General features: G+C 47.3%; 2 protein-coding genes across 2 annotated transcripts in view; one reads left to right on the top strand and one right to left on the bottom strand.

Annotated features, from left to right (window-relative positions):
- Nucleotides 1-4,701: 4,701 nt before the first annotated feature.
- Nucleotides 4,702-24,662, bottom strand: SLC5A9 (solute carrier family 5 member 9; the record flags this gene model as incomplete). The annotated part of the gene is made up of 14 exons (XM_079778393.1): nt 4,702-4,910; nt 8,918-9,083; nt 10,615-10,830; nt 14,320-14,488; nt 16,235-16,385; nt 17,887-17,994; nt 18,589-18,724; nt 18,887-19,092; nt 19,367-19,447; nt 20,245-20,350; nt 21,021-21,185; nt 21,471-21,575; nt 22,806-22,877; nt 24,507-24,662. The coding sequence occupies 14 exons, from the start codon at nt 24,660-24,662 to the stop codon at nt 4,702-4,704; spliced, it is 2,046 nt and encodes a 681-aa protein (XP_079634519.1).
- Nucleotides 24,663-49,110: 24,448 nt separating this feature from the next.
- LOC307103757 (selection and upkeep of intraepithelial T-cells protein 8-like) overlaps nt 49,111-54,927 on the top strand; it is a 25,561-nt gene continuing 19,744 nt past the window's right edge. The window contains exons 1-2 of the mRNA XM_079778266.1: nt 49,111-49,198; nt 51,809-51,889. Coding sequence (XP_079634392.1) covers nt 51,811-51,889 — 79 coding nt within the window. The 5' untranslated portion in view covers nt 49,111-49,198; nt 51,809-51,810. The remainder of the gene's footprint in view (nt 49,199-51,808; nt 51,890-54,927) is intronic.

The following is a 54,927-nucleotide window of genomic DNA, read 5'->3' as shown; positions in this document are numbered from 1 at the left end:
CAATTTTTTTGTCCCTGGTTTTGGTTCATTCAATCGGTGCCAATGCATAGAAGTCTCAAATATATTTATTTTTATTAGTAAAACCTGTCTTCTGTGGCCATCCAGTGTTTCCATGGGGAACTTTTTCTAGCACAGTTTTTGTGACCTTGAAGTTTACAGAGGTTTATTTTTCTTACCCCTTTAGATCCAGAAGCTGGGAAGTTGAGAATGGATTCACTGATTAGAACACCAGACCTCAACATGGGACAGCCATGAATTTGCCTGGAGAGTGAGAAACATGGCTAGGGGACAGTGATTATTACCAGACTCCCAATGTCAGCAAACACTTCAAGGGTGCGGCAGAGAGAGAATGAGACACACAGGGCTTAATGGTTTCTGCTATGAGGGTCTTTGGGCAGCTGGGATGGAATTATTTGCTGAACGCACAGTCGTTTGTTTGTTTTTTTTGTTACTTGTCCAACTGGATTGATTGGAGCCTGTTAACACTCTATTTTGTAAAACAGAAAATAGCCACCAGCCACTCACCAGTCCACAGGAGAAGGCAAAGGCTTGTGGTTTGGTTAGGAGTTGTCTGTGGAGATCGAGTCAGCAGACTGGGGGTGACAGTGAGTGCTATGACTAGCCAAGGTCAGAGGAGCGTGGCTGGCCACTTAGACCCCTCACAGGTGGGATGCGAACTCTGAGATGGAGTCGAGTGTGCATGCTGTTTATTAGGGAGGGCCCTGCATCGATCCCAGCGGGAGGAAGGACGCAGGGTTGGGCGGAGGGAGAAGGTGAGCTGTGACATAGGCCTGGTGGCAGCCTAGGCCAGGCCCTCGGGGCCTCGAGCTAAAATGGCCCACCAACGTCGTCTCACATTAGAGGAAAAAGCCTCATCTTTATACTTACTAGTCACCGGATATGGGCTGCCCTTGGAGGGGTGAGACCTTGGGAAGGTGACGGTGCAGCCGTGGGAATCCCTGACGGGCTGAAGGCTGAAGGCTGCCTCTCCACAGAACTGCCCGCAGCTGAGACAGGTCCTCTGTCCTCACTTCTCCCTGCAAGTTCTGTTATAACACGGGATCCAAGCCAGTTCCCAGAAGCCTGCCTGGACAAAGAGCCTCGCCCTCTCCCTTTCCCTTTCCCTGTTCCCCACAAAATAAAGTCCCAGGTAACTCACTATCCCAAAATTACTTACCCTCTGGGCAACACCATCACCTCTAACAAAAACATAGATCTAACGCTAGTTGCTAGTTCCGTGAGGCCGGCTGTTGCCTCAAGCAGGGATTATCAGGCTGTGTTACAGCCCTGACCTCTTCACCCAGCAGAGGACAGAAACCTTGCCTGTCAGGGAGGCTGTTCAGAGAAATCCTGACCTGGACCAGGAGGAAAAGGGGGCAAACTAGCTGACTCCTGAGACTCCTTCCCATAATGGATGCATAGAATTCTAAAACGTACGTGCAAACCATACTGAGAGGTGGGCCAGGGAGGGCGTTTGTATTCCAGTCAGGGGATGGAGTACACTGGTGGGTTTTTTTTCTTTTTCAAGTGAAGCTTGTAGATTTTATGTAAGATCACACACAGTAAAACTCTGACATTTCTGCTTTGTGAGTCTGGGCTAAAGCTGAGATTTGATTTTGAAATATGAAAGTAAACTGTAACTAGCTCCATTTAAGTATCTAGGATTTATATTTATATAGAACCTTTAAAGTGCTCCCAGCTTCTCACTCTGGAGAAAGAAGAAATTACAGTAATCTCACCTGGGGCTGGACGTCTAGAGAGGCAGCACTTCCAGGTTAATGGGAAACTGACACTCTCGCCCCGGCTTCTGAGCAGTGTCCACCCCCTTCCAACCAATGTGAACTCTCACACCCAGGGACACAGTCACCAGTCACGGGCCTCACAGATTAAATGGAGTGCTCTGTGCCCCAGCTCAATTGCAAATCACTTTCAAAAATATTTCTTCGTAGTATTTTTAAGAGCACCATTTGTTTTTAAACATTGCCCTTGCACAGTCCAAAGCTACTTCTTAATGTTATTATTGCTCCTGGCAAACCCATTTCAATTCTCTGAAAACATCTTTGCAGTGTTTTTCTATTTGTGCTGTTTCCACTCAAGTGGGCTGGCATGTGGCTGGCTTTCCCTGCACCCCTCCACTCCCACCCACCCCCAGCCCCAAGGGGACAAATGTAGAAATGAATCAGCACACGACGTCAGCATTGGAAGGCTTCTTGGATTTCATCTAATATAATTTAAACCTTGCACTCTCTTATTAAGGATGCCGAAACTGAGTTATGAATGGGAGGATGGGGGAAGGGTGTCACAGAGCAACTTATAGCAAAATTAAGCTAGGACATGAGCACCCTCAAGTCGTAAAGGACTCTCTTACTTGGTTTCCACAGAAGCAGTACATGAAACTAGATGCTAGTTTGTAGTTTATTTGGAAGGGGATCCACAAGACAACGCAGGAGAGAAGGGCATGAGACAGGGAAGGGAAGGCCGCTATTCAGATGTGGTCATGAGCAGGCTAACTGCGCGGCTGGGGCTCAGTCCCACGAGAACCTCTGGAGATGGTTTAGATCAAGCCTCTGAGTTGTCCCTCTTGATGGGCCAGGACTGGCTGTGCTCATCCACCTACTCCCTCCCGTTCGCCACTGTTTGAGGGCTGCTCCCAGGCTCTGAATTCCCAGCGTTTCCAGACTGTTCTCTGCAGGCAGCCAGGTTTGTCTCCAGCCAGAGAAAGCCCTCAGGGGAGAGTTGCAAGGGCTTCAGCAGGAAGTTGCCAACACAGGATTGGTGAGTGCCCGGAGACATAAGTGGGGCGGCCACAGCCGCTGCTACAGTGGTCAAATGCCCATTCTTTCCTGTCCCTGGGCGGTAAAGCTCCCTGCCTTAGAGATGAGAGGCATGATGTATAAGGGGACAGTGAATGGATAGGGTTGGTATTTGCAAATGAGTAAATATCCCTATTTTGTGGGAACCCTGCATGCACTTTTGCATGCCCTGTCCTTCTACCTTGTATGACTCCTCCTAGAAAACTCCTATTCATCCTCCAAAGTCCAGTTCCAATCTGACCTTTCCCGATTCCTCAGGAAAAATCAGTGCCCCTCCCTTTGCTCTGACAGCATGCTGTGCTCGCTCTTAACATAGCATGACTATGCGTGTCAGGCCTCCTGCGTGCCCCTCACCCGCTACTTACTAACAGTAGTAATAGTAGCTGCTATTCATTGAGCACTTTAATTATGTGCCAGGTGCTTTTTAAAGAACTTTATGTGACTTAAGTCATTTGATTCTCTCAACTCTATGAAGTAACTGCAATTGCAGAGAGAGAGAGGCTAAGCTACTTTGTCAATATGATATAGTTAGCAAGTGGCAGAGCTCAGATTTAGTTCCAGAAGTCTAGGTTTCCAAGTCCCTGCTCTGAACCATGGCAGAGAACAGGTTACCTTTGACTGGGGGAAAGCAGGGAGCCCAAGGACTGAACCCGGGGCATCTTGCTAGCAAGGCCCCATGCCCAGTGAGGAAACCTCACTCACGGGGAACCTGGAACAGGAACATGACACAAGCTATGTTTTCACAAAGATCACTCTCGCTGTAGGGCATCCGGTGAGTTGGAAGAGGAGAGACCGAGAACAGAGATAACAGTTAAGAGACTAGTTTGGCAATCCAGGGAAGAGGCGAGGAAATCCCAAGTTTAGCAGGGAACCTTGTCCCCGAGCGAGCCCCTGCTGACCTCCCAGCCACAGCCACTCCCAGCACGACAGGGCTGCCACTCACGGGTGTGCAGCTGGGGCCCTGCACAGATGCACCCGGGCAAGAGGGCATGGAGGAGTGGACATGCAGCCCAAGCTCTGGGTGCCGCCTGTGAACCCCTGGTGAGGCGTCACGTGCACCCAGAAGGCAGGGCACCGTTGCTCTCGCACACACAGAGGACAGATGGACCAGCCATGGCCCAGCCCCTGTGACCCTCCAATCCAGACATTTTCCACTACTTTTTGCTTCCTGTCTGTGGCATGATTTTCCCTCAGTTCCTCAAGGCCGTGGAGATGTGCACACGTTTGGAGGTGAGATGGGGAAGAGGCAGATTGGAGTAGTGCCAACGAGAGTCCCTTACCCCAGGCGCCCTGCCCCGAGCACCACCTGTCACCATGCTTACACCCCACCAGGCCCTCACTCCTGCGGGCCTGACGCCACCACGTGGAGCCCCCGGTGGAAGTGGAAGGTCCTTCTGGGTACATGCCTTCCAGAAATAGTTGACGGGGATTGGGAACCAGTGATGTAAGGGAAGGAGAAGGGGAGAAGGAAGGGATATGGGTGAGCAAAGATGCACGTGGATTTCTGCAACTTGCTCGCTATTCCTTTTCTCTTATCTTCCACTTTCTCACCTCAAGACACATGTTGAGTAAATGTCTCTGAAAAGACTCACCAAGAAGGCGACACAGCATTTTTGAGGTAGGACTTTAAGGCAATGCAATGGTAAGAGAGCTGGAGCCAGGAGACCAGGAGGATCCCGCTGTGTGGCCCGGGGCAGGCCCAGCGCTCTCTCTGGGCCTCCATTTCACCACAGGCCACGCATACAGGCTGGGTCAGGGGCTCTCCAGGTGTCCTGCGGTCTCAGCCTGGGTGGTCTGCAGTTTGGACAGCAAGGTGGGCGGCGGGCCTGTCTGTGACCGGCCAGGCTGGGCTGTGTTTCATGTCTCGGGTGAAGCCAGGTCCGCGAAGTCAGGCAAAGTAGCCCCAGAGGAAGACGTTGATGGCCAGCAGGAGGACAGCATTGATGTCGCAGACGCGTCTCCAGAGCGGCTCCTCCTCAATGCTGGTCAGCTTCAGCTCTAGCGCGGCCTTCTCTGCGGGGCTCAGGGCCGGCTCCCGGGCCCCGGAGAGCCCACAGAACCAGCCCCAGAGCAGCTTTCCCCAGGACCTGTGAGGGGCTGAGGGACAAAGGCCAGAGGGGGAGGGAAGCAGGAGGGAGAAGCAAGGCCAGGTCAAAAAGGAGAGTGATGAGAGAGCGGAGGAGGGAGAGAGAGGGGAGAAACCAAAGAAAAGGATGAGGTGCACAGAAAGACGGGGGCTGTGGAACAATCACCTTAGTCCTTCCTACTAGCCACAGCCTGGGTGCTGAGCTGGGACTCCACCGAGCTCTGACCCTGGCCATGCACCCAGCCATCGGCAGAAGCATCTCCATGGTGGTGGGCTAAGGGGTGAGGATAATGCTGTCCATCCCAATTCAGATCACACACCCACAGGATGACACAGTGGGGAGCATCACCCCGCCCAGGAAGGAGGCGGCAGGGGAGCCAGACAGACTGACGCAATGCTGTGGGTGGGGCACTGGCTGGAAGCCGCCTTGTGGGCCCCTGCCATCACCTCACTGAGGCCACATGCAGCCTGCTCAGCGTCTCTGAGCCCAGGGTCTTTCCCTCCCAAATAGGTCAGTGGCGTGTGCCCTGTTCTGCAGGTGGTTCTGTTCATGGAATGAGAATGCAGATTTGAGAGCACCTTTAAGAGTCACAGTGCTGAGCAGTGGGGCAGCCTCTGGGGAAAGCAATGCTCGGAATGTGCCTGAGACACGCACACAGCATCGCCAGCCTGGAGAAGGGGCTCGCTCTGTGGTTAAAAGGGAGCACATTTCATTGAAAGCTAAGTTTAGCCCTAACTGGTTTGGCTCAGCGGATAGAGCGTCAGCCTGCGGACTGAAGTCCCAGGTTCGATTCCGGTCAAGGGCATGTACCTTGGTTGCAGGTACATCCCCCATAGGGCGTGTGCAGGAGGCAGCTGATCGATGTTTCTCTCTCATCGATGTTTCTAACTCTCTATCCCTCTCCCTTCCTCTCTGTAAAAAATCAATAAAATATATTAAAAAATAAAAATTTTTTAAAAAGCTAACTTTAAAAGAATGAATAAAGAAAATAAATATTATCCAAGTTCTTTTGGATTAACAGTTAGTGTATTAAAATAAAATTCAAATAAGCCTTCCACGGAGGCTGAACCCAGCCCATTGGAAATGTTTTATTATCTTCACGGCTTTGGAATTGGCACTTGGTGAGTTCAATGTGACTATGGAGTCTCAGGGATACGAAGACCCTGGATACCATGCAGTCTTGTTCCTTCACTGTACAGAGGAGGAAAAAGGCTTGGAGACAGGAAGCCACCTGCTTAAGGTCACGTAGACGCAAAGTTGCACGAAGAGCAATAAGACGAATCCAGCTCCCAGAGCACTGAGCTCTATCATTGTACAAGCCGGTCCCAGCACTCTCTTTTGAGTCACTTCATAAAGCTAACCCTACCTGCAGCCTTGGGTGTGTATCCTTCTTTCGGATCTACTCTGCTGTTCTTAAATTTGTCTTTCAGTTCCTTTTCTTAGGACTCAGAAGTGTACTGCCGTTTCGCTTTTTAACCTGAGTACGGACGAGGCTTCCTCTGCCTGCAGCCTTCAACGGGCTGTGCTTCCTCCCCCCCCCCCCCCCCCCCGCCCTTGGCAGGGAAGGGGCTCTTGCCTCTCCCTGTCCTTTCCCTCCTCCTGGTGGGTGGGAGGGATTTCTCTCATTGAACTTGATTGACTCAGTGCCTCTTCTGTCCCTTTTGGGAGCAAGCCGCCCACAGGGAGCAGTCATTTCTCTGCTGCTCCAGAGAGAGGCTCTACCCTGGACCCGGGGCCACCAGGCAGGGCTGCCCGTGACCGTGCAAGTCTGTCTAGTCGTGGTGCTGAGCTGGGGAGAGTACAAGCCGTACCCTCCTTCCCTCTGGGAGCTACCTTCTCGGCTTCTTCCCTTCCTCTTTCCTCTCTCGGCAGCTGCCTGGCCTGCACAGAGCTGCGCTCTCAGACTCTTCTTCCACGCCAGACATTTTATGGGACCAGACCTGGTCCTGGTGGTGAAGGGATGAGAAGCAGTTCTGAGACCCTAACATCTGGCAGATGGACCACAGAGCTCAAAAAAGAGTTAAGGAGCCGAAACCGGTTTGGCTCAGTGGATAGAGCGTCGGCCTTTGGACTCAAGGGTCCCAGGTTTGATTCCGGTCAAGGGCATGTACCTTGGTTGTGGGCACATCCCCAGTAGGGGTGTGTGCAAGAGGCAGCTGATTGATGTTTCTAACTCTCTATCCCTCTCTCTTCCTCTCTGTAAAAAATCAATAAAATATATTTTTTAAAAAAAAGAGTTAAGGAGTTCCATTTTGCAAAGCAAACTTGGGGCACCAGATTAGACTAGGGCTGGTGACTTCAAGCTTTATTGGTGCTTATAAAAGTGAGCCGATAAAAGATTGCATTCCCCATAATGGAGAGTTTTTTAAATTGTGGATAGATTGGTCAAGAAGCTTGGATCTTGAAAATACAAAAAGCAGCTTGGATCTTAGGTGTCAGGAGAGCTCATATCCTGGAGGTTATGATGTTAATAACCTCTAGGCAAGTGGCTGTTTCTGTAGAGTCAGTGTCCTGAGCAAAGCTGAAGGGCTCAAGCTTGGTGGAGGCTTCTCAGGCCTCAGGGAAGCTCAGGACTCTGAGAATCTGGCAAAGACCTGGGAGCCAAGTGGCATAGCTGCCAGCCGTGTGGGGCCAACAACCGGGGCTTAGATAACGTTATCTATGTTTTAAACTTGCGGGAGTTATTAAAAGTTTGTCACACCAGTGGCTGGGGATGGAATGAAGATGCTTTTTGAAGCCCTGATGGAGCTCTTCCCTACCCCAATGGGCGAGGGCAGCCTCTGAAGGCACCCCAACCCCAGCCAGCACTGGGCTCCTCTATCTGAGGCTGGAAGTACATTTAGGACTTACATTTCATTAAAATTTTAACTCATCAGGGCAAGAGAAATTGACTTGGGGCTTTAAATTGCAAACTAATTTACCACTTCTAACATCAGTTTTTCCTTGGGAATTTTACACTTTGGGAAATCTCTATGGTGTCACTAAATCAGAATACCTTAATATTGGTATTCAAGCACACTGCAGGGAGGTCATAGACGCATTGCATCTAAACCAGCTACAGTATGTCTTATGTCAACTTCTGATTTAGACACTGTGTGGTCTTGGAGTACATTGAATTCATATATATTCTAACACATTTAGGAACAGACTGTCGAACCTCAGAGGGAAGGCAGGCAGGGGAGGGTGGGTGGGAAAAGATCAACCAATGAATTTGTATGCATATATGCATAACCCATGTACAAAGACAATGGGGTGATGAGGGCCTGTGGTGGGGGGTAAGGGTGGGCTGGAAGAGGTCAATGGGGGATAAAGGGGGATATATGTAATAGTTTCAACAATAAAAATTTTTAAAAAATAAAAATTAAAAAATAATAGAATCTCCAGGAGGCAGTATTTGTATGGCCCACCAGCAGCTCAGGAGGACACTGTGCAGACACATCTGCTCTCTTCCTGTGAAGATGACCATGCTTTTGTGTGATTCTAGGCAGATTATTAAGCACAATAGGAAATAAATAATAAAATGGGTGTGTTGGGGGATGAGGGGGGCTGTTTCTTTGCCATACCTGAGGCTTCCTTCCTGTGGATGGAACTCAATGTCACACCCTTTGATTTGATTTTCTGCCCTTAGATTCATTCAACCCGGGAGAGGAGAAGGGACCTCCCTGTTGGCAGGCTTGGGAAGGATAAGAAGGGCTCACTTGGTTCCCTCCCACCCTCCTCCTGGGCAGTGCCGTGCTCATGGGTAGGTGACAGATGGGTCCCTCTGTCTAATGCTGGGGTTCAGTGTCAGGAAGTGCATCTCCCCGTGGATATAAACCAGATCTTTCCACCTGCACTTTATCAGTAATGAGGGCAATACTTTGGCTCCCATCTGCCTTACTTGTCTTATTCCTCACATTGTTTTATAGCCATGTGGGAAAGGAGGAAAGATAGTGTATGGCGTCTTAGGGGACCTGTGGACCCAGTATCTGTCCCCATCACTCCTCTGTGATAGCACCCAGCACACCCTCAGCCTACCTCCGTGCTGCTCCGGGCCCTGGCTGGGGTTCTGGGTCCCTCCGCCTCCTGCAGGGTGCACGCCAGGTGGCATCTCCACCTCCGATGTCCCTGGTGTGTCCTCGTGGGCTTCCTTCTCCAGCTCAGAGCGGGGGCGGTTCCGTGTCCACCACGTCAGGCGAGCAAGCTGGAGGGAAGGGAGACACTGTCTTGACTCAGTTCCCTTTGAAGGGAAGTCACCCTGTAAAAATAGAGGGGCCCCTCCTGGGGGGAACCTCAGAGCAGTGAGCTGTGCCAGGAACAAGCGTGGGGCTGGGAGGCGAGGCTTGGCTATTAGCTTGGCCTCCACTTCCTTTGGAAACCTGCTCTGCCTGAGCCACGCCACGTGCTGAAAACACACCAAGTCAGGTGCAGGGAGGCAGGCACCCCATGACAAAAGGCTTCCAAGGTCAGGCTAGGAGTTGATTTCTCTTAAAAACACAATGCAATGGAGAGTCACTGCAGACGTTGGGAACAGGGAAGAGACTCTGAGTCCTGGGATTCAGAAAGAATTGAAGGGATCCAGCCTGGAGCCTGTTGCAAAAGTGAAGCAAGAAATAAAGTGAGCTGCCTCCCCTGGCTCACCTGTGAACGACACGCTTGTTTGTAGGAATTAGTGCCACCAGGGTAAAAGGTTGTAACCTCTAAGGCACCGCACAGGTAAGGGGTATTAATACTGATTTCCACTCAATGTTTCAGTGCCCAGCTTCTGGCATGGGCTCTGTTATGGGCTAGATTATGTGCCCCTGCCCAAATGCACATGTTTAAGTCCTAATTCCGAGTACGTCAGAATGAGACATACTTGGAGATAGGGTCTTTAAAGAGGTAATTAAGGTTAAATGAGGTGTTTAGAGTGGCCCTAATCCAATATGACTGGTGTCATTGTGAGAAGAGGTTAGGACACAGATAGGCACAGGGAAGGCCATTGAAGACAGAGCGGGAGGAGGCCAAGGAGAGAGGCCTCAGAGGAACGACCCTATAACACCTCCACCTCAGGCTTCTGGCCTCCGGAACTGTGACAAAAGAAATCCCTGTTGTGTAAGCACCCAGGCTTGCGTGGTACCTTGTTATGGCAGCTGGAGCAAATGAATGCTCTTTTGCTCTAAAGAAGAAGAAAAAAAAAGGTTTCAGAACTGAAGACCGGGCCTCATGCCCAAGGACAGGTAAATGGTCAGCATGGGAGAGGGGAGAACTCCCAGTTAAGCTCTTACTCTGGTGGACTCTGTTCCTTTTCTCATATATTGTTTCTTGACTCTTCAACCAATCCCTACCCATTCTTCTAGATCCAACACAAAGTGGCCTTGTCAGGAACTCTCCCAGGGGTGACTGCCTCTCCTCTGTGCTCAGCCTTGAGACCAGTCCTTCTGGTTTTCTTCTTAGTAGAACAACTGTTTATGTGGGTGTTTGTGCCCCCCATACACCCCCCTGTGGACAGATGCCATGGGAGATCATTAATCGTTGTAACTCCAACACAGGCCTGGCACACAGTAGATGCTCACTGAGTAATTTTTCAATTGAACAAATTAGTTTTCAGTTGGGAATTAATAACCCAATGATCTCCCTGTCCCTGGGACATCTGTATGGCAACAGGTAAGATCATCACCCAATGGAGTAAAACTCAGTGGTGGGCATGGGGAGGCATTTGGGGGGAAGGGGGTTAGCATGAGCGCTCCACTTGCCTCTTCCTCAGGGATGGGGGTTGTACAGAGGCTGACGGTGACCATGACGATGGCAGTGAGGCCACAGAGGACGAGGGCAAAGTAGAGGTAGTGGAAGTCCTTGAGCACAGCCGGCCTCTGGTCCACCTCCCCACAGGCTGGGGCTGGGTAGGAGAACTCCAGGATCATGCGCAGGAACCCCACCACCAGGCCAAACATGAGGCCCCAGAAGGCTCCCTGTGGAGAGAGGGCAGACCAGGGAAGGGTGAGATCCAGAGGGGAGGCCCTAGGAAGATTAAAACCACTCTGCCCCCAAATCTCTCCCCAACTGGTTGTTACTGTGTTTGCAAGTCCATAGGAGTGATTTAATGCTAAGGCTTTGTCATGACGTTAAGGCAGACAGAGTGGGGTATAGGAAATAACACGGGTTCCTGAGTCAGACGGACCAGGATTTGGACCCTGGCTCCATTCCAGAATAACGGATGCAGTGATTCAGCCTCGCTGACTCAGAGTTTTCTCATGTGCAATGATAGGAGAAATGAATAAGTACTAAGTGTAGATGCTTAATCTTCAAGCAGAATGGAATATGATTTTGTAATAAGCAAGGAATAACTTTCTGTTATGATAAATCAGAAATCAGTGTTGCTTCTATTTTTTTCATGTCTTTTGCCATATGAAGAAAAAGAAAGCTCTGGTACCTCCCATGTCTCCTTTATAACACTATTCAACCCTAACCTCTGTTTCCTTATGTATGAGTGGTATTTTTAAAATTGAGATGCCAATCTGGATTTCAAAAATTCTGCAATGAGCAGAAGCATCCATAGTTCAATTGAGTTTTGCTGTGCACCATGACTATCAGCAGGGAGATCGGACCTCTGCCAACAGAAGGCATCAGTGGACACCTTCCTTCATAGTCCACTGGGAGAGGCATTCCTATGATCTCCTTGGCCATGACCTTAGGCTCTCACATGGCTCCTGTGGAGTCCTGTCCATGACGTCCTTTTCTTCCTGACCCCAGATCTGGGCTGTATAGACAGCAGATCTGGGGTTTTTCTAAACTGTTCTGGGGAGTAATCAGGGTTATAGTCCTCCTACCTCGAGCTCCTCCCAGGCTTCTGTTAGATTTCAGTGCAGTTTCATGAATAACACGTGTGTAACACCCCTGCAAGTTCACACTTCATTTCATCATCATCATTGCTATCTTTTTGCCTACATATAAACCTTATAATGTTAGGGATGAAACAGAGCCTAGAGATCTTCTAGCCTGTCTTGAGCTTCCACACACTGTTCCTCATGTCTGAAATACTCTCCCTCCTCCCATTAATCCCTCATGTCTCAGCTCAGATGTTGCTTCCTCCAGGAAGGCTTCCCTGACCCACTCCAAGGCATCTTATAGGTTAGGTGTTCCTGTTCTTTACTATCCTAGCAGCCACTATTCTTTCTTTTTATTGTTAATTGAATTATATTTCCTCCTGTCTGGCCTAGTGATGGCATACCTATATGAACCTTGTAAATATAGCATCCCAGATTGATAAATGTGGGGTGTTTTTTTTCCTTCTACTAGGGTGCTGTTCTCAGAATGTCCACAAGAGAGCATTATTGCAACTAATCCTTCCTACGGTGCTGTTCTCAGAATATCCACAAGAGGGCACCATTGAAACTAATCCCTTACTAGGGTGCATTTCTCAGAATATCCACAAGAAGGCACCACGGCAACTAATCCCTTACTAGGGTGCTGTTCTCAAAATGTCCACAAGAGGGTACTGGGATTAAAAATGTTAGCAGAGTAAGTAGATGCTACACAGACATACTCCCAGGACCAAATTGGAATTGCAACTGAAATGCAAAAATAAATCCTGAATAATCAACTGAAGACTAGCTGGAGAGAACCAAGCATGGAAAGTGGAGACCAAATAGAGACTGGTAGGAAGGGCAGAGGCGTGAAAGGGCTGGACTGGCTCCCACAGACGGCAGCTGAAGTTCCGAGAGATATCTCAGTGGGGGATTGCCACTGAGAACTCTGGGGTCTAGTCCACAAACTGGGTCTCCCCCCATCAGAGAGCACCAGAACTGAGAAAGGTGCCCACAAAACACCTGGCTGTGAAAAGCAGCAGGGTTGCTGTCTGTTAGGGAGTGACAGCTGGATATGCAGGCATCCTCTTAAAGGGCCAATGCACAAAATTTCACATGAAGCCACTCTCTTTGTGCTCCAGCAGAGGAAGGGCAGAGTGGACTGAAGCTGTGTAAGCAGAAGCCAGGGTTGGGGGCTCTGGGGTTAGAGCTCAGAAGGTAGACACCCCGGTTTCCTGTGCTGAATCATTTCCTCATGCTGAGGAGGTCATCTTTCTCAGGTGGACCTTTGCTATCCAGGCATTTTTTGCCTGGGGGGAAGGCAGTTGCCTCATTCTATTGGGAAACCTCTCACCCCACAGTGTGGAGTTTCTGGGGCCCATTAAGAGATTGAGAACAACAATTAGCCTCCAGGCAGAAGCAATTGTCCCACACTGTTGGAAAACCTCTTTCCATGCCTGTGGATGATTGCCTGAGGGCTACTCAAGACCAAATGTAATCAGTCTGCAGACAGAGGTGGGTCTCTGGAGGCGCTGAGTCTTTGCCAGATCTAAGTAGTCAGAAACAGTGTTTGATATTATCCTGCACTAGAGATTGAGAGCAGATCTACCTAATACACATCCACAAGTCCAAACAGGCAGCCAAAATGGGGAGACAAAAAAACAACCCTCAAATGAAAGAAAATTAGAATTCTCCAGTAGAGGAGATAAATGAAATGGAGATAAGAAATTCATGTGATATAGAGTTCAGAATAATGATGGTAAAGATGCTCAATAGCATGAAAAAAGATATAGTAACTATGAAAAAAGAACAGTTGGAAATAAAGAATGATATAGCACTAATAAAGAATACATTGGAAGGACTACACAGAAGATTAGAGGGAGCTGAGGATCAGATCAGTGAATTAGAAGAAAGGGTAGAAAAAAATCACTCAATCAGAGAACCAAAAAGAAAAAATAATGAAAAACCAGAACAGCTTAAGGGAGCTGTGGGACAACATGAAACGTAACAATATTCACATAATAGGTGTACCAGAAGGGGAAAAGAGGGAGCAAGGGGTAGAAAACTTCCCTAACCTGGTGAAGGAAAAGTCACACAAGTTCAGGAGAAACACAGAGTCCCAAGCAAGAAGAACCCAAATAGGCCCACACCCAGATAATTAAAATGCCAAAAATGAAAGACAAAGAGAAAATCTTAAAGGCAGCAAGAGAAACACAATTTGTTACCTACAAAGGAGCTCCCATAAGGCTGTCAGCTGATTTCTCATCAGAAACTCTACAGGCCAGAAGGGAATGGCATGAAGTACTCAAGGTAATGGAAAGCAATGATCTGAAATCAAGATTACTCTATCCAGCAAGGCTATCATTCAAAATAGATGGTGAAATAAAGAGCTTCCCAGACAAAAAAAAAGGGGGGGTGGAGGGGGCTAAAGGAGTTCATCACCACCAAGCCAGCATTACAAGAAATGCTAAAGGGACTGCTGTAATGAGAAGAAATAGAGAAACCTCAAGATTGATCAATGTTTATTCAGTGAATGAATGAATCTAGACCAGATGCTATGGATGGGGAGGGGGCAGTTGGTTTGTGCAAGGTCACAGAGAGGCCAGGTTATGGCCAGACCAGCTCTCCTAACCTGTAGTGAACTGCTGTACTCACAGGCTCTGTGACCCTCTTGCAGAAGATGGCCAGCAGGAAGAGGGCAGTGACGGGTGGGGCCAGGTAGCTGGTGACAGACTGGATGTAGTCGAAGAGTTGGCCACTGTTGGAGCTTTGGATGATGGGGATCCAGAGGATGCTGATGACGACCAGGAACACCACAAACACTCTGCCAGGAGGGCACAGGGTGCTGTGAGGAGCCCTCGGGGTGGCAGAACGTGGGGTGGGGTGAAGGTGATGCTTGGGAACCAGGAGGAGAGATGGGGGTGGGGGTGGGATGCATGCTGTTGAATCAGATAATGTTAGGAGACTAAAATCCCAAAGGATGAGAGTCCAGAAATTTAGACTCTTAAAATCCCAGAATATCGGAATTCTAGAACCTAAGAGATCAAGGCTTTTTAAATAGACCTACTCTTCAGAGAGGAATCCGTACCTTTCACCCCACCACCCACCTCAGTAAATGACCTCTGGATCTTTGCTGGGGATGCCTTTCCTTCTCTTTTTCACCCAAATCCTGTGCATAGCATCCCCCTCCTCCAGAGTGGCTCCAGACTCCAGTGACTTCTTCCTTCTCTAAGCTTCTCCAACTCTAAGTGTCTCCTCCTTACATTGCCAGTTAGCTCAGAAAAGAGACTCCACTTTCATATCCTGACTCCCCCACAACTGATCCAGGCTCAGGCCCAGGTCCTCAACATGCACTCCATGTATGATTTCGCAGGTGTGTGACCAGGGTGATGAAACACTTTTCTTGGATGTGCTGAGTGCAATAATGTATATGGCCAGCAGATGGTACCAGAACCCCACTGGTTGATGAAATAAGTGTCTAAAACCTGGCAGTTTAGTGTGCAAATATCAAAGGACACTCTTTTAGAAGTCTCTCAGCACACCAGTCCTTCCCTCTTCTTTCTTCTCATTTTCTCTTTCTCAGGCCCCCACTAAAGCAGCAGTTACTCAATGACCTCCCTCGCTCATCCTCGCCTCTGCACTATCTGTCCTGCATCCAGAGTCTATGAGCAAGCAGGCAGTGGGACTCTATTGGGCAGCTGTGGGCAGAAGGCACTGTGGTGGAAGAAATAGTGCATATAAAGGCAGGGAGGAGGAAAAAAGCAAGTGATCTAATCTCAAAGACCATCTACCCAAAGCGGAGAATGAACACGTTAGTCCAGAAACTTGAGTTATTTATGGAGCTTTAAGTTATGAAGCAAAGATTTCAGAAAGGGCCCCTTAACTCTATGTAAACTACAAATTCTCAGCCTGGGGTGAAAAAGAAAAATTAGCCACCATTGTACTCTGAAAAGCATGAAACTGATTCCAACAAGGTAAATGCAAACTCTTTAGCCTGGTGTTTGAGGCTCTGCCTTCTTTGGAGACAAACTTTGTACAAATGTCTTCACTGATGCAGGTCCCTCATTGCATTACCAGTGTTTTGGCCTTTCTCGTTAAACTCTTCCACCCTGAGGGCAGGGCCATACAAGTCCTCCCTGTGTCCCCAGCACAAAGATATGACCCAAGGAGGACGTTCTGGGTGAGACTGATGGAGTAAGTTAAAGCCTTTCTGATATCCTGGATAGCAGCTGGTCCGAAAGACCTGGAGGGTGAGCCGCTTGCTAGCTTCCTCCCATTTATACAGTTATATGTTTAACTGTCAGCTTCTCTCCTTGACCCTGCTGATCAATTGCAAGAGAAAGCTGAACAGGCAGGAAAGAGTTTTTTCTCCTTGTTCTGGACGGGGAAGAGGGGCCCAGAGCAGGGAAGGAAGTACCTGAGGTTACGGAGGAAGATGGTGCTAGAACTAGGCGCTCTGACTGCCAGTCCAGGGCCCAACCCAGCCACACCTCCCAGGGCAACCCCGGCAGGGAGCAGAGGGGAGAGGGTCTGCCTGCGGGAAGGCCCCCCTGAGGACGGGCCAGCGCACCTGCCCACCACCATCAGCTCCTGCTCCGTTGCCTTCTTGCGGAAGCGCTGCCACACGTCAATGGCGAACAGTGTGCTGCTGCTGTTGAAGATGGAGGTGAGCGAGCTCATGAGGGCGGCCATGATCACAGCGATCATCAGGCCCCGCAGACCTAGGAAGAGACGAGGTCTCTGTGGACAACCGGCCAGGAAAGCCCTGCCGGGCACCATGGAGGCTGCAGCGCCCGCAGAGCCAGGAGTCTGGAGTGGAAATGGGATGGGGAAGGTGCTGGCTGAGGTTCCCACCCAGCAGATAAGGAATCCAGGGCTGGGCACTGGGCTGTGGCCACGCCCTGCCGCTGCCTGCTCTGTGGCCTTGGGGGAGCCATGGCCCTCCCTGAACCTCCCCAGGAAGGGGTGTGACAGCCCTGACGTCTCCTGTGGGTGTCAGAGCTGGCCGACACTTGCTAGTGGTCGCTGGTGGGAGGAGGTGACTGTTACGGAACGTTTTCAGCGTGTTCCTTTTTCACTGAATTGACGCCAGGCAGAGCCCTGGCCTGGGAAGCAGAAGCCCAGGCTTGTTTCCTGGTTCTGCAGGCAACCAGCTGAGTGACCTTTGAACTAAGTGAGTCCTTCATGTTAGGGCCAGTTTTTCCTCCTGCAGCAAGAGGTCGGCTCCACTGATCCCCGAAGTCTCTGCCTCTCATGACCAAGCCTCCAGGAAAATGACTGCTCACCCCGGGGAGGGACCCCCCCACCCGGCCCCACCTCCGGCCCCTCCTGCCCTTGGTTCCCACGGCCTGCACGTCTCCCTGGAAGACTCAAGGTGTCCCACACCGAGGCCAGTGTCTGCCTTTGGGGCCTCTGATTCTTCCTTTTATTAATAACTAGAAGCCCGGTGCACGAAATTCGTGCACTGCGGGGGGTTGTCCCTCAGCCCAGCCTGTACCCTCTCCACTCTGGGACTCCTGGAGGGATTTCCGACTGCCCGTTTAGGCCCGATCCCACGGGCCTAAACAAATGTAATCGTGGATGCTGGCCTAACCCCCCTCTCCTGACCTCCATTGCTCTAGGTGCGGCCACCACCTCTTCTTCACGATGCTTGTCTCCAGTCCTCCTGCATCTGAGCCCATAGGGGCCACCTTCAGCCCAGACTTCATGCTCTCTCCCAGCCTCGGGCCTTTGCTCATGCAGCCCCTCCATCTGGATGACGTCTCCCTCGCCCTCCAGCTTTGTCTGCCTGAGGGGTTCCTCAGGCCTCAGTTCCATGTCTTCTCCTCTGAGAAACCTGCCCCTACACTCCCCCAAAGTGAGCCAGGTGCTCCTGAGGGCTCCCCCAGCCCCACCGTGTCCCCACACTGCTCACACTGTATTGTGGCCTCTGACACCCTGAGTACCCTGGCGACTGTGTGGAGCCGGAGAGTAGGGGCCCGCCCTTTATCCTGCATCTCAGGGACCAGGGCTCAGAGCAGTGCCTCATGGACGCCTGTGTGTGTGTGTGTGTGTGTGTGTGTGTGTGTGTGTGCATGTGTGTACTGGGAGGGGATGGGCATGTGAACATTTTTATTCCCTCTCCCTGCCCATGTCCATCCTCAATGCAACCCCTCCTGGGCAGTGGGGATTGAGGGCGGCTGGAGGAGGGAGTGGCTGGTGGCCGGAGGAAACAGGACTCACCAATGGGCATGAGAGCTATGACCAGCTTGGGGTAGGCGATGTTGGAGCATCCCACTCGGGCCCCGCAGACTCTTTGGCAGACGTCAGGGTCCACGCAGCCCACCTCATCTGCAGAAGAGGTGATGGCAGGGCAGTTAGAGAAATGATCTAGGGCCTTCTCGGAAGGGCCTGTATTTGCCTTCTGACCCCACCAGGAAGTGTCCACTGGGGACTGTGCTGGGCCTGAGGGTCAAGGGCAGGTGGCTGACTGGGTACCAGGATTTACTATGGTAAATTTCTCTGCCATATACTACCCACAAAGCCGGTAGACTCGTTAGCTTTAGGCCTTATATCCTGATAAGAGGCAAATATCCTTGGAAGGCACCAAGAACGCTTTACTGGTCTTTCCCTTATAAAAGCAAGGCAGGATTTAAAATGACATTTGGAGGCACATTTTTCTACTGAAGTAGTTTGGACAACAAACGTTAATATACTAGTATATGTTCTTTTTTGTTTGTTTGTTTTAATTCATCCATCAGTTGCCTTCTGTATGTGGCCCAATAGGGGTTCGAACCCACAAACCAGGTATGTGTCCTGCCCGGGAATCCAATCGGCAACCTTTTGGTGCACAGGACAATGCTCAACCAACTGAGCCACACTGGCCGGGCACGACTCCATGTTCTTATCAAGGACTGTGCAGCCCCTGCCTGCCCCAGCTCTCACCTGGGTAGAGGGCCCGGCTGATCATGCCGGGCATGACGATGAAGAACATGGGCAGGATCTTCAGGTAGCCGCCCAGCACGGAGCCTCCCTTGGCGTGGGACAGACTCTTGGCGGAGAGAGACCGCTGCACAATGACCTGAAAGGCACCAGCGGAGGCCACAGGTGGGCTCTGACGTGGTCACTGCCTGTGCCCCTGCGGTGGTCCCAGAATAAGTCCCAACCCTCTGCATCCAGATGCCCAGTTTCCCGCAGGGAGCCACCCCACCGGTGGGCGGGGCCTGCCTGGCTGGGGCATCACCTGGTCGGTGCACCAGCACCAGGTGGCCAGCACCGTGAGCCCGAAAATGAGGCCCGGCCAGGGGATGTCCCCGCTCACAGGGTCCCGAAGCATGTGGAAGGCGTCAGGCCGGGGGAGGTGGCAGGTGGTGTTGGGGACTGTGGCATTGGGGATGGCTTGCCTGTACCGCTGCTCCAGGCCCGGGTACCAGCCCACCTCCTTAAAGCCTGTGGGGGGAGACCTCAGTGAGTGAAGCAGCCCTGAGCCCCAAGAGCCTGTCACAGGCCCCCCAGTTCCCAGTCCCGCGAGGAGTCCCTGGGCTTGGAACTGGCACGAGACGTGGAAAAGCGGGAGGGCTGTGGGGCTCCGCTGGTTTGGCCCTGAGGGGCATGTGGCTCTGTGCCCCAGGAAGTCCTGATCAAACCACGAGGTGACAGGAGCCACACTGGCTGAGAGAGGGATTTAGGGGCAAGGTGGGGTGTATTCAGTTCTCCTCCTTACCCAGAAACATGAGGACCAGGGCTCCCCCCACCATGATGACCGTCTGCAGGGCGTCCGTGTAGATCACGGCCGTGAGGCCCCCTGGGGACCCAAGGAGAGGGCTCATCAGTCAGCACCAAGGTGTCCTCTCTGTGCCCGCCCTGCGCGTGCCATCCTGGGGAGGCCGGAGAGGACACGGCGCCCTCCCAGCTGGTGGGCTCCGCCTGCCTCTCCCCGCACTGCGTGCTCCCCTCCGACCCACCTGCCCGATGGAGGCCGGTCAGTCACGGGTGCTCGGGCCCAGCTCTTCCCACCAACAGCCTCTGCCCCGGCTGCCTGGCCAGAGCCTGATTAATACCCCGAGTCTATCCCTCTGTGAGCTGGTAGCTCCACCAGGACGCCTCTCCCCCACCTGGACGCCCACTTAAATTCCCATCCGCCCAGGCCCACTTGGCCCCCGCGTCCCAGGAGCCAGGCCGGCGCTCTGCAGGAGGGGCTTTGTGGCTTCAGTCTGAAGCAGCCTGCAGTCTGGTCCAGGTGACAGTCCCCTCATCACTGCCCTGCTCCTGGGTACGGCGGGTCTCTCAGGATCCCTCAGGCCTCTCCTTCCCTGCCTCTCCGTCTGGCTCTTGCCTCCTGTCCCTGCCCTTGTGTGTCCCCTTTCTCTGGTCACTGTGCCTCCCGTCATTTCCTCTGCGTTTTCCTTCGAGCCTATACCTCTCTGTCTGTCTCTGTCATTGGCTCTTCCTGTTTCTCGTCCTCTGCCCCTCCCTCTAACATCTCTCTCCTCCAGCCCTTCCCACTGTGTCCCGGTGGCCTGGGCTTCCCTCTCCGCCTCTCCCCACCTCTATGTCTCCGCTCCGGCCCTGCACCCCGAAGTGACCTTCCCCCGGTCCTACCTGCGATGGTGTAGACGGCCGTCACCACCAGCAAGACCACCGTGGAGAGGTACAGGTTCCAGCCCAAGGCCATCTGGATGAAGAGGGCTCCGGAGAAGATGTCAGTCTGCAGAGACACGACCGGGAGGTCACCAGGCCCCAGGGTGTCACCTTCCCACTCAGCAATACCAGCTGCTGTCAGCCCCCCTCACACCCTGGGACAAGCCTTCAGCGCCCTGCTGAGCGGGTGGCGTGGGCCGTGCAGGCGCTGAGCGGCCATGGAGGTGTCAGAGCAGAGGCGGTCCCAGTCCATGACTTTCATGAACCTGTTACAGGGCTACAACATGGTGGAGGGCAGGACACATGGGTGGGTCACAGGACCCCAGCCTCAGTTCCAGTCCCAGAGCTGGCTCTCTGGGCAAATCATGTGACACAGTTTTGCTTTCTAAGGTTAGGTTGATGGAGAAAGAATAAGGACCTTTATTCTAAACTGTAACATTCTAGGCAATTAATGCTGGTACTGAATGAAGAGTCAGAGATAGAAAGATGAAAGAATGAATGGATGAACTCTAGATTGTGAGGTCTTTGAATGGAGGGACCTTTGAATCACTCAACAAACATCATCCATCTCTACCTATCATTGAGGGAGAGCATGCACTGAAGGCATATGGATTCATTCTTCCTTTCTCCCATCCTCCCTTCCATCCATCCATCCATCCATCCATCCATCCAGCAATAAGCCGTGCCCTGTACTCAGCATTTTCGGAGACAGGGTGGCCACACTGCAGTGTACTCACCGAAATCTTGGTGAAGATGTAGAGGATGAGGGACAGCACAGACATGTACACCTGGATCCTCTGGCCCCCAAATCGCTTCTTCAGATACTGCGGCATCGTGACCACGCCGGCTGCGATGTACACAGGGACGAAGACCCAGCCGAGGGCCAGCAGCAGCCAGGTTGCCTGGGAGAGTGGAGAGAAATTGGTGTTCATGTCCTGGATGCAAATGGACGAGTGTCCCCTATGGAGAGACGGTGCCATGCGGAGGACAGCCCTGAGCAGGAGGTAAGGGACCCGGGACCTGATCTCAGTCCTGTGGGCCCTCTATCTCCTCCGGGTCTTGGTTTCTTCATCCATAAAATGGGTTCTCCCAAGCACATCTGAGGGTCCTCTCAGGGCTATGGCCAGGGGTGGGATGGGGTTCAGACCCTCAGTATCCCTGAGAAGCCTCCGGGCCAGCTCCCTTACGTTCCATTCGAAGCCACCCACAGCAAGGCCTCCGGCAGCACCTGTCCCAGCCAGGCCGATGAACAGGCCGCTGCCCACATTGCTGGACATCAGAGATGCTCCGATCTGCAAGGCACAAGTGGGTCAAGAATCAGGGGTCAGTTTTCATCTGACTCAACCTGGAGTCTACCATGAGCTTCAGGAGCTGGGACGTGGCGGGGAGAGGGGTCCTAGACTCAGGGAATCTGAGATCAGGGGGAGGAGAGGAAATGGGGGAGCAAAGAGAAAGAGGGATGGGACTGAAAACTAGTGGGTGCCTGCTGTATACCAGGCACCATGATAGGCATTGTATGTATTTTTGTGTGCTAATACACTTGATTCCACAAAGATTTGGAGGGATGAGTATTAATCTTTCCAACTTACAAAGAAAGGAAATAATGTTAGGAAAAATAGACAGTGGCTCCAGGCCACCCAGTGAGAGTAGCTAAGTGGGAAAGAAGGAAGCCACGGGGAGCAGGTCCACGCAGGGAGAATCAAGTGTTGACTAAGGCCATGGATCTAAGGGCCCCCAGAGAGGAGGAAGGGGAAACGGAGGAGAGAGGACAAGCGGTCAGCTGATGGGGAGCCTGGGTCATAAGGGTCTCAGGATCAGCTCCGGGAGGCTGCTGGGGGATTTACATCTATGATTTCCCTCATTTTCTGCTTTTTATTTATTTTTTAAAAATATATTTTATTGATTTTTTACAGAGAGGAAGGGAGAGGGATAGAGAGTTAGAAACATTGATGAGAGAGAAACATCGATCAGCTGCCTCCTGCACACCCCCTACTGGGGATGTGCCCGCAACCAAGGTACATGCCCTTGACCGGAATCAAACCTGGGACCCTTCAGTCCGTAGGCCAATGCTCCATCCACTGAACCAAACCGGTTTTGGCCATTTTCTGCTTTTTAGTAATAAGCTGATGTGTCACCTTCTCAAGAAAGTCTTTGCTGGTCCCACTCCCACTGTCTGGAGGTCGGAGGCTTCCTGCGAGCCCTCTCGAGCCCCCCACACTGCCCCCCATCCCTCCAGCTCAGTAGTCATGCTGGCTGTGAGTCTGTCTGCCCAGCGCCACCCAGCTTTCTAGGACAACATTGTGGACCATGTCCCTGTAGGTCCAGCCTGCAGCCATGAGAGGGCGCCAGTGGACGCTTGTCGGAGGTGTCCAGAACAAGGTGGCTCAGGTGGCAGGTGCATTTGGACAGGAGAGAAGGAGCCCAGAGCCAGAACCCCCACCTGGGGCTGTTTCCTGGGTTCAGGTGGGAAATGCAAAGGAGACTTGGATGTGGGAGAAGGGGAGGGAAGAAGGTCAACTCACCGGCCACCAGGTCATGGACCGCCCCGCCAGGAAGTAGCCACCAATGGTGCCTCGGCTTGCTCGGATGGACGACTGGAAAGGAAGTGGCCAGAGGTGAGGGTTTCCTGAGATTCCCCAGCCTCTGCCCTCACCCAGATTCCCCGCCCTCGGCCCAGGCTCTGTGGACACAGAGGGGGGGACTGAGGAAGTGTTTTCATCATCTTTATTCTACACGCCCTTGGGGTGACCTGAGCCTCTCTCTGAGCCTCCGTGCATGTCTCCCAGAACCAGAACCAGTGTGAAGAACAAGGAGCCAGTGGGGTACGCAGCCCCGCCATGGCACAGAGCTGCAGGAGCATATAAATGATTGCTATCATGCACTGTGGTCCCCTCCCTCTCCTCCTTCTGAGATGTGTTTCAGAAATTGAGCTGGTGTCTCTGTCTCAGGCGTCCATAGCTGCAGGGAGACCAACCTGTCCCCTCCTTCCCACAGGACTCCTCCCTGGGGAGGATAAGTGCAAAGTTGTTACTAAGATGCTGCCAGGCCTCTGACTGGGTCTGGAGGGAGAAGCACTGAAGGAGAGGCAGGAAAAGGGAGGAAACTTAATTGATTGGTCACAGGGCAGTGATCGGCCGTGCAGGGCTGGTGATTGTTCCACCCTTCCTTAGACGTTCCAGTGTCACCTCTGGTCCGCGGGGTGGCCAGATGAGCAGACAAATTAATTTCACACATTAATAATGAGGCCCAAGTCAGGGAGCGACCTGCCCAGCCTCCAAGGAGTGGTGCGTCTCCCCGCTGGCCCTTCCCAGAGCCAGGGGTCATCTGTGTGGCCTGTTCTTCCTCCCACCAGCCCTGGGAGGCAGGGACTGTTCACCACTTTACAGATGAGGAAACCAAGGTCCAGAGAGGGATCTGCCTTTGCTACAGCCTCGTCAGTGACCACTGGGGCTCCAGTCACCATCGGCCTCGCAGCAGAGTCTAAAGGTGCCGGCATTTCTCTCGAATGCTTCCGTGATGACAGCAGCCCTTTATGGCTGCCCTGTGTGCCGGGCACTGAGCCAGATGTCACGGAAGGGTCGTGCCTGCTCTGTGCTGTGGTCCTTATTCTCCTTGTCCAGATGAGAAACTGAGGCTCAGAGAAGCTTCAGATGTTCCCAGGGCACGCGGGGATGCTGGAGTTGGATGTGAGCTCAGGGCTTGCTGACCTCAGAGCCTGCCTCCCTATGGCACTGAGGCTTAGGGGAACAGTGGACCCAGAAGGACCTTGGGGTCCGCCTGGCTCCCTCCCCGTGAGCACAGGAGCCCGGCTCCTTTAGAAAGCGCTGCTCCTTGCCAAAGCACTAACTAGTGGAGGGTGGGGCAGGCCAGGAGTCAAGCATCCGGGGAGTTGGGGATCTCAGCACGGCGAAGGGGGACGAAATGGGGATCAGGGTGGCCAGGGGAGGGTGGGGCAAAGGCAGCAGGTGCATAGAGACAGGCGGTCAGGAGAGGGGTTCAGGCCTGGCCTGCCTCAGGCTCGCTGTGTGACCTCAGGCAGGTCACACCCCTCTCTGGCTTCAGTCCGCTGCCTCTGAAAGGGGATTGATGAGACCCTTCCACCCCAACCCTGTGCTTCCTTTGCCCCCCTTCCTCTGCCCACCCCGCCCCCAGCTCACGGGCAGCCGGAGATGAGAGTGTGGCTCTGCCTCTCCTGCCGGCTCCCAACCTCCACAACTACTCACCCAGACCCCCACGCCCACAACGAAGACGAAGTAGACGACCAGGACCCCGATGTCGTAGGCGTGCAGGCTGGCCCCGGGGCCCGGGGCCGAGCTCGGAGCTGCTGTAGTCCTGACCCCACTTCCTGAGGCTCCGGGCCCCAGCGCTGCCAGCTCCATGCTCCTCCGTGACAGCCGCTCACCACCCGGCTGGACTTTGAGGCGCTCCTGGCTTCATTCCTTTCCTTTAATGATTAAACAGCACAGTGCCATCCGCTGCTGAGAAAGCTCAGCCCCACGGGCAGGTAAGTCCTGGCCACCCTTTCCCCTAACAGCCTCCTTCGTCCTCTGTGGGCTCTCTCCCTCTCCCCCTGCCTCTCCTTCTCCCTCTCCCTCTCCCCCCTCCCTTCCCTCTCCCCTCCTTCTCCCTCTCCCCCTCCTTCCCCCTCTTCTTCTCCCTCTCCCTCTTCCCCTCCCTCACCCTCTCCCTCTTCCTGCCCAACCACACACACACACACACACACACACACACACACACAGACACACACAGGCATAGACAGGCACACACATACACACAGAGAGACACATGCAACAAGGCACACACTCTCTCTCTCACCTCCCATTGGGAGAAGAGGAGGAGGAGGAGAGGAACAGAGTCTTGGAACCCTGCAGCTGGGAGGACTTTCAGAAGTCAAGTGTTCTAGCTCTTGCTTGTGTGGAGGGGAAACTGAGGCCCAGGGAGGGGCGGGTCACTCAGGGACATAAAGGCAGACAGAGCTGGACCTTGATCCAGGTTTCTTGGTCTCCTATATGCAACTTTCCTTCTGCCCAGCGGGAGGAGACCAGAGAGGAAGGAGCCTGCTGTGACCCTTGCAAAGCATCCCCCTCACCTGCTCCTGCCTCCAGCCCACCCAGGGGTCACCTTCCCTTCTGTTACCGTGCAGGACCCTGAAGCCAGGAGTGTGGCCAGAATTCACACCTCAGCCCAAGCTCCTGCCCACGCTGGGACAAAGGAGCGCTCCCGGAAAGAACACAGAGCACCTTGCACCCAGGGGAGACCATCTGCCCGTGACCCAGGCGGCCGCTTTCCAGTCCCAGCTGCGGGGCTCAGTGACCTTCAGGGTGATGGAGGGCCGGTTGCTAAGGGACTCTGAGCTTGTGTCCTCGGTCAGCATGGTCTGCGCCCTCCCCACCTCTCAGTGCTAGTGAGTGACTTCCTCCCATGCCCGCCCCCCAACACACACACCAAGGAAGGGCCACCCTGGCCCTCAGAGTTCCACTGCCCACATACAATGTCCCCCAACCCCATCCTCAGATGCCTGAGGCCGAGCCCCACCCCCTGCACTTCCCTCCCCTAGGCCAGCAGGATTGGGCCCACAGCAGCCATGAATCTGTCAGCTAACCAGGCGGTTTAGAATCCAGAGCCCAGGAAGTGCCAGGAGACAGCAGGAAAGGCATTGACATAGTAGGACTAGATATTGTGACGCCTATGCCCAGAGCCCAAGGCCTTGCTATATCAGTGAGCCCGGAGCCCCCACTTGAGGCCTCTCTGTTGTTGCAAACTAGCAACAGTCAGCAGCAGAAAGGGGCTGCCAGAGGCAGGCAGGGCTGGAGGAACAGCGAGAGAGTGGCTGTGATGGCCAATGGTGCGCAAAAGCATCTTTAAAACCGGGAACACAGGAAGAATGATGCATAAGACAGGCCAAATGGGGCGGGCAGACCCATAAATTAGGCTCCATCAACTCTCAGCAAAGGGCATTCACGGAAAGCAGCTGAGGATTCAAATGCATTGGCCCAGAGTCACCGAGGAAACATTAGTACGACCATCAGGGACTTCTATTGAGAAGGCACACATTGTGAAATCCAGGCGGGAGCAGTTCACGCCAAATGGTCTAACATTTTAGGCAGGTGTTGGCATTCGGCAATGAGGCCTCATTTATCCAGGAGCCCCTCTCAGAGAGCTCCCGAGACTGAAGAGTCGATCATGTAGTCATTCCTACCTTGGGTGAGCCCCTGTGGGTCCCTGCTCTGTGAGGCAGAGATGGTGACAAGAGCAAGGCCCAGCCCAGTGGGGAGCCAGATGGCTCACGGACAGCCACCTTCAGCACGTTCACCCACCCCTGTCCTTAGCTGGGAGCTCAGAGGAGGAGGAGGCAACAGTCCGTGTGAGGAGGTTGGGCAGGGCTTAGAGGGAAGGGGGTCCTTTGAGCCAGGCCTTAGAAAAGAGCACAACACATTTGGAAACAGCCCAAGTGCCCATCAGTAGATGAGTGGATAAAAAAGCCGTGGTACATTCACACCAGGGAATACTATGCAGCTGTAAAAAGGAGAGGTCTCTCACCCTTTGGGACAGCATGGAGGGACCTAGGAGGGCACCATGCTAAGTGAAATAAGTCAGTCAGAGAAAGACAAATATCACATGATCTTACTCATTTGTGGAATCTAATGAACAAAATGAATTGACAAACAAAATAAGACCCGAAGCATGGAGGTATGGAACAGACTGATATATCTGGATGTGGGGTTGGGGGGACGAGAAGAGAGAAACCAAAGAACTTATATACTTATATGTATAGTCCATGGACAAGGGCAATAGGGTGATGAAGGCCTGGGGGTGGTAGAGGCTGGGAGGAGAGGGGTAGAGGTGTGGGGGGGATGGGAGCTATCTGTAATACTATCAACAATAAAAAATACATTAAGAAAAAGAGTATAACAGCAGTGTAACAGGTTGGTAAATGGAAGTTTCTGCCAAGATACAATATCATAAAAGTTGAAAAGTGAGCAGCAGATCTACCCAGGAAGTGCTAAGAGCTAGACTAACAATTGTAGAGGCTCTATAAGGAGGATGTGGAAGGCTTTGGTAAACATTTATTTGGATAAAATCCTTGTGTTTTTCCCAACGGAAAAGGCAGAGAGTATGAGGGCTGGTTGCCCCAGATAGTTTTGGGCAGAGGGGCTTTGGAGAGCTTGGTGAGCATCCCGCTCAGTTGGGGTCACTGAGGGCGGGCGAGACTCAGCCTGGAGTAGGTAGTGGGACTGACTCGCTGCTTCCAACTGGAGTTGGTGCTTTGGGATTGGGCTGCACCTGGGTTGGGCAAAGAATGTGTAGATGTTTTTTTCGGGGGGAGGTGTGTGGACTAGATGTGAGCCACATGCACGAAAAAGACGGGGTGGGGTTCTTCTTAAATCCTGTCCAACGGGCTATCCGGAGGGGGCTTGGGCCTCAGCTGGCAGGACCTGGCCCTGAGCTGCTGGATTCCTGGGGGCTGTGGAAGAATGGGCGGGGCTGCAGTGCTGAGGCGTGGCTGGGCTGGGCTGGGCTGGGCCGGGGGCAGGGGTCCCCTGGCTGAGGGAGTCCTGACTGCCCCACCAGAGGGCCCACAGGGAAGGTCAGCCCGAGGGTGGGAGACCCAAGCGCCAGAGCCATCTCAGGAGCAGCCTCTCAGGAGCACATTCCTGCCCTTGACTTCTTACTCAGCACCACAGCGCCCGCCCGGGGTCAGCCTGACCAGGTGAGAGAGAAAGGAAACAAGCTGACAGCGTCCCCTCCTCCCACAGCAGCCAGCCCACCTGCGGGTGGGAACTATGGGAGGAGAAGTCTTAACCATAAATGACAGTAGAAGAGTTGAATAATGTATGGCACTGGGCTTTATACATTTGGGATCATATCTGAGTTGACCGTTTTCAGACAGAATAAAGCCCTAAGGGTGAGGCTTTGCCCAGGAGGTATGAAACGCTGACGATGCAGTGGGCCTCAGCCCCCGAGCCCATGAATCCTCACGGTGGATCTGAGTTTTCCACATGGAAGGAATCCCCCTCCGACGAGGCACCTGGGCATTTGGCAGCCTCCTCCGGCCTCGTGGGCCCAGGAAGAATCCTGGGCGGGCTCAGCTGTACCTGTGGCTACTTGCAAGTTCTTCCTGAAAAACCACTCTACCAGCCGCCTCTGAGCACCTCCTCTTCCAGAACAATGAAGGGCAGGGCTAACCTTCACCACCGAGTGTTAGGAGTAGCAGGTAGGTCAGATCCCACATATAATCGAAACTATACTGATGGCGTGATTGGCCTCATTCTTCCCATTCTGTAGATGAGGAAGCTCAGGCTCATTGGGGATGTCCCACAACTATGGGTCTTTGGGTTTGGAATTCAGGCCTGATTCCCACGAAAAGCTGTGCTGTCCCACCTACCCTTTCTCCTGAGCCTGATGTCTACGGGAGACAGAGCGCACAGTGCATCCTTCTGGAGCTGTTTTGCTCCTTCCAGTGGGGCTCTGAGCAGGGCACAGAGCTGGCGGGGCTGTGATAGGAACCCCGCAGGGGTCTGGGTTCAGGGGACAGAGACCTTGTGAGCCCTCTCTCCTGCCGCCCCAGCCCCCAGCCAAGGCTCCTTTGCTGGCCATGACTCTCGCTCTCAGCCTGCGTGGCCAGGTGACACTGTTTCTCGTTTTTTGTTGTTTTTTTCCTACCTGCCTATGCTCCTCTCAGTTGAAAACCAATGTTCCCACGGTCGGATCACACAGTGGGGAAGGACAGGGGCTCCACACGGACAGGCTGGACGCTCATTGCCAGAGGAAAGGATTACTCCACAGCAGAAGGAGGCTGAGAGAGATGGCAGCAGAGACCAAAGGATGGAGAAAAGAGGGAAGGAAAAGGAAGAGAGCTGCAGGCTCTTATTACTAAAGCTATGCCTGCCAGACCCATGACCCTACCTGTGCAGCCTAGCGCCCGGCCTGGGCAAACCTCCTGGGCCCAGTGCTCAGCGACAGGCCCGGCAGCAGCTCCCGGACTGGTGTGGCGCAGGCCTGGCCTCTGAGGGCTCAAGCGGAGGCTGAGGCCAGCCCTGGCCCCTCCTCCAGGGGAGCTGGAGAGAGGCCCTGAGCTCCCACTCCAGCCCCTGGGCCTTGGGTCCTGCGGGACAGCCTTGTCCTTCCACGGGTCCGTCCTGGGGAAAGAGAACTCGCTCTGGGCTCAGCGTTCCCGGGACCCCTGGAGGGGTTGGTGAAGACCAAGCTCAGAGTGGGCTGTGGTGGCTGCGGTGGCAGCCCTTGTCCCCAGGGACCTGGGCAAACAGGTTTCTCCAGACAGAGGGCAGGGCTGATGCCAGAAACGTGGCCAATGTCTGCAGCTTAGCAGAAGCCTTGGCATCGGGCCGCAGCTCATGCACAGCGTGACTGGCACCCATGTGCACACACATGCTCACACATATGACTGGAAGCTGGTCTAGGAAAAGCTGTGGGCAGTGGTGAACACAAAGCATTTTGAATCCAGTCAGGCTCATGTAGGCGCCTCTGCTCACGGCATCGGAGGGCCTGGAAGCTGCCGTCTTCCTTGTGGACGTCACTTCATGCAGAAGCAGAGCCGAGTCCAAGAGCGAACGGCAAGCCCACGGCGGCTGTAGGTCCGGCAGAGGCGCCAGGGGAGCTGTGCGCCTCCAGCACCTCCGTGATCCCTGTCCAGGGGTCCCTGTGTCTCCCTGTCACTGTGGGCCTGTTTCCTCTCTGGGAAATGGATGCCTGGAATTGTTCCTACAGTGCTGGGAACTAAACCATGCCGCAGCCCCCTCCCCCCACAGTCTTTGGTCCTAAGGGTCGGGGTGGAAGTGGGATCCAGCTGGAGCTGCGATTGAAAAGCAGAAGAAAGTGGGGGCTCAGAGTCCACAGGCCTTACTGTCAGGCCCGCCTGGGCCCACACCTGCCAGCACCCATCAGCCCCAGAGGGTAGCCTGCTTACGACCCCCCACCACCCCGCAACCTCAGTTCCTTTGCATATGAAATGGGGAGAACTACAAGGTGAGTGTGTGCAGCTTGGGCGCCTGGCCTGGCACGGTGGTACTGTCCCTCGGCAGCGCTGTGCTGTGATTAGCCATGTGGGAGAGGAGGCCCTGTGCGGCTCTGCACTGGTTTGCACCCTGAGACAGTCAAGCAGCTTGGAGACATCCTTGGTTCTGACAAATCCCAGAGCCCAGAGACATCCCAAGTGGGGTTGGCAGTGGACGAGGGGGTGTGGGCTTCATGCCCGCGTCAGTACGACCCCCCTTGTCACGTCTTCTTCAGGAAGCAGAGCTGGTGGACACCCCGACCAGGCTCTCCCACAAGCATGGGACCCTCCCTAGGAAGAAGAGAAACAGGCCCTGTTCTCTGCTGCTGTTCACACGAAATCGGCTGGGGAGACTCAGGGGCGCCTGGGGTCAGCGATGGGAGTCAGAGCCTGGGCTGGGCTCATGATCTTGTCCCCACCTGTCTATCCCGTGTCAGTCCTTCCCTAGATTCTGAGCTACATGGCTCCCACGCGTTCTGTGTTTCCCCATTATAACTCCTATGCCTGTGTTAGGATGGCTCATCTGATCCCCCGGCTAGTGGTGGGTCCTGGAAGGCAGGGGCCTCATCGGGTACGTTTCTATCCCTAGCACTTGGCACACGCCTGGCAGACAGCAGACCCTCACAAATAAACAAATGATGCAGCTTACATCAGTTTCCTCCTTCCCTCTGAAAATAACTCAAATGCATCCAAATTGTCGTCGGCAGAGCCACATACCTTATCTGAGATGATGATACACACCTCAGTTAAAAGTAGCTTAAACAAGAGAGAATTTGTTCATGTCGAAGTCTGAAGTTGAACAGAACAGGACTAGCCTGGTAGTTCACAACATTTTAAGGGTGCTCAACTCCTTTACCTCACTGCTCCACCATCTTCCCCCTCAGTGTTTAAAAAGGCTGCTCATGCCCTAACTGGTTTGGCTCAGTGGATAGAGTGTCGGCCTGCGGACTCAAGGGTCCCAAGTTCGATTCCGACCAAGGGCATGTACCTTGGTTGCGGGCACGTACCTTGGTTGCGGGCACATACCCAGTAGGGGGCGTGCAGGAGGCAGCTGATTGATGTTTCTCTCTCATTAATGTTTCTAACTCTCTATCACTCTCCATTCCTGTCTGTAAGAATATCAATAAAATAAATTTAAAAAAATAAACAAATAAAAAGGCTGCTCATACTCCAGCCATTGCCTCTGTATTTCAGTGTACATTTCCTAGAAATTGCACTTAGTCACATGGTCACTTCTAGCTACAAGGAAGGATGGGAAATACCGTCATTATTTTGGGTGGTCTCCACTCTGTCAAGAACCTGTATTTTACTTTTGTTGATTAATGGAAAAGAATGGATGATGGAGGATGCCAGCCATACTACACTTTATAGTCCAAATGCCAAACTGTTTTCTTACTGTCATCACCCATGAGCCCTGATTTAAAATTTATACCCCAAGCTAAAAGCTGGACATTCTGAATGATTGGCTTTTTATTTTTACTAGAGGCCTGGCGCACAAAATTCATGCACTCAGGATGGGGTGGGGGGCCCTCAGGCCAGCCTGCATCCTCTCACAGTCTGGGAGCCCCACAATCGATTTCCCCATAGAGGGAGGCCCTGCCCACCCAGCTGGGGCTCTACGATGATCGCCCCAAAGACTCACCTGCTACAGCCCACTGATTGGTGGCCTGGGCCTCCCTCTTTGGGGCGATTGTGGAGCCCCCTTATTGATTGCCCCACTGGCTGGTGGCCTGAGCCTCCCTCTGTGAGGCAATGGCCTGGCCTCTGACCAATCCCATTGCACCCGCCTTGGCTGGCCTGGCGCCAGTGGGTGTCATAGTGTGGTAGTCAAATGGTCATTCTGCTGTTCAGCCATTCAGTCGATTTGCATATTATGCTTTTATTATTATAGATTTCACACATTTTTCATTTTCTAATTTGTACATAATATACAAAGAACTAAAGATAATATTGTTTCATGTGAACCACAGAGAGCCAGGACTTAGACAAGAGAAACTTTCCACATCAAAAGGAGATGGAGTACAGCCAAGTGGTTCTGCCCAGTTATTCTGAAATGTCATTTTTACCAGAACTCTATGCTGACCATTAAAAGGTGCTTAGGAATCAGGGCCATTATCCCCCACTTCACAGTTGAAGGAGCGGAGGTCCTGAGATGCCACAAGTTTCCCACGGCCTCACAGTTAGTGTCTGCCGGGCTGAGGTGGAGCCCGCGGCTCCCAGCTACAAGGCTAGTGCTGTTCTTTCCCCTTGTCCTCCTGCCCCGGGCTGCCTGGGATCACGGAGGTGGTCTCCTTCCTCACAATTCCCTCAAGGACACCTGCTGTGTGTGCACTTGGTGCTGGGGACTCGGAGAAACCAGACCCAGTCCCTCTCAAGGACCCCCTGGTGTGATTTGGGAGGTCTGGTCCTTAAGCAGACTCTTAGCATACAGTGTGCTAAGTGATATGAGAGTTTTGAACACAGGCAGGAGACAGGCATCGAACCCTTTGAGGTGCATGACATACAATTAATTTTAGGCCCCTTCCAAACTCTAGTAATTGGTCTGGGACAGGAAATGGGGTTGGAGAAGTTGGGTTGAGTTCACGCCATAAACAAAGGACAGTCATGTTTACAACTGGCGTGGAGTGGAACAGCTGAGATTACGGGCTTTGAGATCAGGACATCCTGGAAGGCAAGTTCTCATCTCATTTTTCATGTGAGAAAACGGAGGCTCCTAGTCAGGTCACTTGTCCTAAGTCAGAATGCCAGCAGGTGGCAGTGCAGGCCGTGAGCACAGGTCTCCCATATCCAGGCGGGACCTCCCCAGCCCCAGCCGGGTGCTTTGTTTGGGTGGCTCTCAGACCCCTGGCCAGTGCTCACTGTCTGCCAGGCCAGCCCTGACCCGCCACCTGGGCTTCATTCCATAGCTAGGAGCTGGCAGGAAAATGCCCCACCGACTGGAAAGAGGTGATCTCACCGAGGAAACGATTGCCAAACTGTAATGCCTGCCAAACTGTGACACCCAGACTCCGAACTCTGGTCAGACTGAGACACCACCTGTCCTTTCCCTCCCTGCAGGGATTATCTCTGGAAGTTCACGCCCTTCTGCAGGGCTCCTGGCTCCCCTGCCTTCTGACGTGGCAAGTGTGATTTGAAAAAAAAAATTGCCTTTGTCACCTGCAGCAAGTAGAGGTGTGCTATACCTCATTGGCCTCAGAGAGCCTATTAGGTTTAAGGAAAATCATCTGACATGTCCTTCGATGATTTTCAAGCCAGTCACTGACTTCAACGTGGCCCTGATCAATAATGACCAATCAATAACTGATTAACCAATCATCAACTTTTTTTTAAAATATATTTTATTGATTTTTTACAGAGAGGAAGAGAGAGGGATAGAGTTAGAAACATCGATGAGATCAGCTGCCTCTTGCACACCCCCCACTGGGGATGTGCCCGCAACCAAGGTACATGCCCTTGACCGGAATCGAACCCAGGACCCTTGAGTCCGCAGGCCGACGCTCTATCCACTGAGCCAAACCGGCTTCGGCCAATCATCAACTTTTAATTGCTATCATTTAAAAATCTTAGACTGGGTATCCAACCTTGTGCTGGCCCTGTGACTGAGGGAAATTAAGTGATACTGGGCCCTGTACTTTAAAGAAATTAGCTGGAGAGCTCAGAGTTGGAGCAGAGAAGAGAATGATGGATTTGAAGTAAAACAGATATAGCTTTGAATGAAAACACCTCATCTTATTAACCATGTGACCTTAGGCAAGGCCCCTCACCTCTTTTGAGCTCAGTGTCTCCAGACACCTGGCTTGATTGTTGTGAATATGAAAGGAGAGAATATAAAACCTTTTGCTCACTACTGGGCCTATGGGAAGCACTCTCTCCGTGGTCACTGTCAAATGCAGGACAAATGCACACAATTATTCAAAGTGACATAGGAATTGAGAGAACAGAGTGATTTGTGCACGAATTCTCTTGTAAGGCCTTGGCTTACATGGAAAGGTCGCACTTTTCAGAACCTGCAGTACAAGAGACGGCCACAAGGGGGAGAACAAGGACAAAATTCAGGATCTTTCATCCCATTGTCCCTCTGGGCAGAGCCCATCAGGGGACTGTCCTTTCTTCCCTCCCTCCCTCCCTTGTCATGTTGTATTGGAGCTAAACTTCCACATACAATATCTGAAGATAAATGAGGGACTTACTGGGCTTTTTAATGTGAAGCAGAATGTCAAAAATTCCCAGTCATGGCACGCTGGAGCCAGTGTCAAATATCTCTGACTCCATTTCTCTCCTCTCAAACTTGAATTGTTTTTCAGGTTGTCTGTGTAACTTTCCCAATATCTTTCTGAAAATATGCAAATGTATACAGTTTCCTATATCTCTTTGAAATTTTTGGAAACTGTGACTATCTCTCAAATGTTCTGAAACTCCTTGAAATGCTCTAAGCTTCTGTAAATCTCTGAAATTCTAAGTTTCTATGTGGCTGGATTTTTCTGAATTTACCTACTTTTTTAAAAATTTCTTTATTGATTAAGGTATTACATATGTATCCTCATCCCTCCCCACTCATACCCTCACCCCCCTGGTGTTCGTGTCCACTGGTTAGGCTTATATGTATGCATATAAGTCCTTTGTGAACTTACCTACTTTTTGAAGCCACACATTCTTTCTGAATCTCAGAGACTCAGGCGTGTGTCCACCACAGCTCATTATCATTTCACTGAAGGGGGCTGGGCAAAGACAGGTGCTGTTCCTGACAAAAGCTCTCCCCCCACTCACCAGCTCAGGCTTTCACCCACCGCAGAGCCCTGCGCTACCCCTCCCCTTGCTTCAGAGGAAAGTGGATCAGCTCCCTCCCACACGGGAGGTTTCAGGGAGAATCGGAGCAAGAGGAGAGAGCCAGGTCTTCGGAGTCAGACAAACCCACGTTTGATTGTTCTATTCCTCACCTTACTTTTTGTGCAACGTTGAGTAAATCGCTCCTCCCCTTGCACGTCTCTCACCCCAAACTAGTTACAGTAATAGTGAGATTGAGGTCAGAGGATGGAGAGATTTGTGTGTGTGCTTCATAGAGAGAACCTGCGTGAATGAATCGCTGATCTCACGGCCTTGCGTTCCTCTCATCAGTATATCTTTAGAGCCACGGAGAATAACTTCCATACTCTCTGTTTCAGTGGGGACCACGAAAACTGGTGACTTACAGTGTGCAGAGGGACCCCTGGCTGCAAGTAAACCCAGTGATACCCTGGCTTTACTGGTGGGAAAAAGAGAATGTGTTTAGAATGTTTCAGTTAAAAAACATTGAAAGAACTAAGGAAGAGGGGAAGAGGGTGGTTTTTGTGTTACTTTCCCACCCTAAATGCAGATCCTGCTATATCTGTATCTCTGGTTATTTGGCTAGGGATAATTCCCATAAGTGTAAAATTGCTAGGCAAGTAATTTAAGAGAGGACTATGAAAGCCAGGGTTTTTTTTTTTTTTTAAAAGTATTTTTATTGATTTCAGAGAGGAAGGGAGCAGGAGAGAGACATAGAAACATCAATGATGAAAGAGAATCATTGATCAGCTGCCCCACACTGGGGATTGAGCCTGCAGCCCAGCATGTGCCCTGACCTGGAATCGAACCGAGACCTCCTGGTTCCTAGGTCAATGCTCAACCACTGGGCCACGCTGGCCGGACAAAACCAGGATTTATTGATCAGGCTTCAGGGTATGAAAAGAGGAGAGAAGGGTCCTCCCCAAAGCAGCACAGGGCAGGGATCAAACATGGACAGAGGAAAAGACAGGGAGCTGCTCTAGAGTGGGGGTGAAGGACTCACTCCCGCTCTGTCCAGGGGCATGTCCTCTCCTCCCTCCACCCATCCAGCCTCCACCCTAAAGCCAGAGAGAACTCTCCAAATGTCACTCTGAGCATGTCACTCCCAAACCCCACACTCTGCGTAAAACCAGGAAGGTGAATAAAGCTTACTAGTCCCCTTGTGCTCTGCCTGCAGCTTCATTTTGCCTCAAAGCTCCACCTTTTCGCTCTCTGAACTCCCTTCACTGTGGTCGTCCATTTCTTGGCAGCGCTGTGCTCCCTGCCACTGCACGGCCTTTGCCTGTGCTGCTGACGTGTCCAGGGACCCCTGTCCCCACCCCTTGCTTTGTGGTCTCAAATATTCATGTTCTTCCCATTGAGCTCCAGAGAGCAGGGATTGGCCTGATTTTGCTCATCATAACATCATCTGTGTCGATGTAAGAAACATCCAAACCTGCAAAATTCTTAAAAATCAACAAAAGAGCCGAAACCGGTTTGGCTCAGTGGATAGAGTGTCGGTCTGCGGACTGAAAGGTCCCAGGTTCGATTCCGGTCAAGGGCATGTACATTGGTTGCGGGCACATCCCCCGTGGGGGGTGTGCAGGAGGCAGCTGGTCGATGTTTCTCTCTCATCGATGTTTCTAGCTCTCTATCCCTCTCCCTTCCTCTCTGTAAAAAATCAATAAAATATATTTAAAAAAAAAAACCAACAAAAGAAAGATCAGCTGTGCAAAGGAGATCTGGAGGAAGGACACATGCCAGCATTCAGAGAAAACAGAAATACAATTTTTGAGGAAGATACTCAATTTCACTCAATAAAAAGGTAAAATATAAGCACTATGAGAATTACTTCTTATCTGTAACTTAAGAAAAGATAAAGAACTCTGGTACCTGTAATGCCTGTAACCCCTATGATGTCTGACATAGTGACCCACCTGGCAAGCTCACGTGTGCTCTGGTGGAAATGCATATTGGTAACTACTTTCAAACATTTTCAAGAATATAAAATAGCGCATAAACTTGATCAGCAGTTCTACTCATAGGAATATTTCCTGCCTATGAACTCACACGTTTGCTCAAAAACATGTGCAAGATTTTTGTAGCAGCGTTACTTTCATCAACCAAAGACAGAATGCCAAAAAAAATGTGCATCAGTAAGATTTCTGCTGTTTAGCAGGTAACATTTGCAAGGAAATTTTATCTTTTATGTCATTTGTTGTCTCAACTTTTACTTGTCTCTACATAAGCTATATTTATTTCTGCGTTGCGTAGATCCCCCTACACAGGCAAATTTTATCATCTGTCGGTTCCCACTAGCCTATTCCTCCTTTCCTCATTGGAATTCCCACTCCCCTGATAACTCACATGGATTCCAACGTGGGTCCATATCCTGGGCACTTCCTCACTGTGTGAGAGACACATACACTGAGTCTCCTCAACATGAATATTGGGTTCTCAAGGGCAAGTATTAGTTCTTCTTCATTTGCTTCTCCCATGTATTTAACACAAATCCAGGTACGTGATAAAGAAGACTTACTGATTAGAAATAATTAGCTTTATCCAACCGTAAGCTGGATCCTATAGTACATTCCCTCATTACATAATTTTGTATTAAACCTGAGGAACCATGACTGTCTTTTTGAATATTTGATGTAGCCATAGCTCAGACAGGTAGGAGAGTCAAGACTGAACTTGGTGCTGCCATCTGAGGGAGGAGCATGGAAACAAAGTATCTGGTGAGAGATGGTCCTGTAGTTTCCATTACACCTGTGATAACAAGTGAGGAGGGATCAGAAACAGAGATAACAGGAGTGTCTGCAGCCCTGAACTCACGAGTACTGTTGCTAGATAAAATGTAAGACTCCCAATTCAATTTAAATATCAAATAAGCAGGTATCAATGTAAGAACATCTAAACCTGTCGAGAATTTTTAGAAGAGTTTACTTGAGTCAAACTGAGGACATATGCTGGGGAGCAAGATCTCAAATGCTCTGGAGAATAGCAGATCACAGCTTCTCTTGTGCATTTGAAATTAAGGAGGGGACATAGGAAGATAGCATGAAGGTGTGAGAAAACAAGGCAGGATTCAATAACAGGGTAGTTATGTGCTCTTTTGTGGGTGTTCACAGCTTATTTCAAAGGTGTGTTAACCTAGATGCACAGAAACAATGGACATTGCTTGCTTGAGGCAAAGATAAACTTTTTTTTTTTCATCTTCACCCTAGTATATCTTATCCATTGATTTTTTTTTTTTTAAGAGAGAGTGGAGGGGAGGAAGGAGGAGAGACAGAGAGAGCGAGAAACATTCGTGTGAGAAGGTTGCCTCCTGCACGCGCCCCAGTTGGGGCCTGGGGATCAAGTCTGCAAAGGAGGTACATGCTCTTGACCAGGAATTGAACCTGTGACCCTTTAGTCCTCTGGCCGATGCTCTAATCACTGAGAGAAACTGGCCAGGGCAAAGATAGACTTTTTAACTAAAAGTTATATGCCAGAAACATGATTACCCACTGTGACCAGCCCAGTTAGGAATTTATGATATTACCCAGTGAGGTTACTTTTCAGAGAACACCCCCTTTTTTTTATCCACACCAGCATAATGCCAGACACATAGTCAATACATAGTTCTTTCTTTCTTTCCTTCCTTCCTTCCTTCCTTCCTTCCTTCCTTCCTTCCTTCCTTCCTTCCTTCCTTCCTCCCTCCCCCCCCCCCTCTCTCTCTCTCTTCTTTTCCTCACCCAAGGGTATTTTTCCATTGATTTTTAGAGAGAGTGGAAGAGAGAGGGAAAGAGAGAAAGAAATATTGTATAGATGTAAGAGAAGCACATCGATTGGTAGCCTCTTGCATGAGCCCCGACCAGGGCCCAGGCTGGAGAGAAGCCTACAACCAAGGTACATACCCTTGACTGGAATCAAATCGGGGACCCTTTGGTCTGCAGGCTGATGCTCTATCCACTGAGCCAAACCAGCTAGGGCTGACTTTTCTTGTTAGCGTAAAAGATCTTCATGCTATCAGATTTTGTTTCTAGAAAAGTACATGATATTGATCTTTTATTGCTCTTCCCTTTTCATTTCTGGGGAAGGTGGGGGTGAAATCTTGAATCATGACTGTCAAGGCTTTGGCATTGGCAAAAGGCCGATCAGGGGGTGGGAGAGGTGTGATGGTTTCTATGATGCATCTGGGGGAGGATGGGAATTCCAGGCAGTTCCCAGGAACCATCTGCTTTGCCAATGTAGATGCTCTCCCCAGGTGGCCACCTTGGTTCTGGGAACTGAATCTTAATGAATGGATGATAAATAGATACACAGACACACCCCTAAAGCCTTAAAGGAGCTGGCACTCTTCACAGCAGGATTCTCTTACTTCTCATATGGCTCCCAGCCATGATGTTTTCTCTGTAAATCTCTTTTCAAACCAATTGTGGCTTAAAACCTGATTGGTGGAGTCAGGCAAACCTAAATTTCAGTGTCCACTCAGCTACTTAACAGCTGTGACTTCAAAAAAAGTATATTAACCTCTTTAATCAGCACCCTGTTATTGGTATAGGGACCACTGCAGTGGTTTCTTACAGCGGGAGAGAGAGATTGGGAATCAACTCCAAAGGAAGCATGGACAAGCAGGAATTTACAGCCAAGGAGCAGGTGGAAATCAGTCCATGGAAAATTACTAAGAAGAAACATCAGGAGTAAGGGGGGTTCTGGCTAAACCAACCTGACAGGATTCTTTGCTGAAGATATGTCTGGGTGATTAGACACCATGTGGGGATGATGGAGGAAGTCACTGGTCAGACATTGAGGGTGGTCAGATATTGCGGGTGGGGATTCCAGTTAAACTGACTTAGCAGAGTTCTTGCTAAAACTGGATTTTTATAAGGAAGTGCACCAATGGGCATAGGAGAAGTTTCAAGACCCTGAATAAATTTTGATCAAGCAGAGAATCTTTGTCAGTACCAATAGGCAACATTTCTCTCAATAACTTTGGGGAACAAGCACTTGTAATTTAACTACTAACTTTTTAAAAAGAACTTTATTGAAGTATAATTGATATACAAAGAGCTGCGCATATTTAATGTGTACAATCTGATGAGTTTTGGAAAATGCAAAATCTGTGATACTATAATGACAATCAAGGTAACATGGCCAATACTCACCAGAGTTTCATCCTGCCCCGTTGTTTTGTTTAGTGTGTGTGTGTGTGTGTGTGTGTGTGTGTATTTTGGAGTAAAAACACTTCACATGAGACCTACCCTTTTAACAAATGTTGAGGTACATGATTCTACATTGTTAACTATAGGCACTATTTTGTGCCGTAAAGCTCTAGAATTTGTTTATTAAGCATAACTTAAACACATTGAATAAACTCCTTATTTCTCCCACCTCTTTCCAAGTAGCTCCTGGCAACCACTATTCATTCTCTGCTTCTGTCAGTTAAACTATTTTAGAACCTTCTTGTAAGAGGAATCATGAAGTATTTGTACTGCCATGACTAACTTCATTCACTTAGTATAATGTCCTCCAGACTCATCCATATTATTGCAAATGGTAGCGTTTCCATAAAGGTTGTGGAGAAATGTAAACCTTTGTACACTATTGGCAGTACTGTCAAATGTTGCAGCAACTATGAAAAACAATATGGATATCCCTCAAAACATTAAAAATAGAACAATCTACGATTCACCAATCCGATTCTGGGTCTATATCTAAAAGAATTGAAGTCAGGGCCTTAAAGAGATGTCTGCAGTCCTGTGTTCATTCCAGCGTTATTCACAATAACCAAGATATGTAAAAAACCCAAGTATTCATCAACAGAAAAATGAATAAAGACAGTGTGGTATATACATACAATGGAATATTAGTAACTCTTTGATTGTATTATGTGGGTGATACTTTGTGCAATCATCTTCTTGTATTGCCATATTTTTCTATTACCAGGAATTGTGCATCTTTATCCATTGCCCTAGAGCAGTGGTTTTCAACCTTCCTAATGCTGCGACCCTTTAATACAGTTCCTCATGTTGTGGTGACCCCCAACCATAAAATTATTTTTGTTGCTACTTCATAACTGTAATTTTGCTACTGTTATGAATCGTAATGTAAATATCTGTGTTTTCCAATGATCTTAGGCTCTACAGCAGCGGTTCTCAACCTGTGGGCCGCGACCCCTTTCACAGGGATCGCCTAAGACCATTGGAAAACACAGATATTTACATTACAATTCATACCAGTAGCAAAATTACAGTTATGAAGTAGCAACGAAAATAATTTTATGGTTGGGGGTCACCACAACATGAGGAACTGTATTAAAGGGTCTCAGCATTAGGAAGGTTGAGAACCACCGCCCTAGAGTATCTAGTTTCTTAAAAAAATATTTCACTTTTATGCACATAGAGGCTTGGCTGAATAGTTGTTACCTATATCCCTACTCAAAAGATAATAAAACAGACTCAAAGATTTTATGTTTTGTTCCTAATCACATGGTGGCATTCCAAAAGCAGATCCTCAGTCTCTAAGCTCTGTACTCTTTCTCTTGTTCTGTATATACCTTTGATTTAACCTTACACCTGTTCGTTATGCTGTTCATTGTGAATTACACTGTGTATACTTTTGTGCCAATAGGTTTTTGTTGTAATTATTTATTGTTTAAAGTATTACTTAAGCCTCCTTTTTTCCCCATTGACCTCTCCCTGGCCACCCCCACCCCCAGCACATGCCCTCACCCCACCCCCATCTGTGTCCATTGGTTACGCTCATATGTATGCTTACCAATCCTTTGGTTGATCTCTTACCCCCTCACCCTCTACCTTCCCTCATAGGTTGGACAGTCTGTTTGATGCTTCTATGACTCTGGTTCTATTTTTGTTCATCAGTTTATGTTGTTCATTATATTCCATAAATGAGTGAGATCATGTGATATTTATCTTTCTCTGACTGGCTTATTTCACTTAGCATAATGCTCTCCAGTTCTATCTATGCTGTTGCAAATGGTAAGAATTCCTTCTTTTTTACAGGAGTGTAGTATTCCATTGTGTAGATGTACCACAGTTTTCTAATCCACTCATCTGATGATGGCACTTAGGCTGTTCCCAAATCTTAGCTATTGCATATTGGGCTGCTATGAACATAAGGGTGCATATATCCTTTCTGGTTGGTATTTCTGTTTTCTTGGGATATATTCCTAGATATGGAATTACTGGGTCAAATGGAAATTCCATTTTTAATTTTTTGAGGAAACGCCATACTGTTCTCCACAGTGGCTGCACCAGTCTGCATTCTCACCAGCAGTGGAGGAGGGTTCCTTTTTCTCCGCATCCTCTCCAGCACTTGGTGTTTGTTGATTTGTTGATGATAGCCATTCTGACAGGTGTGAGATGGTACCTCATTGTTGTTTTGATATGCATGTCTCAGATGATTGTGACTTTGAGCATGTTTTCATATGTCTCTTGGCCTTCCTTATGTCTTCTTTCAAAAAATGTCTACTTAGGTCCTTTGCCCATTTTTTTATTGTATTGTTTATCTTCCTTTTGTGAAATTGTATGAGTTCCCTATAAATTTTGGAGATTAAACCCTTATTGTTGATGTCATTGGCAAATATGTTCTCCCATGCAGTGGGCTTCCTTATTTTGTTGATGGTTTCTTTTGCTGTGCAGAAGCTTTTTATTTTGATGTGGTCCCATTTGTTTATTTTCTCCTTAGTTTCCATTGCTCTAGAAGCTGTATCAGTAAAGATATTGCTACTACAAATGTCTGCTATTTTGCTGCCTATGGCTTCTTCTAGGATTTTTATGGTTTCCCATATTACATTTAAGTCCTTGATCCATTTTGAGTTTATTTTGTGTATGGTGTAAGTTGGTGATCTAGTTTCATTTTTTTGCATTTATCTATCCAATTTTCCCAACTCTATTTATTGAAGAGACTGTCTTGACTCCATTGTATGTTCTTGCCTCCTTTGTCAAATATTAATTGAGCATAATGGCTTGGGTTGATCTCTGGGTTCTCTGTTCTGTTCCATTGGTCTATATGTCTGTTCTTGTGCCAGTACCAGGCAGTTTTGAGAACAGTGACTTAGTAGTATAGCTTGCTATCTTGTATTGTGATCCCTCCAACTTCGTTCTTCTTTCTCAAGATTGCTGCAGCTATTTGGGGTCTTTTATTATTCCAGATGAACTTTTGGAGAGTTTGTTCTAGGTCTTTGAAGTATGCCTAAGGGGAGTGCACTGAATCTATAGATTGCTTTGGGTAGTGTGGACATTTTAATGATGTTGATTCTACCAATCCCTGAACATGGTATATTCTTCCATTTGTTTATGTCTTCTTCTATCTCTTTTTTCAGCATCCTGTAACTTTCTGAGTACAGGTCCTTTTCTTCCTTGGTTAAATTTATTCTTAAGTATCTTAATTGTTTTTGTTGCAATGGTAAAAGGGATTGTTTTTTAAGTTTCTCTTTCTGTGAGTTCATTATTGGGGTATAAAAAAGCCATAGATTTCTGGGTGTTAATTTTGTATCCAGCTACATTGCCGAATTCATCTATTAGTTGTAGTAGTTTTTTGATGGAGTCTTTGGAGTTTTCTATATACAATATCATGTTATCTGAGTATAATGGCAATTTTACTTCTTCTTTTCCAATTTGAATGCCTTTTATTTCTTCTTCTTGTCTGATCAATATGGTAGTACTTCCAGTACTATGTTGAACAGGAGTGGTGAAAGTGGGCATCCCTGTCTTGTTCCTTTTCTTAAGGAAATGGTTTTAGTTTTTGCCCAATGAGTATGATGCTGGCTGTAGGTTTGTCATATAAGTGTGCCGATAGGTTTTGCAACTGTGGATTTATAGCCTGTTTAGTCAGATGTATTTTTTTCCTAAGGTGCTTAATTGGTTCATTAAAATGAACCTCTTCTCCTCAGTAAATAAATAGTCTGCGGTTTCAGTTTCAAAGGAAACTCCTACACAAAAGTCATATATACTAAGTGGGAAAAGGTGTGCTGAATGATGTGTGTGTGTTATTCATGATTACTGATTGTTGGAGGACAACAAATAAAAAGGCATGTATACCATGTGGAAAATATATGCAATTTATAAAGAATCAGGGGAGAGATGTTTAAGTGTGATTTTTTTAAAAAAAGAGGAAATCAAGGACTGTAAAATTAGCACAGATTTGAGAGTCACACAGGTCTTGTATTTTAATCCCAAGTCTACTGTATACTGGCTGTGGGACTTTGGACACAATACCTGGCAAATATGAGACACTGAGTATTTGTTAGATATTACTATTTTTATTTTTTTCAAAGACCTTGTAGGATATTTGCGAAATAAGTATACCATCAACTCTTGTATGATTTGCATGTACAACAACTTCTCAACTATATTACAATAACGATCACCTAAAATAATCTCTCTGACTAAAAATTTTCAATCCCATCATCTAATCCAATGTCTATCACAGTGGCAAGTGAACTCTAAAATTTGAAATAATTACAGTTAACATTTATTGAGTACTGACTCCATTTCTGATTCTTTGTTAACCCAGGAATAACAACTTTACTAAATTCTCTGAAGGAGAAGTGATGAAGAACAGATTGACTTATCAAATGCCATAAAAAAGAAATTGTTAACAAAAATACAAATAGATAAATATCTCCCCTCTCTAGCTCTCTCTCCCGCCCTCCCTTCCACTCTTTCTAAAAAAAAACTAAAAAAAAACAAAACAAAACAAAACAAAACAAAACAAACAATCAATGGAAAAAAATATTCTCGGAGGGGATTAACAACAACAACAACAAAATACAAATAGACGAATCATAAAAACTTGGGAAATGTAAAGAAAAAAATTGTCAAACCTTTTCTATTCAAATCTTGGTCCAAAGAGAAAATAAATCAAATAAAAATTAGAAATATCAAATGATAGACTACTAGAAACACACCAGAATTTATGTGATAAATAGGAGACAATGAGGGTGAGAACAAGTAGAAAGCATAAAAGGAGTGGGAGGATTACATTTTTCTGAACACAACTTTATGTCGTTTTAGAACTTTCGTAAAATTTTATTTATTCAACTAGAATTTTAATTTTACCATGATGAACAAAGTAACTTTTTGTTAGGCTAAAATTCAATATCATTCCACACACTGAATTAATTTAGGCTAGTCTGAAGTCTATAGTTTTTTCCACCCAATTTAAAAAATTATGGTAAAATACATCTAACAAAATGTACCATGTTAACCATTTTTAAGCATATAGTTTAATGATGAAGTACAATCATATTGTTGTGGAACCATCTATTCCCAGAACTCTTTTCATCTTACAAAAGTGAGACTCTCTATCCATTAAACAATAAGTCCCATTCTTCTCTCCCACCAGCCCAAACGTTTCTATGTTTGTCTCCATGAATTTGACTACTCTCAGTACCTCAAGTAAGTGGAATCATATAGTATTTATTTTTTCTCACTGACTTATTTCACCTAGCATAATGTCCTCAAGATTCCTCCATGTCACAACATATTTCAGAATTAAGCTGAAAAATATTGCATTGAATGTAGATACCACATTTTGCTTTTTCTGTTTCAGCAGTGGGCATTTGGGTTACTTTTACAGATGGTTGCCACCTTAGATGTTGTGAGTTATGATTTTTTTTGATGGTGCAAAAGTAAAACACATTCAATAGAAACCGTACTTCAAATTTTGAATTTTGATCTTTTCCTAGTCTGGTGATATGCAGTATGATACTTTCTCTTGATACTGAGAATTATCAACAGGATTTGTGTTAGATGATTTTGCCCAATTGTAGTCTAATGTAAGTGTTCTTAGCACATTTAAGATAGGCTAAGCTTTTCTGATGTTTGGGTTTAGGTTTTCTAAAGATTTTTTAAATCGATTTTTAGAAAGAAAGAGAAAAACATCGATGTGAGAGTGAAACACAGATCAGCTTCCTCCTGCATGCCCCTAACCAGAGATTGACCCTGAAACCTACGCATGTGCCCAGACCAGGAATTGAACCGGGAACCTTTCGGTGCATGGGATGATGCCCAACCAACTGAGCCACACCAGCCAGGGCAGTTATGATGTTTGGTAGGTTAGATGTATTAAATGCATTTTCAACTTAATGATATTTTCAACTTAAGATGGATTTATTAGGACATGACCCCATCCTAAGTGGAGGGATATCTCTATATTTTAGCTACTATGAATAATGCAGTTATCAATACAGGTGTATGACATTTTTTCAAGATCATGCTTTCTTTCTTTTTTCGGGGGGTGGGTGGTGATTGGGGTGGGGAATACATTTGCAGAAATAAAATTTCTGGATCCTATGGTAATTCTACTTTTAAGTTTTTCAGGAACTTCCATACTGTTGTCTATAGAGGCTGTGCCATTTTATATGCCCACCACAATGCACAAGAGTTTCAATTTCTCCACATCATTGCCACACTTATTTTCTGTTTTTTAAATAGTAGTTATCCTAATGGGTATGAGGTGGTGTTTTTTTTATTTGTATTTCTCTACTGATTAATGATGTTGAGTACCCTTGCGTGTTCTTACTGGCTGTTTGTATATCTTCCTTGAAGAAATGTCTATTCAACTTTTTTGCCCATTTTTTAATAATTTGCTGTTATTATTTTGGGAATATTTTATATACTCTGGATATTAATCTTTATCAGTATGTGATTTGCAAATACTTTTTTCCATTCCATGGGTTGCCTTTCACTCTGTTAATTTTGTCCTTTTATGAACAGTTTAATTTTGATGTGGCTAAATATATCAATTTTTTTTTTGTTGCTTGTGTTTTTGGCATCATAACCAAGAAATCATTATCAAGTTTAATATCATGAAATTTCCCCTATGTTTTCATCTGAGAGTCATATAATTTTAGCTTTCATAGGTCTTTAATCCATTTTGTTGATTTTTGTATATGTAAAGCAAAAGTCCAACGTCATTCTTTTGCATGTGGATATCCAGTTTTCCCAGCACTAATAGTTCAAAAGACTCTCCTTTCATCGTTGAATGATCTTAGCACTCTTTTCTGTTACTATTTGATCATATATATGAGGGTTTGTTTCTAGACTCTCTATTCTCTTCCATTGGTGCTCGCATTAAGGCAATGTTGATCATTCTTTGCCTAGTTTTTATATGTGCTATTCAATAGTCAGAATTTTTTCAAAGGGCTTTATTTGAAAAGGTCTGGTACTATTTTTACTCATAGTTCTCTTCTTTCTGAAAGTCAGCCTTACATCTTCCTGCCACCTTAGCCTCCCTGAGGCATAGTATGTCTTCTCGATTCAGTCAGGCCTATTGGGGTTTTGTTTGTGTTCTCTGTTCCTTTGCCCACAATAAAAAATTACCTCCAGAAAGCTGAGACAATATTAGGACTTGACTCACTGATTTTCTTGTGTTTGTTTCCTAAAATTTTAAAACAGATTATTTTGCAAATTTTTCTTGCTTTATAATTATTTAATGACATTAGCTCCCACCTTTGTTATTTCATCAGAGCTAGAATCAAAAGTTCTACACAGTGTTTAGGTTTCTGATGTTAAGAGAAAAGCAATTAAGGAAAGTTGATAGTTTCCCCACTATCTTGGTAGGGCTAATTTGTGCTCACCATCAGAAAGAGGTAGAGCTAATGTTACAGAAAGAAGGTAGGAAAGAATATGTTTATTTATAGCATTTGGTTAATTTCAGTTGGTCTGGATCAACTGAATACTTATCTTCAGACTTATTACCCTTGGTAAATGGTGTAGAATCTATTAACTAAAGATATCTGATGCTATAAAACCATGGCTCTGTGAGCTGTCACAGACAAGAAGTATCAGCCTATCTTCATTGCTTATTATCTAAGAGTAGCATCAGATTTTGGTGGAGACCAGGAGTAGGAAAATTTTAGGTTCAAAGGTTAAGTCTAGTTACATAGCTAGAATAGATTTATATGAACAATTCTACATAAGACCCCTACCATAGGAAGATTTAGGGCTTCCTGGTACTGAGGTGCTTCACAAAACACTGGTGGTTTGAGATCTGGAGACAATGCATATCAGCTTGTAAGTTATGTCCTCCATAGCCTCATTTTACACCTGTACTTTGTGGTACTAGTGGCCTATGTCCAGGCCCCCTTTAAAATATTTATTTATTTATTTGGTTAATCCTCACCTGAGGATAGTTCTTCCCCTATTGATTTTTAGAGGGAATGCAAGGGAAAGAGAGAGATACAAAGAGAGAAACATCAATGTGAGAGAGACACATTGAGTGGTTGTTTCCTGCACACACACCAACCTGGCCTGGGGATTGAACCTGCAACCCAGGTACTTACCCTTGACCGGATTCAAACCTATGACCTTTCAGTCCCTAGGATGATACTCTAACCACTGAGAACACTGGTCAGGTCTCCCACCCCTTTTTAGAACACAATCTTAAAAGTCCCCTATGGACCAGATAATTTCCAGCAGAAGGCTATCTAAACCTCATCCAGGAATCTTAATTTTAAAAATCCATTGTTTGGTTAATTTAAAAAACTTGTAATATTATTTTCCAGGTGTTTGTCTGTGCTCTTCTCAAAATTACAAGTAATATGGTTTTCAGGAAGAAAACAGCACTGGTATAGGGGAGTAGAAAGGAGTGTTCAGTAGGGGTGGATGAGTAGGAGGAAACGCTAAATTGTGTTTACAGAGATAACATAAAGGTCATATAACTTAATAAGAACAGAATTCCCCTTAGGTTCATCCCAGCATTCTCATGACGGCAAGGCAAGAACCAAGGGAAAATACATACAGAAAGACTCATGAGCTCAGATGTCATCTCAGCCTAAGGCATGTCATGTTGGGACCTGCCTCTTGCAAATATAACATGGAGTTCTCTTGGGTGATGCAAGGTTTAACTGCAAATAGATCTGAGATTTTATAATACATGAAACAGACACCTTGTTGGTTTTCCTATGAAAGGACTTTGTTATCAGATGTCAGAAAAAAAAGTTCCCCAGCAGGCAGTAGGTGGAAGCTCTGGTAAACAGAGAACCCGCTTGACTGAAGTGTAGCTGTTACCGACTGTTGGTGGAGGAGCACTCCGAATCACCTTGAGACCTTGAGGTGACTTTCTGAAGGACCAGGAAAGAAATTTCTTCTGGATCCTGGAGCTCAGGTACGTGATCAGATTGTGAATGACATTAAGGACAAGGCATGGTGTTAGAGGTCTCACTGCCAATCTTTTCATCACAGAATAGTGATACCGGGGATTTAGAAAGTTAACAGGCAGTGAGGTGTTTCAAAAGAGATCTGCTTTCAAATGTTAGTATTGGCTTGTTAATAATGAAAAACCGGTTCTTTTGGCTCCGGGTCCCAGAAATAGTGCCCCCTTTCCAGTCTCTCTTTTCTTTTATCGTCACTGAAGGACATGCTTTTATTGAAAGGGAAGGGAAGGGAAGGGAAGGGAAGGGAAGGGAAGGGAAGGGAAGGGAAGGGAAGGGAAGGGGAGGGGAGGGGAGGGGAGGGGAGGGGAGGGGAGGGTCGGTCGCACTGGAGGATGCCCCAATGCCCCAAGCAACGGAACCACCCACCCAGAGTCCCAGTCTCTTTTTTTAAACAACTCAAAGTAAACTTACAGTGAGGCCAATATTTTAGACATAATATAAATTGTACCATTATTAAATATAAATCTTCATAAAATATTATTATTAATATTTTAATTGTATTTTAAGTAGACTTTACAAAAAAGATTTATTGAGGTATAATTGACATACAACAAACTGCATACGCTTAAGGTGAATAACTTAAGTTTTACATATGTATACCCTGTGAAACTATCTCTAATCAATATAATAAACATATCCATCACTCCCCGAAATGATGGAAAAGTCAAGCAGGTTTGTAATTATTCCTTCCTCTTCATTTTCCCCTCCTCAAGCAACCACAGAGATTACTTGCAATTTCTAGAATTTTATATTCATGTATTCACACAGTATGGACCACTTTTTCTGTCTAACTTCTTTAACACAGCACAATCCTTTTGAGATTCACACGTATGTAAAATGGTTAATTCCTTTTTCTTATTAAGTATATTACATTATATAGATGTACCACAACTTGTTTGTCCATTACTAGTTATTGACTATTACTTCCAGTTGTTAACTATTACAAACAAAGCCATTATTAACACTTGGATACAAGTCTTAATATAAACATGTGCTTTTATTTCTCTTATCACTTGCTTTTAAAAATAAGCATTTGTCTTTCATAGATTCAAGGTTTAAGTTACTGATTCTGAATAGGAATGGTAAAGGAGGGAGTCATCTAGAGATCATTACATCTCTTTGGAAATTGTAATCTGCTTTTCTTTGTGGTATGCCAACCTACCAACCTACCTCCACACACTAGGATGTGAATAGTCTAGTGGGCCAGTGTTATTGATAATCATTTGTCATATCTGTTAGATATATAAAACAATCTATACATATAAAAGGCTAAGTGACTGGCTGAACGGCCAGTAGGTATGATGCATACTGACCACCAAGCGATAGCAACTTTGCAGAGTGCCCTCTCATACACCGGGAACCCCCGAATGTATGGTTTCAGCCTAATCCCCACAGGCCAGGCTTAGGGACCCCACCTGCCAGAGGGACCCTGCTCACTCTGCAGAAGACCTTTGAGCTGCAGAGCCACCCCTGGTGTGGCTGGTTGGGGAGTGACCGAGAGAGGTTGGCACCAGGTTATGTCCAGCCTGTCTTGCTTAGTCCCGCCCAGCTGGCCACCTTCTAATTAATTTCCTTTTCAATGTGCACAAATCCATGCACTGGGGCACTAATAAAATATAAAGCACCATTAGTTTAATTTGTTTTCACATTGGAAAACTAAATATAGAACAAATAAACCTCTCTTTTTTTCAATAGTAGATAGATTTTGTTAATTTGTAGGACCGTATGAATTTCTTCCTTCAGATATTGACTCATTTCTTTAGTACATGGCTATGATTTTAATAAAGTTCTACATATTTTCGCCCTTCAAGATATATTGTTTGACCACCATTTTTATTGTTTCTCAGTCGTTAGAGCATTGGCCTGCACTTATCGGAAGGTCTCAGTTCCCGGTCAGGGGCACATATGCAGCTGGGTTGCAGGTTCAATCCCTGCCCCCAGCTGGAGGACATATAGGAAGCAACCAATCGATGTGTCTCTCACATTAACCTTTCTCTCCTCTCTCTCTCTTTTCCCTCCTTCCTTCTCTCTTCCCCCTCCCCCCAAAAAAAGATCAATGGGAAAAATATCCTCACTTCTCAGGTGAGGATTAAAAACATTTATTAACAAGCTATTTTAGTACCACCTGAATTTGGTTTCATCTTAATTGTTCAAGAACATGAATTCAAAAAATACTTTCCTTACTTTACCATGCATGCTTAGACATTCATACTTTTGTGCTTGCCATTTTGATTTCCTCCCCCAATTCATTCCCTTAGATTGTTTCTTCTGTTCCATTTGTTGCACCTACTGGAGGAAATGTTCACTTAGTAGTTTAGGTCACAAAGTGAAAGAGAGATAAAAAGCAAGTGTGCTTTAGTCGGAAAAAGGGACTGAGAAGACCTTTTCAAATCAGAACACTTTGGGTGGACATGATCATTTTGTTGAACACTGAGAGAAGTTTTACTCTGAAAGAAAAGTTTCAAAATTGTCCATCTTTGTGATCTTGATTAATTTAATGTATCTTGACAATTTCTACAAATATCTCATAGTCTATGACTTTCTCCTTGTTTTTGTTCCAGGCATGATGAAGCTTAAATCCTCTTCTTTTTCTGGGTACTGTGTGGGTATTCTTCTCCTACAAGTGATGACATCAACATCAGGTAAGAACATCTTCTCTTTTCTTACTGTGTCACAGCTATGGAAAAACCCAGGACAGACTTCCAGTGTCCAGTTCAGCATGTAAAGACCTTGGAAGTCATCCATGCATCCTAACATCAAGTTAAAAAAACTGAAAAAAAACTGAAAATCAATAACTCTTTTTAGGATCAACAGGGAAGTAAGGTTATAGGACAAATGGGAGAGTTAGACAAGTGGAGAGTTAGAGACTCAGCCTCCATCCACATCAGAAACCTCTGTGGAAACCAGTACCAGGGTTAGGAGATCTAAGCTGTAATTACTGAATTGCTGGAAGCTCAGTGTGGGCAAGTATGAAAGTTAAAAGCTCCAGGAAGGCTCAGTCATGGGAAAACTCACTTTTGTGAATTTTACCTCCAGCATTTTTACTAGGATCTAACAGTGAATATTGGAGAAAAAACACCTCATGTTTTAGGAAGGGGAAAAAACAATTTTGAAATATGGTATGTATGTATGTATGTATGTATTTATTTATTTATTTATTTATTTATTTATTTATTTATTTATGTTTATCCTCACCCGAGGATATTTTTTCATTGATTTTTAGAGAGAGTGGAAGGAAGGGGGAGAGAGAGAAACATTGATGTGAGAGTGGCACATTGATTGTTTGCCTCGCACATGTGCTTTGACCAGGACTAGGAATCAAGCCTGCAACCAAGGTATGTGCCCTTGACCAGAACCTGGGCCCCTTCAGTCCACAGGCTGATGCTCTATCCACCTAGCCAAACTGGCTAGGGCTTCTTTTTTATTTTTAAATTTTATATTTTCCATCACCATTTATTCTCTTTATTCCTCTTCCACTTCCATGTCTCCTCACCCCTACTCTTGCAATCACCACACAGTTTTCATATGTTTGTGAATTCTCTCTTTTCTTTCTTTTTTGTTCAATCCCTCCATTCTCCCCAATACTCCCCCAACCCTCCTCCCCACACACACAACCAGAGCTGTCTGCCTGCTCTCTATCTATGAGTCTGTATCTACTTCGTTTGGTAGTTCAGTTCGTTCAATAAATTCCACATTTGAGTGAATGATAGGGTACTTGTCATTCTCTGACTGGTCTAGCTCCATCCATGCTATTGCAAAGGATAACATTTTATTTCTTTTTATGGTAGTATAGTATTCCATTATGTAAATGTACCACAGCTTTTATATCCACTCATCTAGTGAATGACACTTTGGCTGTTCAACACCAAAAACAAAAAACAAAAAAATTATAGAGATAAAAACACTGTAACATAAATGAGGAATGCCTTTCATGGACTCATTAGCAGACTAAACATGAGTGAGGGAAGAATCTCTGAGTTTGAAAAAATATAAATAGAAACTACAACAACTAAAAAACAAATAGAAAATGAGTTTGTTTTTTTAAAAAAGAGAAAATCCAATAACTGTGAGACAACTATAAAAAGTGTGATATGTGTATAATGGCAATAACAGAACAAAAAGGAAAAGAGAATGGAATAGAAGAAATATTTGAAATAATAATGACTAAGAATTTCCTTAAATTAATATCAGTCACCAAACCATAGATCCAGGAAACCTACAGAACACGAATCAGGATAAATACTAAAAAATTACATCAAGGCATATGATATTAAAACAACAGAAAATTAAAGAAAACATTTTTTAAAGAATCCAGGGGCCTATGAACCCACCCAGTTCACTTATAGAGCTTATAGTAAATGTTAAAAGAAGTTATTCACAGAGAAGAAAAGTGAAACAGATCAGAAAATCAGATCTCCATAAAGCAAAGAAAAGCAATAGGGAAGGAATAAATTAAGGTAATATTAATTTTTTTATTTTTAATTGACCTAAAATAATAGTTTGTTCAAAATAATAACAGCAACAATGTAATCAATGATTATAGTTTATGTATAACTGAAGTGAATGACAGTGATGATGCAAAGAAATAGAGAAAGATACTAGGAATTCTTAGTTATTATAAGGTATTTGCATTACCCATAAAGTAATATAATGTTGTTTTTCAAAATAGCTATTTAAAAACTACTCCCCGTTTTTCCCTCCTTTCAGTCACAAAAAACAAAACAAAATAAAACAAAACAAAAACCAACTACCATTCTACTCTGCTTCTATGAGTTTGACTATGTTAGATGCATCATATAAGTGGAGTTATACATCATTTGTCTTTCTGTTACTGGCTTATTTAATTTTATATATTTTCTTCCAGGTTCATACATGCTGTAGCATATGACAAGATTTTATTTTTTAAGGCTGAATAACATGCCCTGTTTTGTATATGTCACACTTTTCCTCTTGTAAAACTGAAACCCTTTATGTTAAAATTGGGTTTATTGTTGACAACACTTTATTGGATCTTGTTTTTTGAATCACTCTGACAATTTCTGTGTTTTAATTGGTTCCTTTAGGCCACTGATGTTTAAAGTGATTATTGATATAACTTGATTAATGTCTAACATGTTTTTATTTACTGTTTTCTATTTGTTGTCTTTGTTCTTTGCTGTTATTCTTTTTTGCCATATGTGATTTTATTTTCCATCAAGTATACATTTTCACTGTGGTCCTGGCTGGGTTACTCAGTTGTTTAGAGCATCTTTGCAATACACCAAGATTGTGAGTTCGATCCTTTGTCAGGGCCAAATAATAACAATCAACTAATGAATGCATAAATAAGTGGAATATCAAATCATTATTCCTCCCTTTCTCTCTCCCCCCCTCCCTCTCTCTATCTAAAATCAATAAAAAAATTTATTGTGGTAAAATTCACATAAAATGACATTAACTATTTAGTTATTTTTAAGTGTAAAGTTCATTAATATTAAATATATTAATAATGTTGTACAATCATCACTATCTTTTCCTCATTCATGGCTTTTTTCCCATTCTTTCACTTTCAATTTATTTGAGTCTTTGGATCTAAAGTGAGCCTTTTGTACGTAGCATATCCATTCTTCTAGCGTTGTCTGTTGATTGGAGATTTTAACCCATTTACACTTACAGTAATTACTTTTGTAATTTTGTTATT

This window comes from Cnephaeus nilssonii, assembly GCF_951640355.1.
Source record: "Cnephaeus nilssonii genome assembly, chromosome: 7".
Taxonomy (NCBI): domain Eukaryota; kingdom Metazoa; phylum Chordata; class Mammalia; order Chiroptera; family Vespertilionidae; genus Cnephaeus; species Cnephaeus nilssonii.
Note: the sequence above shows the minus strand (reverse complement) of the source record. Positions and strands in the feature narration are given on the sequence as shown.